This window comes from Arachis ipaensis, chromosome B1 (genome assembly GCF_059453495.1).
Source record: "Arachis ipaensis isolate K30076 ecotype BB chromosome B1, ASM5945349v1, whole genome shotgun sequence".
Taxonomy (NCBI): Eukaryota; Viridiplantae; Streptophyta; class Magnoliopsida; order Fabales; family Fabaceae; genus Arachis; species Arachis ipaensis.
Window position 1 is genome coordinate 15662874 of NC_142436.1, and position 72089 is coordinate 15734962.

Genomic DNA, 72089 nt, shown 5'->3' on the forward strand with positions numbered 1-72089 from the left:
AGAAAGTCTCCTTCAAGCATTAAGAAACACACTGCTATGACCTCTCATTATTCCTTTATCCTTGACTATTATTTTTTTTTTCTCTAAAAGCTTTAGTTCAGTGTCATGTGTAACAAGTTCTTTTCTTTCTTTATACTTGACACATTATTCACTATAGACACTTGGCTCACATTCCTTCTTAGAACATTGATGCCCAGCACCTCTTTGGGTTACTAAATGCCTTGTAGTTAGGTTGCTCTTGATAGTGGACTTTCAGCTGATGATCCCGGGTTAGTTAACCCAAGTCACCGAGTGTTGATGCACTCCAAAGAACTTAATAATCCAAGCAGATCCTAGTACAAAGACACCACAGGCATATATTCTAAGGTTCAAGCTATTGGTGTCTAGCTTTACTTCTTTTTTTCTTTTATTCTATTGCCAATTTTTGGCTTTTTCTTTTCTCTTTTTATTTTTCTTTTTAACTAAGGACTTTTATTTGATTGAGATTCATAGACAGTAGGCCACTTTCTACTTAGAAGGAGACATCCTAGTTCTCTTATTCACTAAAAGTGAGCTATCATACAATCACACATACATACCACCACTTACTTTTATTGTACTTCTATCTATCAGAGAACTATCTTACTTCATATTCAAACATTTCTTTTATTGAATTAAAGATGCAGGGGACAAAGCATGCTTTTTGTTAAGTGAAAGTAAACACACAAGCACACACTTAGACTAGCTTACTTATTGCAAAAAAAAATTGATTCTACTTGTACTAGATGAACACTTTAGCAAGACATAAATCAAAGCATTTCTTAACAGCAGAAGTTAAGTATAGATACAACCTATTGGTTTGCAGTTCTTTTGTCCTTCCTTCTGTTGTGTCCCTTTTGAGTTATGATGCATAATGTCCTCAAATGGTGGTTAGTTCCCTGCACAATTCTCAAAAGTTGCTTGCTTCTCAAGCCCTTAGGTGACTGGTTAGTATGCATGAATTGAGTGTGGCTTTTGGATTTAATTTGGTGTGAGAACACCAAACTTAATTCCTTGCCACTGTCTCTAATGCAACAGGTTGTACATTTATGAATTCTTTTGGCCTTGCTAAAGGTTATGGAACCAAAACTAAAAGCAATTAAATGGTTGAATAATTTGTCTGATTGCTTGGAGCTAGCATTATGCAGGAGGTGAGAGTATGCTTTTAAATGAGATTTTGGTGGAACACCAAACTTAGAATCCTTCATTCTCCCTTAAATTGTTTTGGTATGCAACACCAAACTTAGCTCCTTGCAATGCATATCAATTATTCAACATTTTTATTGAAAAGGTTATGAAAAGAAAACTACCTCAGGTTGGGTTGCCTCCCAACAAGCGCTTTTTTAATGTCACTAGCTTGACATCTTGTTCTTTTGATCATGGAGGTTGAAAATCATAGTGCCTCAGCTTTTCTCCTCTTACTGTGAACTTTCTTCCGGTCTCCTCTTTGATGATCTCTAGGTGTTCAAGTGAAAGGATCCGGTTCACAGTATAGCATTCAGATGATTGTGGGGACACCTTCATTGGTTGGGTGTTTAACACTACTTTATCCCCTGGTGAAAAGCCTTCAGTAGGGATCTTCTTGTTTCTCCACCCTCTTGGTCTCTTCTTCTTTTCTTTCTCAAGAGATACTCCCTGCCTTGGTGGTTCCTTATCTGAGATGTTGAATTTTTCATCTGGAGGTTTTGGATCTAGTTCCTCCTTGATTTCTTTGGTTTGTTGCACCATCTCTACTGCTTTCAAGCATGGATTTGGAAGTCTTGGAGCTAACTCATTGACTACCTCCTTCAAACTTTGATCTGTGGCCTTATCCTTCATAGAATCTTTTTCTTGAATTGGCTCATGCAAGGTTTTAAAAACATGGAATGCTAGGTGCTCATCATGCACTCTTAGCAATAATTCTCCTTTCTCAACATCTATCAATGCTCTGCCCGTAGTTAGGAAAGACCTCCCCAGAATGATGGGAGTGTTAGGGTCCTCCTCCATATCCAGGATGACAAAATCAGCTGGAAGAAGGAATTTCCCCACTTTTACCAGTACATTCTCTACAACTCCAACTGCTTGCTGGATGGATTTGTCAGCCATTTGAAGGAGTATTCGTGTGGATTTCAGCTCACAAATTCGAAGTTTTCTCATTAGAGACAAAGGCATCAAGTTTATGCTTGCACCAAGGTCACAGAATGACTTTTCAATTGTTATGTCTCCTATGGTGCAAGGTATATAAAAACTCCCAGGATCATCTTTCTTCTCTGGTAACTCTCTTTGGAGAATAGCACTACATTCCATTGTCATCTCAACAATTTGTCCTTCTTTTAGGGACTTTTTCTTTGTCAGCACTTCCTTCATAAATTTGGCATACACTGGCATCTGTTCAAGTGCTTCTAAGAAAGGAATATTGATGCTGAGGGTCTTGAATATGTCCAGGAACTTTGAGTATTGCTTATCCTCATTCTCTTTTTTGAACCTCTGAGGGTATGGAAGTTTGGGGATATGTGGCTTCACCCTTTCCTTCTTCTCTTGTAGTTGTGTTTCAAGGATGTCCTTATCTCTCTTTGAGCTTTTTGCATTCTTGATTTTCTGATCCTCTTCACTTCTCTCTTCTGTCTCTTCTTGTGGAACTTCTCTGTTGTGTTCTTCCTGATTGATGGCTTTCTTCTCACTTTCCACTATGATTGCTTTGCACTCCTCCCACTTTGTAGCTTTTCCTTTGTCCCTTGGGTGGTCTTGAGTGGCACTAGGGGATGCATCTGTAATTCGTTTAGCCATTTGTTCCATATGCCTCTCGAGATTTCTGATTGAAGCTTCTTGGTTTTTGCTTGTTGTGGCTTGATCTTTTCTTGCTGCTTCTTGATCTTTTCTTGCTGCTTCTTGATCTTGTCTTGCCATCTCTTGATTTTTCATGAGCTTCTCCATCATTGTCTCTTGGTGCTTCATCATCTTTTCCATCAATATCTCCAAGTTGGAGATCCTTTGAGTGTCTTGTGATGTTTGTGGCTGGTTGTGGGGTGTTGAAGGTTGATGGTAGGTATTTTGGTTATTGGTTTGGTTATTGGGTGGACAGTAGCTAGAATTTGGGTGGTTGTTTTGGGGTTTTCTATATGGATTGGGGTTAGTATTTTGCTGGTTGTGGTTTTGGTTGTTTCTTGAGTTGTTTTGGTTTAAATTTCGTTGCCATGGTTGCTGGTTTTGAGTGTGGTTATCTCCCCATCTTATGTTTGGATGGTTCTTCCAGGATGGATTGTAGGTGCCACCATAGACTTCATTTTGGCCGGAGCTTTGGTTATGCACATATTGAGGTTGTTCCTGCTGCTGATCTTCTTGGTTTTCTTCATTTTGCCCCCATTTGGTTGATGGTTGGCTTGTATTCACTACTGCAACTTGCAAGCTATCAATCTTTTTAGCCATCTGCTCAAATTGTTGTTGAATCTACTCCTGCATTATCTTGTTTTGAGCTAGGAGGGTGTCAACCCCTTCCATTTCTAACACTCCTTTCCTTTGTGATGGCTGGCGTTGTCTCTGATGAGCAAAGAAATATTGATTGTTTGCCACTATATCAATGAGGTTTTGGGCCTCTTCAGCTGTCTTCATGAGTTGCATTGAGCCTCCTGCTGAATAGTGAAGTGCCTCTTGAGCTTTCATTGTCAGTCCTTCATAGAAATTTTGGAGTTTATCCCATTCATTAAACATCTCTGGTGGACACTTCCTGAGTAAAGCTTTGTATCTCTCCCATGCTTCATACAATGACTCTCCATCCATCTGAGTAAATGTTTGAACCTCTGTTTTGAGCCTGATGATCCTTTGAGGAGGATAAAACTTTGCTAAGAACTTGCTCACTAGATCCTCCCAATTGTTGATGCTTTCTCTTGGAAATGACTCCAACCATTGAGTAGCTTTGTCCCTCAGGGAAAATGGAAACAACAACAATTTGTAACTGTCAGGATGTACACCATTGGTCTTCATTGTGTTACATATCCTCAGGAAGGTGGATAGGTGCTGGTTTAGATCTTCCAAGGGGCCTCCTCCATAAGAACAGTTATTCTGCACCAAGGTGATGAGTTGGGGCTTCAATTCAAAGTTATTTGCATCGACATTTGGGGTAAGGATGCTACTCCCACAATGCCTTGGATTAGCAAATGTATATGAAGCCAAGACTCTCCTCTGGGGTTGACCATTGTTGTTGGCCATCCTCACTGGTGGATTTGTTGGATTTGTTGAGTGTTCCTCCAATTCATGATATTCTTCATCTGATTCTTCCTCTCCAGCAACATTTTTTTCTCTTGCTTCTCTTCTTAGCCTTCGGAGGATTCTTTCGTCAGTTTCATGAAAGGTAGGGATCTCTCTTCTTGCATCTGACATACAAGCAAAACACAAGAATCACACAATACCAGAAAAGCAATAACACTTCAATCCATGGCTGAAGTGAAATATTAGTTAGCTTAGGCAAAAATTCAAACAGTTAGCGTGTTAGTCAAAAGTTAAAGAAACAGAAAAGAGAAAGTGCTTGATCTAGATCTCCACTTCACTTAATCATTGTCAATCTATTTCAATCCCCGGCAATGGCGCCAAAAACTTGATGTGTATTTTCGGAAAACGAATTCCAAACACACAAATCTAACCGGCAAGTGCACCGGGTCGCATCAAGTAATAAAAACTCACGGGAGTGAGGTCGATCCCACAGGGATTGAAGGATTGAGCAATTTTAGTTTAGTGGTTGATTTAGTCAAGCGAATCAAGAGTTGATTTGAGTGGTTTGTATTCGACAGAAGCTAAATTGCATGATATTAAAAAGGGAGAGGGACAATTGCAGTAAATTAAAGAGCAGAGAAGGTAAATGTGCCGAATCTTAAAGAACAAGAAATTAAATGGTAGAAACTTAGAACGCAAGAAATGTAAATTACAGAATCTTAAAGTGCAAGAAATGTAAATGACTTGAATTGTAAAGGGAATTGGGAATTGGATTTGCAGAAATTAAACAAGGAAAATAAAAATTCAACAAATAGGAAAGTAGAAGATGACTTGAATTAAACCGGATCTAAAACGAAATTTAGAAAAAAAAAAGCTTGGTGTAGCGATGAAATAAGGAAATTGAAATTGAAAGCTATGGATCTCAGGACTCAAGAGACTAGATAGCTGAGTCTAGATCTCACTGCCTTCCTAGATCCAACAAGAACAATTGCAAGGGAAATGTAAATTACAGAGAGAATAGAAGAAGAAGCAATTAACAGAAAAGGAAATTCAATTCAACAGAAAATTAAACAAGATCTCAAGGTGAGATTGAAACAGAAGTTCTTCAATTCTCCACCCAAGATCCCAAGCAAGAAAAGTAAAGAGTGCTGAGCAAGAACAAGGAAGAAGAGAGATCAATTCTCCTTCCCAATTCTCTAGAATTCTAAAGCAACAAATCAAAAATGTAAAGGTGAGCTCTCTGTAAGTGTTCTAAGAAAATCCAAAGGAAAAGCTCCCCCAAAACTTAAATCCTAAGCTATTTATACACTTTCTTCAAATGGTCTTCAAGCCTTGAATTGGGTTGATAAAGGCCTTGGTTGATTGCTCTTGGAGTTGGAGAAAGATCCATTGTGAACCGGGTTGAAAAACATAAAAGCTTGAGTAAAAGTTTGAGTAAAAGTTTAAGGTCAAACTTTTACTCAAACTTTTCGCATCAGCTAAGCTTCCTTGCTGCTACCAACGTTTGAGGTCAAACTTTTGCTCAAACGTTGGCCCCCTTGTAAATGTGTGTTGCGCCAATGTTTGAGCAAAAGTTTGACCTCAAACGTTGGCGCAAGCTTTTTCCTCCAGGGTGTGCAAGTGTGGCGCCAACCTTTGAGCAAAAGTTTGACCTCAAACGTTGGCGCAAGCTTTTTCCTCCAGGGTATTGATTTTGTGATGCCAACGTTTGCCAAAAAGTTTGAGGCAAACGTTGGCTCAAGCTTTTCTCTCAAAAGTTTAAGCTAAAGTTTGAGGTCAAACTTTTGCTCAATCTTTTTTTTCCTCTGGAGTGTTTTCAACTCTTTTAAAAGTTTGAGCTAAAGTTTGAGGCAAACTTTTGCTCAAACTTTTTGTTCTCTCTTGCTCCTAGCCATTCCTTCTTTCTTCAACCTTCTTCAAAACTCTTTTCACCTATCATCAATCAACCAAACACATCAAAGCTTTGCTTAAAATCATGAGTTTGTTATTCTTTCATAATATATGACAATTATAGCATAAAATCTCATGAAATTGCATTAATTCATACATGGTTGATTGAATCAAAGGAAACATGGAAATCTACCCAATTGGCTTGCTTATGACTCAAGAAAGTGCATAAATCAATCGAAAACAAAAGAAAAAGGCTAGTGAAACTAGGCTAAGATGACTTGTCATCAGAGAGCCATGCGAAGAATTGCATCAGCCATTGGCAACCCCATTAAGGTGGATGTTGCAACCAAAAAAGTGGGAAGATGTAAATATGCAAGAGCATCTGTTGCGATAGACCTAGGATTGCTGGTGATCTCTAAGGTTATCGTGGATAGACACAAATATTCGATTGAATATGAGAGTCTAAATCTTGTGTGTACTACATGTAAGTGTTATGAACATGTTCATAATGACTGTACTAGGAAGAAGACCGAGGAGTCATCGGTTAGGGACGAGGAAGCGCTGGAAGGTGATAAGATGGACAAGGACAATAAAGGAAAAGATGCTCCAAATATTTGCAGTTTTGGCAAGAGCACTATAGAATGAACGGAAGTTACGAAAAAGGTAGATACTATGGCTAATATGTTGCATGGCAAGATTAGTGGGATGCATGCAATTGAAAATCAAGTATTAAATGACAATAAAAATGATGAAGGGAAATGGACCCAAGTTACATGAAGGAAAGAAAAGAAAAAATTAGAGGCTGGGAGCAATTCTTTATCTATTAGGTCCAAGGCCCATTAACAAGAAGAATACTATTGGTATTAAAATGAATATGAAGTCCAAATCTAAGCTAGTGTTTTGACAGTGTGGACCAAGATCCTCCCACATTGACACTTCCCATCAAGACTCTTCATCTAAGGGAAAGAATGATCTAGAGAAGGAAGGCAATCCCAAAACAGGTTCTGAATCTGTAACTTTCATATACAAATGCCAAAGGCCTTCTTCACTTCCATCATCGCCGCAGGACGGGAAGAAAAGTGGCAACCAAGATCATGAAGACAACCCAAATACGACAGAAACTAAGATTGAAAGAGATGCTGTTCTAGACAAGGATACCATAGTTCACAGAGTGCTAGGCCAGTGAACTTTTGTCAGTAACAAATTTTATTAAAATTTTGTTGTGGATAAAACTAATTTAGCATTTTGTCTTGGAACATTAGAGAATTTTCCAACAAATTATCCCCTATGCACTGCATAGAAATTATTCGTAGATTTCAACCTACTATCTTTATTGTTTTGGAAACTCATATTCCTTTTGTTAAGATGAGGAGATTTTGGAATAATTTGGGATACATTGCTGCGAGGATTGCTGATGCTCGTGGTCATAGTATGGGGATTTAGTTCTTTGTTGCTAATTATTTTTTCCATTTTACTTTGTTAGATATTGATGAACATTGTATTAATGTTGATTAGAATAGGGTCTGATTCGTGGGTGCGTAGTGTTGTTTATGCAAACCCTCAACCACAACATCTCCAAAATCTCTGGGAGATCTTAGAGCACATGGAAGAAAGAATTCAACTTCCTTGAATTGTTCTAGGTGATTTTAACGAAGTTCTCTTACCCATTGAGGTCAAGGATGAAGCTTTTCATCCCTCTAAAGCAGAAGCCTTTGCTTATAGACAGCGCAAAAAGGGACTAAAGATTGCCAAAAAGCTAGATAAAGTATGTATCAATCATGATTGGAGAGTCCTCTTTCCTGAAACTTATAATGAGATTCTAGGAAGGTTTCACTCCAACCACTATCCTATTCTTGTTAGATGCTTGGCTGTGGAAGTGAAAAATAAAAAGAAGTGTCTATTCCATTTTTAGGTTACATGGATCACTCATCCCCTTTTTAAGGGTGTTGTTAATCATGCTTGGAGGAGTAAAAGATCACCTAATATCGTTCAAATCCTTAAAGAGGTCCAACATGAGGTGCTAAAGTTTAATAGAGAGGTCTTTGGGAATATTTTTGTCAAGAAAAGAAACTTGGAGATGGAGATCAATAATATTCAGAAGTGCCTTAAAACTTGTAATGTTAACTCTCTCCGGTTCAAAGAAAGAAAGCTTCATAAGAGCTCGATACTATCCTTATTCAAGAAGAAATCTTATGGTACCAAAAGTTTTGTGAGCAGTGGGTAAAATTCGAGAGTCAAAACACTAGCTTCTTTCATCTTCAAACCATCATCCAGAGAAAAAAGAACAAGATTCATGGTTTACTCATTGAAGATGGAACTTGGTCCATTGATGTTGATGTTCTGCAGGCCGAAGCTAACTCCTTTTTTCAAAACCTTTTTCACTCTATCAAAAATTTTGATATTAATTCTCTCGACGACATCTCTCTTCCTCATTTGTGTCAAGAAGCCTGTGATACTCTTTTGGCTCCCATTTCTATTGAATAAGTTAGAATGGTGGTTATGGGTATGAGCTCTTTAAAAGCCACAGAGACAAATGGATTTCAAACTTTCTTCTTCAAGAATTATTGGGATATCATTAGGAATAATGTCTGAAATATTGTGGATAAGGCCTTCAGAGGTGATCAGTTGGATGTGAAAATTTTTGAGACGCTCATTGTCTTTATCTCTAAAGTTTAGTCTCCATCTTGTATGAAAGACTTCCACCTAAGGGTGTTCAAAACCGACTAACCGAACCAAAAAAAATGATAACCGAAAAAACCTAAAAAATGATGTTTTGTAGTTATTTTTGAGGTTTGGTTCGGTTTTCGGTTTTGATGCTGAAAACTCTAACCAAAACCAAACCGAACCGGTTTTCTTAAAAAAACCTATATAAAAGTCCCCCCCTTCCAAATGACCTAACCGGCTAACCCTTTCACAGCCACTAGTAACCCTAACTCCACTTAGCCTTTCTCCAGTCTCCAATCCTCTGAGCTCTCACCACCTCTCAGCGCCGAAAACTCCTCTCCTTTCCCCCCTATCAATGCCGTCGGACAGCACCATCGCAGCGGTGCGGCTCTTTTCTCTCCGTCTCCCTTCATCGTAGCGGTTCTCTCTCCCTGTCGTCCTCCACACACCACCTCTTCCAGCAGCACGTCGTCTACTCCATGCACCAGAGCCGTCGTTCATCGTCCTTCGCGAGTTCGTAGCCACTATCGTCCTCGCGTTGTAGTCATCGTAGTAGCCATTCCTTTGCATCTAGAATGGGGATGCCTCTTAGCTTTTAGGTAAATTATTTGTTCTAATTTTTTTGGATCTAATTAGTTGTTCTTAGTTCTGTTTTAATAATTGGTTCTATTTTTATTCTGGTATATGATTTTTGGTTTATGATTTTTGGTTCTGTTCTTTCTAATTTGTTCTTGCAGCTTTGGTAATTTGTGGTTCTGTTTGAAAATTTGTTCTGTGTTCTTTTTTTTATTATCTAAGTTTATAGTGTTCTCTATTTTAATTATTTAATTTGAGTTTGTGGTTTGGTGTTCTAATTTATGTTATTTTAATTTTAGTATTGTTCTAATTTATGGCTTATTTTTTGTTAGGCAAAGATGACTATAATTTTACATTGTCCTGTTTTATGATAAAAGCGGAATTCTTTTCTTGATTTTTTTATCATGATAGGTATAGGATGCATCCAGAGATATGCAAATCCTCTTCACTGCATTTTGATAACAATAAAGCACAAAATAGGAGCCAATAACGTATATTTGATGGATTGCTGCTGGTTGTTGACTTGTTTATTTCATTGTTGCTGCCTTGCTGGTTGTTCTGTTGAATTACTGAAACTGCTTCTGTTTTGTTTTGTTTTGTTGTTCTGTTGAATTACTGAATTACTTTTAAGTTTTAAAGTGATTTAGTATGATTTATCAGGTGTTAGAGGTTTTGGATCAAGTGTTGGAGGTTTTGAATTATTGAATTATTGTTGATTTACTTTTGTTGAATTACTTTATTGTTGGTATTGTTGCTGGTTGGTTAATGATTTTGTAAATTGCTTGATTTTGTAAACAGGATCTTGATTTTGTAAATTGCTTGTAAATTGATTTTGTTGTTTAATGTATTTGTTTAGTAAGTTTGATGTCAGTTCAAGTGAGAATATGGGTGACACTGGATTGTTGATTTCAATTGTGTATTTGTGTTTGTCGATTTCAATGTATAAGACTTTGTGAAATAGTATTGTAGTATTGTTTTGAATTGATTGAAAAAACCGAACAAACCAAACCGATTTTAATTGGTTTGGTTTGGTTCGGATGGCCTCGACAAAAAAACCGAACCAAACCGAACCATAGTTTAATTAGACGATCGGATCGGATGATATTTCTCTCAAAAATCGAACCAAACCGCATCGCGAACACCCCTACTTCCACCGTATCAACCTTTGCAATATGATTTATAAAATTATCACAAAAGTTAGTTAATCGATTTCGACCTTTTCTAAGATTTTTGGCCCTTTATAAGGTGATTTCATCCCGAGCAAAGGAAATATTGACAACATAATCATTACCTAGGAGATCATGCATTTTTTAAAGAGGACCAAATCGAAGACCGGGGCTATGACCTTTAAGATTGACCTTGAAAAAGATTATTATGACAACGTTAATTGGAGCTTAAACAGAAATTGAGATGCTTTGGTTTTTTTAGCAACACTGTTAGGCTCATTATGAGATGTGTGTGCTCTTCATCTTTATCTATCTCATGGAATGGTGATTGTCTTAATAGTTTTACCCTAGAAGAGGCATCCAACAAGGAGATTCGCTTTCATCTTATCTTTTTGTGTTTTGCATGGAAAGACTGGCATGTTTTATCACTCATACAGTTGCTATCGGCACTTGGAGTCCCGTTGCTGTTTCAAAAGGGGTCCTAGAATCTCTCATTAATATTCACTGATGATCTCTTGCTCTTTTGTGAAAGCTGTCTAGAAAAATTTGGATTTTTTCACTAAAGCTTCGGGCCTCAAAGTTAACTTTCACAAATTGAAAGCTCAATGTTTCAAGAATGTTTCACAGAAAAGGAAGGAGGTCTTGGCGGGTGTTTCTAATATTAGATTTGCCCAAAAGTTAGAAAAGTATCTTGGAGTGAACATTAATCATGATAGAACTAATAAGAGGAGAACTTCGAAAATTGTTGAAAAAATTAGAGGAAGGCTGGCTTCTTAGAAAGGGTTGCTCCTGAACAAAGCTGGTAGATTGTGTCTCATAAAATCAGTCGTGTCATCGCTTCCAGTTTATCAGATGCAGGTTACTCACTTCCCTTATGTTTGTGATAAGATTAATGCCATGATGTGACAATTCTTGTGAAAAGGTGAAGCTGACAGAAGAGGTCTCCATCTTATTAATTGGGATATTATCATTGCTCCAAAAAGGATGGGGTTTGAGAGTTAGAGATATGAGATGTGTTAACAATGCTTTACTTGAAAAATTAGTTTGGCAATTTTTCAATAACATAGATAGGTTGTGGGTGAAAATTATGGCTAAACAAATACACGAAGGGACAATTGGAAACTAATATTATATCCCCAAAGACAGTTTTTTCTTGCTGGAAAGGAATAGTTAAAGCCTTCAATGCTTTGAAAGAGGGCTTTCAGTGGAACTCAGGTGGAGCCCATCAATCCTTTTGGCATGAGCAATGGAGTCCTTTAGGAAAAATTGGTGAAATTCTTCCCTATGTTCATATCAGCGATTTATTCCTCATTATTGGAGATGTTCATAAGAATGGCCATTGGTGTCTTGACAAGTTAGCTACATCTATTCCTTTAGAAATCAAGGATGTTATCCATAGTATGATGCCACAGAATAAAAATAACGTGGAGCCTGTATGGTTATGGTAGCCTGCTGCTTCTAAGGTTTATAGCATTAAAGATGCTTATTTGTGACTGGCTAAACGAAAATTTCTTTGGAATGGCTGTTTAAAGTTAGCTGTGAAAAGTCTTGCGTCTACTTCTCCGAGAATATGAATTTCAGTCGTAAGAGGGAGCTTAGTGAAGCCTTAGGTATGCGACTAACTTCAAATCTGGGTAAGTACTTGGGTGTTCCTCTCCTCCATGGCCGTACTAAAATAGAGGACTTTCAGTTTATTATTAATAGGATAACGAGTCGGCTGAGTACGTGGAAGGCTCATAATCTCTCTCTGGCAGGCAGAGTTACTTTGACCCAATCAGCTCTAGCTTTAATTCCAACCTACATTATGCAGACCATGAGGATTCCCATGAGGGTTTGTGATAAGATTGATAGTATATGAAAGAGCTTTGTATGGGGAGGTAATAATTTTGGCAAGAAAATCCACTTACTCAGTTGGAAGAAGCTCTGCTCGCCGAAGAAATCTGGAGGCCTGTCTGCCAGAGTTATGAATGACGCAAATCTGATGAAATTGGCTTGGAAGTTAATTCATAATAGGGACTCTCTCTGAGTGCAGGTCCTCTGCACGCAGTTAATATAGGTGTGGTAATGCTACCATCCCTGTGATGAAGCCTCTTCAATGTGTCTCTAATGCTTGGAAAGGTATCTCTCATATTTGGAAACAATTTGAGAGGAACCTTATATGGAGGGTAGGATTAGGTCAGACGGTGGATTTTTGGAGGCATCATTGGATCCCAGGTGTTCATTGCTTGATGGACTTTGCGCAAATAGAGGTAACAATGGATATGGCAGATGAAAAAGTCTGTGACTATCTTGTGGATAATAATTGGAACTTTGATCAAATTGGTTACAGTCTGGGGGATGATTGGCTCTCAATCTATTCCTCTATTAAGCTGCCAAAAGCGGAGTTGGATGAGGATTCAATTGCTTGGATGCTAACACCAAATGGGGTGTTTTCCATCAAGTCAGCTTGTTCTGCCCTTGTCTCCCATATTAGTGCTGAGAATGCGAGCCTTTTTACTCAGATATGGAAATTGAAAGCCCCTCAAAGGCTTCACAGTTTCTGCTGGTTGGTGGAAACTAATGTATTTCTAACGAATGAGGAGCATATTCGGAAGAATATAGCTCAGTTTGCTTTGTGTGGTGTGATGAGCGAATAATTTATACCCTTTTTGGCATTATTTTTACATAGTTTTTAGTATGTTTTTATTACTTTTTATTATTTTATTAGTTTTTATTCAAAAATCATATTTCTGGACTTTACTATGATTTTGTGTATTTTTCTGTAATTTCAGGTATTTTCTGGCTGAAATTGAGGGACCTGAGCAAAAATCTGATTCAGAGGCTGAAAAAGGACTGCAGATGCTGTTGGATTTTGACCCTCCTGCACTCGAAATGGATTTTCTGGAGCTACAGAAGCCCAATTGGTGCGCTCTCAATTAAGTTGGAAATTAGACATCTTGGGCTTTCCAAAAATATATAATAGTCCATACTTTTTCCGAGATTTGATGGCCCAAACTGGCGTCCAAAGCCAGCCTAAAATATCTTGGCGTAAAACACCCAAACTGGCACCAGAATTGGAGTTAAACGCCCAAACTGGCACCAAAGCTGGCGTTTAACTCTGGGAATAGCCTATGCACGTGTAAAGCTCAATGCTCAGTCCAAGCACACACCAAGTGGGCCCCAGAAGTGGATTTATGCACTATCTGCACTTAATTACTCATTTTCTGTAAACCTAGGTCACTAGTTTAGTATAAAAACTACTTTTAGAGATTTATCTTAGACAATATTTGGAATATCTTTTGATCACTTTGATCTTTGAGACCATTGTTCACGTTTGGGGGCTGGCCATTCCGCCATGCCTAGACCTTTTTCACTTATATATTTTCAACAGTGGAGTTTCTACACCCCATAGATTAAGGTGTGGAGCTCTGCTGTTCTTCATGAATTAATGCAATTACTACTGTTTTCTATTCAATTCACGCCTACTTCTTCTCCAAGATATACTCTCGTACTTAATTCAGTTAAGTCAGAATGAAGGGGTGACCCGTGACAATCACCCAATCTTCGTTACTCACTTAGCCAAGATCCGTGTGCCTGACAACCACAAAGCGGTCTACATGATGTTCAACGTAGTCATTGGACGACATCCGGAGTATATTCTCTTGGATATCTAATACACAGACCGAGTCCGTGAGATTAGTATCTTCGTAGTATAGGCTAGAATTATTGGCAGCCATTCCTGGGATCCGGAAAGTCTAAACCTTGTCTGTGGTATTCCGAGTAGGATCTGGGAAGGAATGACTGTAAAGAGCTTCAAACCTGCGAATGTTGGGCGCAAGTGACAGTGTGCAAAAGGATCAATGGATTCTATTCCGACGCTAGCGGGAACCGACAGATGATTAGCCATGCGGTAGCTGTACCTGGTATTTTTCATCCGAGACGAGAAATCCGACAGTTGATTAGTCGTGCAGAAATCGTAGAGGACCATTTTCACTAAGTGGATCTTACAGCTTGCCATGGAAGGAAGTAACGCATGGTTGGAAGAAGGCAATAGGAAAGCAGAGGTTCAGAAGCAACCAAGCATCTCCAGACGCTTATCTGAAATTCCCACCAATGAATTACATGAGTAACTTTATCTTATTTTATGTTTTATTTATCTTTTAATTATCAAAACCTCATAACCAATTGAATCCGCCTGACTGAGATTTACAAGATGACCATAGCTTGCTTTAAGCCGACAATCTCCGTGGGATCGACCCTTACTCACGTAAGGTATTACTTGGACGACCCAGTGCACTTGCTGGTTAGTTGTGCGGAGTTGTGAAAAATATGAATCACGATTCCGTGCACCATGGTGTTTGTGGTAGCAACTCGGAATCTTTGCTCCATGTCTTGCATGACTATCCAATCGCATATAGAACATGGAAGAGTATTGATGATAGGTTGGATCCAGAGAACTTCTTCACCAAACATCTTATTCCTTGGTTGATGGAGAACTTGTCTTCCCAACTTCCCTTCAAAGGGGTTCCATGGCCCCTCCTCTTTGCTAGTACCTTAAACTTTCTGTGGTTTCGAAGGAATACCTTTTGATAAGGATAGAGTTCCGGATGAAAGAAAGATTCATGAAATAGCTTGGTATATGGCTCAGGACTATCACAGGGCTCATTCTGAATCTATGCGATCTAGGAGAAGGGTGGGAACTTTTGCAGAGAAGCTTATAAAATGGCAGCCACCTTCTCCTCCTTTTATCAAGCTGAATTCGGATGGCTCCATTAGTGAGGATGGCAGAGCAGCTTGTGGTGGTGTCCTTAGAGATAGCAATGGTAAGTTTATGGCTTGTTATAGTGCGAATTTGGGTGCTTGCACTGTGACTGCGGCAGAGCTTTGGGGCATACTCTTCGATCTGAATTTAATCATTAATATGGGACACTCCCATGCTGAAATTGAGGTTGATTCAACGGTAGCAATGCAGCTATGTTCTCAAGACTTGGGCAACTTACATTCGGTAGGAGCTCTTGTGTCAGCGATAAGGATCAGGTGCAACAGGCTCAATAGCTGGACTCTTCATCATGAATTCAGGAAAGCAAACTCTTATGTTGATAAATTGGCATCTTTTGGTCATAGTTTAAGTTATAGTTGTCATTTCTTTTCTTCATTTCCATCTTTTATTTCCTTGCATTTCTTTGCTGACGTTGTAGGAACAGTTCACTCCAGAATAGTTTCTGGTTAGTTCTCTTTTTTTGGGCTTTAGCCCTATTGTTAATTAAAAAAAATTGCAAAGGAGGGAACGAAGAGAAAGAAGAGGAAGTTGGTATATCAATTTGTCCCATGTGGTGTGAGTTAACTGATGAATCCATAGTTGACGATAAATTTGGTTTGATTTGAGTGGATTTCATCACATAAACTCACACTTAATCACTAAAATAGCATACTTTTGTGTTTTCTCCCTAGATTGGACTTAAATGGAAAAACATACATTTTTGTGCTTAAATTAGTGATTTTAATCCCACTTTTATGCCATTCGATGCCATAACATGTTTGTTAACTGATTTTAGGTCCTAGAGGCAAGTTTGGCAAGGCAAAAGTGGAAGGAAGCATGTACAAAGGGATAACACATGAAGAAAACAAAGGAGAAGCACTCAGCCATGTGTGCGTACGCACAACATCCGGTGCGTACGCACAACATCCGATGCGTATGCACAAGTTAGCATGCGTGCGTACGCACAACCCTCTATGCGCACGCATAAGTGAAAATTCAGCGAAGTGTGTGCATACGCACATATCTGTGCATACGCACAGGTACTAGCACATGACTTCATTAAAAAGTCACGTAGCTCGCAATTTTGAGGGCTTTTTGGCCCATTTCTGATGGCTTTGGAGCATATATGAAGGGGCAAGCAACCATAGATGATACCATACACTACAATACATTATACAACACATTTTAGGAGTAGTTTTAGGGTAGTTTAATTTAGGTTTTCTCTCAATTTTCTTAGGGTTCTTAATTAGGGTTTTGTAGAATTTTATAGTTCAATTTTGATCTTGGATTCTAGCTTTTTCCATTGTAAGTATTCCTTAATTTCCTCTTTTATTACACTACTTGTTCTACACTTTCTTATACTTTAATTTCCTTTGTTAATATATACATAGTTTTGCAATTTTGAGTTTTAGTTGATGAATTTGATGTTTAGTGGTTGTTTTATGTTTATTGAGTTGCCTTTGTTGATTGTGATCATTTGTGGTTCATAGTTTTCATCATTTTTCCAATTTTGTCATGTTTTATGATTATGCCCACTATATGTTTGATGAAATGCCAATTTTGATTATGGGGTAAATTTTCACCCCTTGCCTTGGGAAAATGAGTATATAGATTACTAGAGCCATAATGTCCGACATTTAGTGATAATTCTTGGGTTGTTAGTTGTTATTGTTTCCACTAACGTTAGCTTCTTACTAAGGTAATTAGTAAGTTAGTTAGGATTTGTGGATTAGTAACAATTATACTCACTTGACCTACTCTTCGATGTTAAGGGTTAACTTAGTGAGATTAGTCCATCATAATTATCATAGTTGTGGTTATGGCAAGGAAGGGATTCCATAACTCATCCCAAGTCAAGGTTCCATTCATGTTTTGAACCACAATTTTCTCAATTTTGAGTCTTACTTGTTTATATTACATACATAGTTCTTTTATTCTTTTATTACTTCATTAATTGCAATTTTGAATCGTTCTTTAATTTCTTTAATCGTTTGCCTCACTTTTGAAAACCCTCTTGTTTTTCACAACCAAAATTGTGTGCTCTTAGGCATTAGTTCCTATGGAAGACGACCCGAGGTTTAATTACTCTCGGATAATTTGAATTAGAAATTTTAAACTCTGATTGATGGGATTTAATTGCCGGTTTGGACTATGCTACCGACGAAGTAATTCTTGTTTTGAAAAATTCCGAACCGATGCAAATTCTCATCTATCATTAACACATAGCATTATAAAATATGAGAATTATATAAAATAAGTTTCACATCATTTATTTTATGTATCGAGAAAATTTTTGTTTTGTATCAACTTACAAATATCAATATATTCTAATTCTACAAGAGAGGCGCTATATTGTGGCGAGTTTTTTCATGATTAGCGGCCGCAAAATCAAATGCCGACGATTTAGTGGACCATTCTGGTTATTGATGCGGGGATAAAGTTTTGCGGCGGTTTCCAGCAACCACTGGTATAACCGCCGCTAAATCAGTATTTTACGGCAACTAATTAGAAAACCGTTGCAAAATGCGAGCGCCACGTTTTCGCGAATGTTTATCAGCGGTTACGGACCGCCGCTATAACACGATTTTTCTAAAGTTTATGGCTGTTTTGCGGTGGTTTTAAAACCGCCGCAATATGAAAATGTGATTTTTGAACATGGTTAGTAATCTAAGACGAATTTTTCAATTCTTATGACCCTTTAAGGCGGTTTAAAACCGCAACTAAATTTTAAAAAAAAGTTTTAAAAAAATTAGGGTTTTTCTTCAAAAATTACGGATTTTCTTTAAACTATTATATATATATATATATATATTTTGCTTTTTGGATTTTTTTAATATTTTAAGTCTTAATATTTTCAGCCTTAGAATCTAAACTTGTGGCAAAAATAAAAAAATTATCTATAAAATAAAATAATATATTTATAAAAATATCAATAAAATAAATTTAAAGGCAAAGAGTTGCATAGTCAAATTTAACTAAATTTTTACTTCAAACCAAAATAATTCCTATCCTAATATACTATTTTTCACTCTATCATTCCACGGAACTCATTCTTGTAGCGATGTTCGATGACAACTCCTCACCCTGCCAGTGAAAATAGATATCTCAGAACACTTTCCATCGTCTACCTCTTTTTTTTTTCTCTGCTGCTACCCCATCCTCTATCGCCTTCCTTTTTAACTTCTCGACAGAGAATTTCATTATAATAGACAGTTATATTATGAAACACGTTAACTTCATCTTGATATAAAATAAGTTGTTAATATATTGATATTTATATTTAGTTTGATATGAGATAGATACATTTATGTATGACTTTTATAATAAAAATATGTAGAAAAATTATTCTAATATGATTTTAGTAGGACGACTACAGTGATTATATAAATATTGTTAAAATTAAAGTTATATTTTTTTATATTTTGATAATATTTTTTTTAAGTAACAATTTTTAAAAAGTGTTGTTTAATAATAAAAAAATATTTTAATTTTAATAATTTTTTTAAAATAACATAACCACTGTTAATCACTATAATATAGACATAATGACTCAAATATATAACTCCATATACTATATTTTCTTTACAATTAAAGAAAAGAAATAGTGTCTTGCTTCCCCTCTCTCAGTCGAGTGTTTGAGTCATGAGAACCAAATTAGGTATCTAAGATTGAGAGCTATGTGTTGTGGATATAGCTCCAGCTTACTATCGAAAATAAAAGAGGGTATATAGCTCTAGCTAGCTGCATTTGGAGGAAGACAATTCCTTCTTTCTTTCTTCCAAATCCGTATTTATAATCCTACTTGCATTCCAAGGGACCAACCATATGTCATTTATTATTGTTATTTATATATAGTTGAACCTTTCAATGGAACTCTTCTAGGAGTGAATCTTTTTTCTAATTATATAACTAGGCGAACGCCATAACTGCAGTTAACACACCAAATGGTCGAGAATTGAAGATTGTTTAATTTATATAATAAAATTATCTATGGTCTATGGTGTAAGTATGCTATAGCTATGCATTCTTCTGGAAGTTGTCTAATTATATTCAATTTTGTGTAAACATCAGTCGCTTTAAATAATTTATATATGTTAGTTAAATATTCAAGCCGTACAAACTTCTTCACCAGCATTGCTCCACAATTTAAAAAATTATCATCGATCACAATTCTTTTATAAACATATGGTAGTTGTTAGATTAAATGAATCATTATCTCTCACTTATTTATTCAACAGTATTTAGTTAACCGCATTATTATTCAGATAACTATCTTCTTTTTTAAAAAAAAAATCTCTCTCTAGTTCTTTTTTATTATTATTTTGCCTTGTCTAGCCATCTCTTATGCAAATTTCTACCTTGTAGTTATTTTTAATGTTTTCTAAAATCTCTTGTAAGGAACACGCAAATTTTTAGTGTGGTAAAATTTTTGGAAAAGTGTTTGCACTACAATAGAAGGGTATTTTTTTCAACTGTTAATTTTACTGTTTAATGATAGTTTTAATAGTCGCAAAAATTTTTTGCGATGATTATAAAATTGTTGCTGATTAGAGCGTTATTTGATGACGGCTTTAGACAATAATCATCCATAAAATCATTGCTAATTTCTAACATTTGTTTCAGTTTTTTTTTTTTTTTGGCTAAATTTAGCGGCAGTTTGAAATCATTAATAAATTACTAATTTTTTATAGAAATTAGTGACACTTTTAAATTGCCGCTAAAATGACAAAAAAAATATTTTAAATGCTTGTAGTAGTTTCAAATGTCGCGATCTCTCCATTATCAGATTTTTTATTTTTAGTTATTATATAAATTATTTTTGTTGTAAATAATAGTTTTTATATATACCACAATATCAAAGATATATTCCTTTCTCAAAATTAGAATTGCACAAAAATACAAACATTACATTTCAGAACATACTATTATGTAGCAGCAGTTATAATCTTCCGAAATCATAAATGCAAGCAACAAGTCTTTAGTATGATAATTTTATCTGCACTGATAATTCAAAATCTGTAATTTAAAATTGAAAATAAAGAAAATATTTGCAGAGTTTATCCATGTTTTATATACAATGAAAACTTATTTCCAGTCTCCAAATTTCTCACCCTAATATTTAGACAGATCTTTTATATGAACTTCAAACCTTCTATTTGTTACATTGCTCGTAAACTTTCACCACTACACTGCTTTCGTACTCAAGTCTTTATTTTTATCCAAAAAATCACCGCCAATTGCTTCTCAAATATAATCTCGACGGTTGATCAAAGTCTTATAGACAGAATCAATTCACAAGTCATAAATGATCTCTTCGTCTTTATTTTTTCTGCCTCCACTCTCAATTTTTAAGACAACAAACACTTAAAATAAAAGTGGACCGAATAAAATTAACCAAGAAAATATAATAACTTCAACTTATAATTGATTGCTCATTCACCTGCGTTGGAAAATAGAAAATGGTGATACGAAATCTAATATTTAAGCTTCTAGGAGTTTTATGATCAATGGTAACATCAATCAATTGAACACCATACATAGTTCACATGGGGAAATTAAATAGCTCATTTGTACGCCATTCAATCTTTGCCATGAAAAGAAAATAGATAAGTCCTTTAATTTCCCTTGGCACCAATATGGAAAGCATCAAACATGTGTTTTAAAAACGTAGTAACATAATTATCAAGCATCACATTGGAGATGATGTATTTTCAAAGAATTACTTAGATAATTGTCAAGAAAATTAACATATTAATTTTTTTTGAGAGAGAGACAGAGAGAGAAATTAAAGCTGGGAATTAAGAGAATCATTTGAAATGCCTTGCCAAAATATTGTTTATTATTCTTTCCGTTGACAAACTAGTTAACTTTTACATGTTTAACGAAAAATAATTGAAAGATGTCTCTCTTCTACAAAATTTGTAAGCGTTAAAGCCGTTCCTTGCTTTCCCCATTTGTGTTATGTTTTTGGAAGGGGCAACTGAAATAATTAATAAAGAAAAAGTATAGATAGACAATAATACTAAACAATATGAACAATGAATATATCGGATATTCAATTCAATAGGTATACAGATGATTATGTTGATTATTTTTAATTGGATGGTTATTTTTTTTTTATTCGATTTACTCATGCACAGTTAATAATGGCTGAATATTCAATTCACTAAGTGTGCAAATAGTTCTTCTTATGTTAAAGTTTAGGAAGTAATTTGAGGATGGAGTATTTTTTTACTTTATTGGATCAATTTTAAAGTCTATTATTCATATCGATTATAAAGATTATAAAAATCATTGTCTAGCTAACAAAACTTATTAATAAAAGATGTGAACTAGTGTTGCAAAAGACCAAAAGTCAAAACTCAAGCTTTTACGTATCCGCATACAAAGTAAGGAGACTAGTAGCTAGTATGGCTATAAGCGGCAATAATTTGGAAAGAAGAAACCATGTGTGTGTAATCAATGTAGCTACAAGTGCAAAATATATAGCCCTTATCATTTTTATAACAACACTAGTTCTACGTCAAAATTCATCCATAAATAAGTTATACAAAATACATAAATAAATACATTGGCTGATTTAATAGTTGATTTTTAGTATGTACATAATATTTTTGTATAATTTATTTGTTAATTGATACAATTTTTTTCAATGTATGATTTTATAGGAATTATTTAAACTATTGCTACAAATGTTAGATATGTTCAAAGCTCATATATAGTTGTTATTTTGTGAAATTGATATTTAAAATTATTAAATAATTTGATATATTTGATTAAATTATTATTTTTTTTAATAATTTTTTATTATAAACTTTACGTTAAAATAATGTGCATTTGAGTTTACTTACTAAATTTTGAGTTTAGCCACTAAATATATTAAGAACACCTATAAAAGATTAAAAAAAATGAAATATTACATATTTACATGAGAATCTTTAATAAATGCCCATAATACACAAACATCAATACACATATTTTAACTTGAATTAAAACGAAGACATGTGATGAGAATTCATGAACCAGCCGGTGTTCCTAAAATAGGGCAACCTTGTAATAAGATGCGAAATTAGAGAAACCGTTGCTGCCTTCGTTTCTATTCTGTCATTATCCATTTGGTGATAAATTGAAAGATTAGAAGTTAAAGTTAACACTTAACGCCATTACAAGATTGATAATTAAATGCAGGTAAAAGAAGGCGAAACATGAAGAACACCTGTAAAAATCAAAGGCTACACCAAAAGGGAAAATGAACATGGCCATCATCCCAGTAACAGCGCCAAACCTTAAAGCGGTTAAGGGTGCTTTTCACAGCCCTATGTCTCCCACAAAATTAAACCTAACTTGTCTCTTTTGCTCATCCAATGCCACGTGCCATCCATCCTCCTCTTATACCATTCCATATTTATCAAATTTCTCTGTCACCTCCTTAAGTGGAAACTTAGTTACATTCGACTTCACATGAAATTGATAGTTGAGAGTCGTTAAATGATTTGACTATTTGACTAAATTTTCATCTAACGGTCATCAACTATCAACTTCACGTAAAGTTGACTGTACCTGAATTTTCACTATTATATATATAATTATATAATATTATATTAATAAAAATAATTATTTTTAAAATTAATTACGTAAATAATTAATAATTATTGATTCTTGAGTGAATTACTTCAACTCTTTAGAAAAGGAAAATCTATTTGTATATTAACAGGAATCAAAACACTTTTTTTTTAATTTATATTCATTTTTTGTTTCATTTTTTTTAAAGAAAAGGTTAGGAATTAAATTTAAAAATTTAGAAAGGTTGTACTTTTGCTAACAAAAGTATTGATGAATGAACAAAATTTTTAATATGCTTAAAAAAGATTTGATTATATGTTTTTCCCAAGATCCCTAAAAAACTTATTTCTTCGACAAATTTACTTTAAAAAATGGCAAATTTTGTCAAAGTGAAATAATTTTTTTGAATACTTAAAAATTTTTTTGATTAATTTTTTTTATCGGAAATACAATTTCTTTTAGTAATTTTAGTACTATACTTTTATATTATGGATTTTTTTTTTCTAGCGAAATGACTCCTTTGACCTCAGTTGTTACAGGGGCTCTGATGCCTCAGCCTTACCAAGCATTATCTAAGGGCAATATGGCCATTTCGACGTATCAATAAAGATGGTGGTAGTTTGGATCATTGAGATGACCTTGTACTGACCTTATCTTTATTTTATTCCGTAGTTTGCGTTGGTTTCCAAACGACGTATGCAAATGACAATAAAATCCATAGCTGGTGATGGGCATTATAGTCAATAATTAAAAAAAAATTAAAACCTCATATGTAATTATTTTTATATAAAATTTTGTTAGTTAAAAATTAAAAAATAATTTAATATATTTAATTAAATTATTATTTAATAATTTTTAATTTTTATATTTACATAAAAACAGTTACATGTGAATGTTTAATAAAAAAATCAAATTCTAAAAGAATATTCTAACATTAGTTCATCAAAATAAAGAATTATAATTTTTTGGCGATGAAATTAAATTATCTAATAACAATTTTTAAATATTAATTTCACATGAAAATATTACACATAAGGTTTCATTCTTTTTGGCTAACATGCATTCTCCATATTTTCATCATGCCACTTTGATAAAATATTGTTAGTTTTTTTTTTTTTTACAGTATTTTTCAATTTGGTAAATTAAAGATTAATCTATCGCGGTGCTGAACTCTATTTAAAAGTTTGTCATTGGCCAATAGATTATTGCATACATAAAATAAAATTCAAAATCTCAATATTTATCTAAATATAAATGAACTAATGAACTAAACATTAGACCAACCCAAACAAATTACATCTCTACATATATTCTCTCCTAGCCAGTTTATTTTCCTTTCCTGTCTCTTATTAAAATTCGAATGATAGTTGTTCTCTAAAGTGCGTAGATAAGGTTATTATCGTCATTCCACACCACAAATATATTTTATTCGCTTGCAATTTGTTACCATATAATATATTTTTTATTACAAATATAAATATGTAAACATGGTGTAATATGATGATTCTAGGAATATGATGAAATGAAAATATAAAAGGACATTATTGGTGGGGAAAAAAAAAACCTAAAGGAAGAGGTGAAGATAGTATAGAGTATATAGACTAAAGGAGGAGAAGAAACAGCGACTTCTTCTCTTCCCTCTCTCTTCCTACGCACACTGAGTTTGTTTGTTTTCAGACAGAGATATGAGTCTCCCCAAAAGCCTCCATTTTTAATATTATTATTGTTATTATTGTGTGTGTGTGCATCTTCAATTGCATCTTTCTTTCTTTTTCCATAAGGTGATTTGCAAAAACACTTACTGCAAAGAGCAACAAAGAGAGAAGAAAAGAAAAGGAGAGAAAGAGAAAGAAAGAGAGACGACAGGAGACAGAGTGACAACACACATATATATACAGAGAGAGTGTATGTGTGTGTGTGAGAGAGAGAGAGAGAAAGAGAGAGGGAATTGAAGAAGAAGCTTTCAATACCGCAGAAGGGAAAACGATGTCTGAGAGCTTTACATCCTTTCATACTCTGCAACTCTAATAAGAGGTACATATGTTTGTGTGTTATATATATGCACATGAATTGATGAGCATAGCTGAAACTGAAAATGATAAAAGGAAAGACAAAAGAATAAACATTTTTAATTTAGATGAAAGGAGATCGAAGAAAAGCTTAGAGAGCATAGCTACAAAAGAAACTTTTATTAGTAATTTGTTTCTTCATTAATCACTCCCTCTCCCTCTCTCTCTCTCTCTTTCTCACAATTAATACTCAGGTACCCACTCTCAAAATTTCTCTTTCCATTTAATTTGTTTCTATATAGTTTTGCTATAATTGACGACTTATTGAGTTTAATTTCATGATGTGGGTTGTCAGATTCGCTTATGGTTCCGGCGCTGATCCTCAACCGCTCATCACTGATCAACTCAATTATTGCAGAGTGGTAATTTACAAGAGAGGGTGAAGGAGTAGTGGGTAAAATTAAATTAAAGTGGGTTGCAGACCAAAGAAAAAACCGAAGATGATGATGAGCAATAATAATAATATTTCATCATGGGAATAGCAACACCGCCACCATTTCCTTCCATTCTCTCTCACTCAAAGACTAATAACTACCAGCAGCACCATTCTTTCACCATAATCGAAAAGCCTGAAGAAGAAGAAGAAGAAGAATTAAACGCTTCCAATTCTATGTCCCAAGATTACCACCACCACAATCAAGGAATCTTCACCTTCTCCAATAATGGGTTCGAGAGATCCACACAGGTAACAAACCAAGAACACCATCACCAACATCAACACCACTTGGCTCAGCAAATTCGGAGGGACAAAGTGAGGGTGCAAGGCTTCGATCCACAGCAACCGCCTCCGGCACAGCCACCAACAGCCATAATTGGGATAGAAGAATCCGGAGGCATCCCGGGGTATGAAACTGCCGGGATGCTATCGGAGATGTTCAATTTCCCGCCGGTTGCAGATGCTGCGGCCGGGGAATTATTGGAGCAGCCAATGATAGCGACGTTTCGTTCCCCAACAACGACGAGGTCATTGGGTAGCGATTGGTATGCTGGAAACAGACAAGGGATGATAACCGGGTTGGGAGCGTTGGGAGATAATTCAAAGAATAATCATAATCAACATGATCAAAGTAATTTGAATAACGGTGACAGTGGTGTCATAGTTCATCATCAACAACCACAGCAGCATCATCATCATAATCAGATTCCAAGCATTAATGCCGATTCGGCTGCAGCCATGCAACTTTTTCTCATGAACCCACAAACCACCACCAGATCACCTTCCCCTCCGTCGTCCCATCACACCACACCCACTCCTCCTTCGTCTTCTTCGACGCTTCACATGCTTCTTCCTAATCCTAATCCCAATACTTCCGTACAAGGCTTCCATGGCGGTGGTGGTACCTTCAACCAATTCACATGGGCCCCTGACAGTGCTCAAGAAGCTCAAGGCCTCTCTTTATCCTTATCCTCTTCGTTACAGCACCTGGAAGCCGCGAAAGCCGAGGAATTGAGGATGGGAGAAAGTGGTTTCCTCTTTTACAACCAAGGAGGTGGTGGTCCTTCATCTTCCTCTTCTTCTGCTCAGTATCCTTACAAGAATCTCCCTAGCCATCACCAACAACACCAAGCATTGCATATTCAAGGAACGTCGTTGGGGCAGAATCACCACCAAGGACCCATTGGGTTTGGATCATCTTCGTCTTTGGGTCTAGTCAACGTCCTCAGGAATTCCAAGTATGTCAAGGCCGCTCAGGAGTTGCTTGAAGAGTTCTGCAGCGTTGGGAGGGGTCAGTTCAAGAAAAACAAGTTCACTAGGCAGCTCTCAAACCCTAGCTCCAATCAAGGTGGCGCCGCCGCCGCTTCTTCATCTTCGTCAAAGGAACTTCCTCCTTTGTCAGCTTCTGATAGGATCGAGCATCAAAGGCGGAAGGTCAAGCTTCTCACCATGCTTGATGAGGCATGTAATCTCTCTCTCTCTCTCTCTCTCTCTCTCTCTCTCTCATCAAGAGTCAAGGTCCCCCCCTCCCTCGTCTTCTTCTTCCAATCTCATTTGTTTGGTCCAGTTAATATAACACGGTTTTCCGGCAAGTCTATCATGAAATTTTCTTTGTGAACTGAGATATATAAAATAAAATAAAAATAAAAGACGGCAGGTACAGTAGGGTTGCCACTCCTTAGCTAGGATCATCATCAGTTGGTGAGGGATCTGTTTTTCTTATTTTAATCAAAACTCATTTTTTAATCCTCCGATCCGATTGGTGGGAGGGAAGATTTTTTAGTATTTCCAATATCTTATTTGTATTTAATTTATTTTCAGCCTTAGTTTGGTGAAAGTGTGAAACCAGAAAGAAAGAACACACTAATGGCCATTATAGGAGAATACGTCAATCAAGACGCGACGTTTCTTCTAATTATTAAGACAGACTCCAACTGAAGGAAGGCACTCACCCAATCATATATATATAATTAAAATTACGTAACAAGTTGTTAGGAGTGTGCCACTGCTCCCTCAGATCCATATCACAGAAATATATATTTGCCATTGTTATCATATCTTAGTTGACCGGCAACAACAGAGCGCTCTTTTCTTTCTTCTTACTTTTTCTTTTTATGGAATCCTTTTTCCATAACCAATTTCCCTAATTAATCAATCGGGTCTGGTGGGCGAGATAGATGAAGAGTGAGGGAAATTGAAGGCTTAATTTATTTACAGTACCGAACAGTTTGAATTTTACTCCACATATCCCCAACAAAGTTCTTTGTATTGGTTCACAAGTTTTAATTTAATTTAGAAAGAAGAAAGGCTCACTAAATTCAGATACTTAAATGGGAAGAAAGTGGGAGCAATGTGTATACACACACACGTGTGTTTTTGTTTCACTATTTTGCATGTGTTAATTAATTAATTCTCATATATGTTATTCTTATCTATTTCTTTCCTTAATTTATTCTTGGTTGGTACATCCTAAGATTGATGCATAAATAAGAACATGCATGTAGTACGTACTAATATCTATCATTCAAGCACGGTAATTAATAACTGAGAATTAATTAATTAAAAGATCGTACACATTACGATTCATTAAAAGAGGTGGTTCAATTAATTTCTTTTGGTGGTTCAATTTATTACTAAAACAGGTGGACCGTAGGTACAGTCACTACTGCGAGCAAATGCACATGGTGGTGAACTCGTTCGACCTGGTGATGGGGTACGGGGCGGCGGTACCGTACACGGCGCTGGCGCAGAAGGCGATGTCGCGGCACTTCCGGTGCCTGAAGGATGCAATAACGACGCAGTTGAAACACAGCTGCGAGGTTCTTGGAGAGAAGGAAGGGGTGGGGACGACGGGGCTGACGAAGGGGGAGACGCCGCGGCTGAAGATGCTGGAGCAGAGCTTGAGGCAGCAGAGGGCGTTCCACCAAATGGGGATGATGGAGCAGGAGGCTTGGAGACCCCAAAGAGGCTTGCCTGAACGATCTGTCAACATTTTGAGAGCCTGGCTATTCGAGCATTTTCTTCACCCGTACGTTTTCTATTTCTTTTTTTCTTTTTTTTTTTTACGTAAATTTGATAATTAAAAATAGACTATGAAAATTTATTGGTTTTGACTATCATCTAACTATCCACTTAATTTTTTTAATATAATTTTTTTAATTTTATAATTCAATAATATATTTTTTATATACTTTAAATATAGATGATTAACTCATAGATAAAAATAATTATTATTTAATAATTTTTAACTATATATCAATTTAAAAAAAATAATTGCACATCAATTTTCATTTATTTAAATAATTTTCGTGAGGAAAATCTAGTTGCATGACTCATTATTCAAGAATTAATTTACTATCATAGTGAGTCTCAAAATCCTAAAAGAAAAATGTTAGATGAAAAATTGTCTCACTAATTTTTTTCTTTAAATTTAAATTAATATCAATTAATTTTCTATTCTTTTACTAAATTTTTTTTAATACTAATAAATAAACTCATGCTTGAAATTGACTTGGATTGAAATATTCTTCTTAACCATTAATTTAATTACAGTGCCCGGCTGTTATTGTTGGTGTATATTATAGAAGCATGATTTTATGGTGTTTACAAATTTCTTATTTAAATTGTTTAAATGTGAGTGTTGAAAAATAGAATTTACTTTTTAATTAAATTGAAATATCTGTATTTTGTAAGTACCATAGAACGTATAATTATATAAATATATATAGTCATGGTAAATTATCGGGAAATATTTTTTATATGAAATTCTAGACGTCTCATGAATATGTTGAGAGAAAGTCAAAGTTTTAATTTTTCTTTTCCATTGCATGCCAGTAGCCACCATAATATACCATTGGTATAGTTTTGAGTCTGGCTGTAGTACAGAGATATTGATAACAAATTCTTATATTACCAATTTTCTTTTATTATTATTTTTACGGTCATAGTTAAATTATTAATGTCTCAATTAAAACTGATTAAAATGTAATAATAATGACATTACCATCATCTAACTGTAGATGATTTCCTTGTTGTGAGTTGTGAAGAACCAAGCGACGAAACAAATTAAATGTAGTGGGTGTAAAAACATGAGGTAAAAAGTTGTAATTTAAAAATTCCAGAGAGCATAAGAAGATTCCCACCCGTAGGTTGTAGGTACGGCTACATAAGCTGCACTTAAAATTTATAGAAAGTACGCAATAAAAGGCAGATGATTAGTATAGAATCTTAGATCTACTATACATTTGAGAGAAGAGTTATTAGTTGATAATTGCATGATTGTGGGGAAAAAGTAATAACACGGATTTGCATTTAATTTTTAATAAAAAAAGAAAGGGCACAGCACGGCTACCGTTAAGTAACAAAGAGAGAAAAGGAGTTGCAGAAGGAAAAACCGAAAGAGGAGGGAATCTAAAAGCCATAATTCATGTGTCGTATGTACACTATCGTTTAGAGGGACAGTCATTAACATGTTGCAGAGTCCCCTTGGGATGTTAGCTAGCTCGCCACCCAAAAGCTGTTAAAGAGATATGTAGTACATTCAGGACTCCGATCATTTCACATTTTCATGCCAATTAATAATTATATATGAGAGATATGATATTATACATTTTTAGATGGTTAATCTATAATACTTTTTTATGTGAAGATATTATCATCCACTTTATATATATATATATAGTATATATATAGTTTAGGTTAGCCAATTTTTTCAATTATAATTGATATTGCACTATAGTAAAATGTAATTATTAAGTAGTGACAATTTTTATTAGAAAAAATCTAGAGTGTCAGTACTTTTATTAAAATTTAGTCCGTATTTAATCAGTAAAAGAAAATTGAATAATTTTATACCATTAGATATAATGTCATATTATTAAAAATATTAATGATAACTAATTAGTGGATACAAATTACAAAACTTACTAATTTTTTAACATTTTTCTTTTCACTATTATATATATTGAAAGGGAAAAATAATATTTATTAGAGACATTAATTATTTAATTATATCAGTGAAAACTATCATTTAATTCGACTATATTAAGTGTATATAAAAAATTAACTATTAAAATAATTATTGATATAAAATATATATATTAAAAATAAATTAAACAATATATATGGATATGATAACTTATTAGTGGGTGATTTTTTAGTGTGTGGAGACTTTATTAACTTACGTGTATAGATATTACTTTTCTTTGCAAACAAATGGCAGTAGGAATATTTTGGTTGCAGTTAAAAGTTAAAACTTTATGTAGCATTAAAATTTTATCACCAATACATGTTAAAGTTAAAAGAAGGAATTAACATTTGAGTGAAACTCACATGGATGGGTTGATATGTGTAGAGTAGTAACATATTTTGCTTGCATTGCATTGGTTTTAACTGCAATAATAATAGAGAATGGTATCTTTTCTCTCTCACCCTGACTAAACAATCCACTTTAATTTAACTGCTGCTGATGCTGTATGTGTAGCAGCAATAGGACGTAGATCTTTCTTTGTTTCTCTTAGATTCTCACGCCCCATGAAGGGACAGAAAGAAAGGTTTCATACTCAGAAAGCTGAGGCCTGGGGTGGTGTATGTCTCTTTATACTCTGATGTCATTTTCTGGTCTCTTTCTCAGGTACCCAAGCGATGCAGATAAGCATCTCTTAGCAAGACAGACTGGGTTATCAAGAAATCAGGTTGCTTCTCTTCCCTTTCCTCCATACATCATGATGCTATTTTGTGTTTATTATATTTACCTTTGGGATCTCATGCATAATACTCAACTTTTTTATTCTTGGACTAATTTTAATGCCTTCCATGCATCATAATCTGATTCCAATTATTATTTAACAGTTTATAATTATCAACTTTAAAAAAAAATAATAACTATATTTTTTAATTATAAAATTTAAACATTGGTTATGTTAATTATAAAATATACAAATTAATTAGTTAGTTATAAAAAATTAAATTAATCGTACAAACTTATATAAAATAAATAATTCATTAGATAATATTATCGAATATTTTAAATAATTTTATTAAAATAACTTAAATATTTAATAAATATAAATTTAGGTTATATTTTTTTTATGTTAGAATTATCATAGATTAAATATTTTAAAAAACTACTTTTACTTAGAAGATTAAGGATTTAAATTTTGAGAAGCTCCTTTTGCGGTTAGTTTGCCATTCCAAATTCAGTTTAGGCTTCCTTAATCTAAAACACTGACTCATTTCCTTAATCTTAAATTCTTAATATACAGACGTACAACATATACAGTAATGTAAATATACATGTACATTAACTTGACGTACCAATGATAACGAATAGACCAATCATTGCCCATGTTTACATTACTAGAGAAAGAGAGAGGGGGGAGGGGGAGAGAGAGAGAGAGAGAGAAATGAGAAAGAGACAATTTTGTCTACTCTCTCCCTGTAAATTAATTAATTATTACACCCACGGACCACATGGGAAAAGAAGAAATTAAAGAAAGAAAGAAAGAAAGAAAGAAAAATAAAATTCAAAAGAAATCCATGGCCTTGAAGGGAAAGAGGGACCAGCAGTAAGTTCAGATGTAACTTACATGGTTTTGGGCTTATTGTTTCTCTGGTTTCTCCTGTCCCTCTCTCTTCTCCCTTTAGAGAGAGACAAACAACAACGTGGGTTTTATTGTTTCTTTCACTCTCAACACATTTTCCTTTAGTTACATGAAAATAAAATATAAATATTAGGATACAAATTAGATAAATTATATCCTTTAAGGCTTTAACTTCTTTGAGTTTATCTAACTTATGTTTCAATAACACATATCAAAATTACAAATAAAAAAAATTATTGAAAATATAACAAATTTAATTTTAAAATATTTGTTTTACATTTATTAAAAAATATATATTTAAAATTTTTTATTAATAGTAATTAGCAAAACCCACCTTCTTTTAAAAGATTTTTAGTCAAAATTTATTACTTTTTATCTTTATTTAGTGTACATTATAATAAATAAATATTAAATAAATAAATTTAAACTATTTGAGTTTATTTTTTTTCTCTAACATTACTCATAAATTATTTCATTGTTTAATTTCATAGTATGAATGTTGAAATAATTGAGACGTTCTTTCAAGACATAATAATGTCTGAAATTAAGATGTTCCCTTGTTGAAATAAAAAGAGCATGGTTAAGTACAGAAAGCAATGAGACCTTGGAGTTAGATGTATTATTTGGAATCTGATCTGGCTCATTCATTCACTCCTTATCACTTTTCTCTCTCATATCAATTGGCTTCACCCAACTACTCAGCGGATCAATTAATAGGGGAAATAAATGATCCTTCTATTGGGGATATTATGATCACTCATTTATAGGAGTAATTCTTTAACTAGTTTATTTATGCCCTTTCATACTATGATAATTAATGCCATATTAGGTATTCATGCAACTTCTACAATTTTTCTCATTATTTTTTTTCAATATAATTGATAAATCATTTACTATCAAAAAGTAGAGAAGAAAACTGTACGTATAATATTATTTTCCAATATTAAAAATTTGCATTGGAACTAAATCCAATCTGAAGATATGACCAACAAAAATTAAAATTAAATCATAAACTCACAATTAACTACTCAAAACTAAGGTATGCTTTTCACCCAGTCAAAAACTAATCTAAATATAAAGATATATAAAAAAAACTATGAAAATCTTTGGACATAGTTCAAATTATATTATAAAAATCAATTTTCACAAAAATTTAAATTAACAAAAAATATATATAATTATATTTCTATTATATTTTTTCACTCAAGAGTTTTTATTTTTAAAATTTGTGTGAATATTTTTATATAGATTTGCTATCTCTTTTAATTGGGCTTTTAGTGAAATTCTTTCTTTTGGTTAACAATGATTGAAATCCGAGTCTTTAATTTGTGTCATAAAAATTTTAATATTATGTTATAAAATTATCTTTTTTAAAAATTTAAATGAGACACAAATGATTATATCACTAACCAATCATATAATCATATTTAAATCAAAACTTGTACACATATTTTCTACAAATCCTCTTGTTTAGTTTAAGATATCATCACTAAGAGGGTAAAGTATATTATACTTAAATTTTGCTAAAAATTTTAAAATTATTCTTAAATTTTATTTTGTTTTAATTGTCTTAGAAATTTTTTATTTGTATTAAATTTATCCCTAACGACTAATTTTTCAAAAAAAATTATGACCAGTTCAGAAATAATTCTACAAAAACAACCTTTAATATAAGCAAATCAAACATATTTATCATGTATTATTGTTAAATTAGTCCTATTTTTTTCTAAATTTAGTTATTAGTGATATATTTGATGCAAATCAAATATTTTTTAGACAAAATTAAAACAAAATAAAAATTAAAAATATTTTTAAAATTTTTAATAAATTTTAAAAATAAAATTGAATTCTTTTAAAATTTAATTATCAAAAATATATTTGATGTTAATAAAAAAACTTTAAAAAAATAAATAAATAAAATTTACGGATATTTTTAAACTAAATTCATTCTTGATTTTTACACGTTTTATTTGAACCATGCATTAATGTCTTATTTTACACAAACTGTCAGGGACACAGACGACACAAAACTTTGCACCCTCAGAAAGTCACAATAACAAATATTTTTACTTCACAAAATGTTTTCGGTTAATTTCAATAAGACACAGTAATTTCTGTAGTATATCATCTTGATGGTTTTCTGAACATCTGCAGATCCTGTGATACGCGTAGTCGTTCTTTTTTTTCTCCTTTCCCTCTCACGGAATCAAGAAAATATAAAAAAACTACTGAAATAAAGATAACAAAAATATTTTTTTATAAAAATATTTTATTAAAAAATATAACTTATTTATTTAGTTATACTTTAAATAAAGACAATACTTTTATAACATATAAAAATCTAATCATACAATCTATTATTTAAGAGTAAAAAAAAAATTTTATATAAAAATAATTATAAAATCTTTATAATAATATTCACCATATAAAAATTGCTCTCAATACTATTCTGACTGAATATATTAGAAAAGATTAAAAATATAGTGATGGTAATGCTAACCCTTTGTATCAATGTTTAGTCTTAATTGATTAATTTTGGATTTAAAATAGCTTTACTTAAAACCAAGACCTAAAAGAGCTTGTGCTGCATTTAACCAAAAGTAATTTGAGTGACCTATTTGTATATGATAGAATTTTATGTGTCTTTGTATAAATTTAATAGTTGAAAATAGTTAAATAATTTAATAAATTTGACTAAATTATTATAACTATTAATTTTATATAAAAATAATTAGATGTGAGTTTTCACTTTGTATACACAATGTATTGCCACCACCGCACCAAATTAAATGTATATCTATCTACTTCACATAAATATATAAAGCAATGGAACTAGTTTAAAATTCTCTTAGTTAATTTATACCTATATAAAATAACAATCATGTCACTAAATATCAGTTAAAAAAATTAATTATTTATATAAAATATATATTAAAATATAAAATATACAGTAAAATATATTATAATTATCTTATTATAACATTTTGACAATTTAATTATTTATATAAAACATTAACAATACTATCATTTATATTCTAAGAGTTAAGTTGATAAGAAAAATTATATACAAGTTTTTGACATAAATTTTTTTTTTTTTGGTCTGAGACTTAAATCTGTATAAATTATTTTTTTATTATTTTATGTTAAAATTCTTTTTTAGAGTCAATAATATCTTATTCTAAATCTTTTAATTATAAAAATTTAATATTATAAAATTATTTATTTTAAAACTTAAATTAATAGAAAAAAATTATATCAAGAATTATATATTAAAAAAAGACCTATAAACTTTTCAAGCTAACTATTGTATTATATACATACACTTATAGTCACTTGTGAGATAAAGGGCTATACAATCCTTTAAAATCTGAAAACATTAAATATTATTTAAAGCATATTGTCTTTGTCTAGGAAACAATATATTGCTGATATGTTTATGGAGCCCATAAAACAATAATATCTGGTTACCTTATTTTCTTTTGGATAATGGGAGAAAGTTTGACTTGATAAGAAAGAAGTAAATAGTACATATTTGTCATCAAACAAAATCACTATAAAAACTCTATGAATTTTTTAAAATCAAATTAATACTACTAACTCTATAAATCATAGAGTAAAACTTATAAAACTTACAATTTAAAGCAAATTTCAAAGTCTTTGATATTTATTAGTCTGCATACGAAACTACTAATATATCGTTTTGGTGAGTTACTATAGCTTATGACTATATATTATGTTTTGGATACTCCTAACATTAGATCATAATATATTATGGAATAACAATTAAATGTAATTTCTTATCTTACTACATCATTGTTATATATATATTTATTTCAAATTGATCAATAGCTGGTGTGCATGTAATTTCTATGTTGTAGGAACGTGTTCGATATGAAATATACCTAAATAGGTTCCGGGAAAAGTACTATGGGTACAATTAAGTACACTTTGTTTAAATTAGTTTAAAATGATGTTATTTTGATTAAGCTTTATTTCCTCTTAATATTTTTATTCTAAAATTATTTACATATACAGTTTAAAATATTATGTTGACCAATTTAAACTATTATTTTGAATATTTTTAATTTAAAATTAACTATTTATATCATTTTAATATTAAATTTGATATAAAATATATTTTTATTATTTTTAAAAATTTATTTCCTTATATTTTTATGTCTATACTGATATATCTGTATTTTTTTTTCTATTGTACCATAGTTGTAATGGAACCTAAAATTCATATAAGTGATAGAAAAAGTATCCACAGACAATAAAAATACTAAATAATATGAACAATAAATATATCGGATGTTCAATTTACTAGGTATGCGGATGTTTATTTTAATATTAAGATTTAGATGAATAATTTGGAGGTGTAGTGTGTTTTTACTTTATTGGGCCAATTTTAAAACTCATTATTTACATTGTTCACAAAAGTTATTGTCTACTTAGCAGATTCCTGATGGTATTGTAATATGTCACATTGCCAATTATAAATAGCATCATCTAGGTTTGGCTTTTTTTTTTTCTTAAAAAAATATAAATAGATATAAAAGTTTGTTTATAATAAATATAAGAAAAGAAACATAAATTTTTTATCTCCAAAAAAAAAATTATATTTTCGTGTTTCTTATAAATGAGTATAAAAGATATAGATCCAGCATTTGCCTAAGGTATAGAATCGAAGAACAACTATCATCTTGATTAATGAATTTTTTAATTAAATTTATGTTTCATATTTTAGGTATCAAACTGGTTTATTAACGCCAGGGTTCGTTTGTGGAAACCCATGGTTGAAGACATGTACCAACAAGAACTCAAAGATGCAGAGGGTGCAACAGAAGAAGAAGACGACGAAGGAGAAAGCAACAACAATAGTGGCAATCATGTACAAACTCCACTGCCACCATCATCAACAACTACAACACCACCACCACTTCAATTATCATCGTCAACACCAACAAGTAATAATAACAACAATGTTAATAAAAGATCAGATATTATCATCAATGCCCAAGATAGTGACCCTTCATTAGCAGCAATTAATAGACAAGGCTTAGAAATTCAAGCAAAGCAGCCAGCTACAAGTTCCACCGCCAACACCACCGTCACCCCACCTGTAGTGTCACAGTGTTTTGACTCAGAGCAGCTACTAAATGAGGATACGTGTGGCCACGGAAGCATAGTGAGTGCAGAATATGGAAGTGTTGCTGCAATGACTGAGATAGGGTCTTCTTCAAGTACTCTCATCAGGTTTGGGACAACAGCTGCACCCGGCGATGTGTCACTCACGCTGGGGCTACGACACACTGGGAACAACTCCTTTCTCCATTAGGAATTTTGGAGCCATTTAAGAAAAAACAAAGGAAACTTAAAGCTCGCCTTATATTATTAAAATTATACTTCACAATGATGATGAGTTGATGATAGTACACATAGGATATGAGACTTTGTTATATATTATATGATATTGTGAAAAGAAAACTAAAAAAAATCATTTTTCCCACTCATATTTTAAATTCTGTATGAAATGATATTTTTCCTATTCCATAGTTTGCAGTATGTGCATATTGAAGCGGTGTACAATTATACAATTAATATTGAAAACACATTAGTATGAATTCTAGAATGACGGTCAGTGTAATTTTTTTTTTAATAAAATTTTGCAATACTTAATAAGTCTAATTAGAATTAAGGACATATTTTTTATTACTTAACAATTTTTTAATTTAAAATTAAAAATATCAAATTAAAAAGTGTGACCAAATAAAGAAAAAAATATAACCCTAGTTTTAGCTATACTACTTAATTATTATCAAAATATAGCCTTATTATTATGTGATCACCATGCAGATGTAGTAAGGTATACCTTTGTGGTAATTGTGTAATTATACAGTGCTTTTCATTTCCTTTTCATACAAAATTGTAAAATAAACATTTAAATTGGACACTCATATTTAACATTAGACAAGATTCCTAACTTGGAGTGTTAGTGAAAAATAAAAAAAGCTAGATATGGTGTACGTGTAAATATTTTTTTTATACATACATATTTGATGCTTTAAGTTTTATGAATTGTTATTAGAATGTCATAAAAGTCTAAAATATGTTATCGATCTTATATCAATTAAAATATAAAAATGCTATTTATACACTAAAATTAGCCACTAAAACCAGTCATCAATGTATTTATGTATAAATATATATGTAGTTTAATTTATTTTTAATGTGTATTTATATTCTAGTATGTATTTTATACTCGTGATTGATTTTGGTGACTAATTTTGATATATGTAGCATAACTTATTAAAATAATATCCCATTTAATCTGAATAATTTTAGATTTTTCATCTTCTTTGTCTCAAATAAATTTTTGCTATAAAACAATTAATTTTTATGCAACTATCTTTATCATCTTATACAGTACAGACTCAAATAATAAATTAATAAGATATTAAAACAAATTTGATAAGAACCAACTTATCAGTCCTATCACAAATCTTAACCAATCACATTTTTTCCCTTTATCCTTGTTTTCGATCCATTATTTCTATACAAATTACGATTATGACAGATCACTGTTAAACTGGGTATCAACAATTTTCTTTTCTTTCATGAACAAGGTTATTAACATGTTGACAGATATAAGGATCCGTTTACATATATGAGACCACAAGAGGGAAAAGATGGTAGGACATTTATAGCATTAATATTTAACACCAAGATAGAGAAGGGTAGGGTCCTCTGAAAAGAGATGGTATGTATCATTGTATGTTGATCCATTGAACATTTAACATTGCGAGATGGAGAAACACTGCACACATAAACACACATGACTCCACTCCACGCCTTAATCAATGTAACAGGCCAATCCAGAATGGTATGTTTGTCTTGTCTCGCTGTTCTAAAAACTTGGCACATTCAATTAGGATAAGAGGACGAAAATTTGATTTCTGGACCCAAGTACGGACCCCACTTTTCTGAACCCCAATGAAAATGTTTTAAAGATAGAAAGACGACGATACATATATGTGACAGCAAATTGGGTTGGACCCCCCCTTCATTTGCCATATGAAGAGAAGAAGAGAGGGTGCCCCATCAGAGGCTCAGATCAGACACCACCCTGTACACATTTTGGTCCCCAGATGATCAAAATTCTTGTTAAAAACATGAAGGACACAATGCAAGTGATCAATGTATAGAATACAATACTATCTAATTATAAAAACAATTATACTAACTGTATACTAAAAATCAACGATCAACATAAAATATATGTTAAAATATAAAATACATACTAAAAATTAGTTAAATAATACATATCTTTATCCATAAATATATTAGGACTGATTTAGTAACTGATTTTTAGTGTGCATATAATATTTTTGTTATACGAACAGTAGCAATTGGGCTTATAATGTTATTATGTTGAAGAATAAGAGATTCTAAATTAGTTAACCAATTTGGGTTGGTCAAGTGGTCAGCTTACTCATCCGCTTAAGCAAGTGTCGGAGGTTCGAATCCTGCCTTGTGCATGCAGTAACCCATTGGCCAGCGGCAGACCCTTAAATGGAGCTCCGATTCGCGACAGATTAGTCCTTAACCTATCGGGTTGGAGGATACCGTGGGCAAAAAAAAAAAAGGAGATTCTAAACTAGTTAATCTCATCTCACAATCTTTCAGAGAGAATATATTATGCTAACGAGCTTGTTAAAGCTATAACGATGTGGCATGCACACGCTCAGCAAACAAGGTATGTAATTTTTATGAGTAAAAGGACGTAGAGGTCCATGAGGATTTTTTGGGTGGACTCGTGTTTCACACTTCAAATTAAATTTTGACAATTAATAAATAAAATATATAACTATAAATTTTATTAATTTAATTTTTTATGGTTTTCTCGATTTCTGAAGTACTGAAGTATTTCTTTTAAGTAATTTATTGCGACCTAAAAATGAATTAGGCCTAAGAATAGTGGATTCAATGCGTAAACACCTCAAGACATGAACTTAAAGTTCATAACTCCTATCAAAAGTTACGAAAATATGATTACTGGACTTCAGTAGAAAAGCATCCAATCCAATTCATGTATTTTTTGCTCAAAAAATATAAACATGTTCAACAAACTAAAATGGTTAAAATAAAAAACATTTAAGTACAGTAAAGTTTACTAAATCTGTCAAGTTGAATATGAAGGAAGAAAGGGTTACCAACGTCACTTTTATAAACTCACACTATAAATACAAATCAACTGGCCTTATAGAAGTTTTGAATAGAATTGAATTGCTACTCATTTGTTTTCAGGTATTCTTCTTGAGCTTTCAGTCTTCTTCATTTTCTGTAAATTCTTCATACATCAAAAGATTCGCCACAAGTTGCTTGTAATTAAGTTGAATCTTTGTTTTATCTTGTATTAGATTAACAAACGTAATTTGAGTAGTTCCTACAGTTTTATAAATCTTGGAACAAAAATTTCAGATCTAGAAAAGTGTATTTCATATAGAAATTTAATGAGTAAAGTATTGTTTTTGTCCCCAACGTTTGGGGTAAATCCTATTTGTGTTCTTAACGTTTAAATCGTCCTATTTGTATTCCTAACGTTTGTAAAAGTGATTCAATATTATCCTGTCGTCAATTACACATCATGAGCGCTTTAGTTTGAGTTTTAAAAATCTCTTCTTGAAGTTAGAATACAAATGTCTGGGATAGAATCGATGATCTACTCTGAAAAATAGCTCATCTAATGTTGAAACTAATTCCTACAACATTTACATAATTCACTTTTCTGGGACATAATTGAATCTAAACACAAATAGTGGGTATAATATTAAAATCGAACACATCCAAGTGAGACCTAATTGAGAATGAATACATTCAAGTGAGAATAATTAAAAAATATAATCTGATTTGTTAGAATAATTCATAGTAGGATAACATTGAATCACTTTTATAAACGTTAAGGATACAAATAGAACGATTTAAACGTTAGGGACACAAATAGAACTTATCCCAAACGTTGGGACAAAAACAATACTTTACTCAAATTTAATTTATAGTAATTAAATCCATTAATGATTAATTTTAGTATTAGAATATGTAAATTTTGTTGATATGAGTTATAATGGTATCTAAGAAGACTTATTTAAGAATAGTTGAAGTTCTTAAATTGGTAATAATTTAAGTTGCTCCTGAAGGCATGATGCAATCATATCTAATAGTTCTTAGATTAATTGTGATATAAGTTATTGTATCTTAAAAAGACTTAAAAACAGAATATTTTTTTAAACACTTATTAATGTCAGCTCCACAGTATCTTAATAAGTTGAGTTTTGATGATTAACAACCAAATATAATTTAATGATTTCATTGATTGTTATCTAACATTTGTTCAAATGTATAATGTTTTAAGAAATTTTTTCTCAAGTAATATAAGTAAATTAGGAGAAATATGAATTTGAGGAAGTGCTAAATAACCTCGAAATTGAATAGGTTAAACATACCACCTCAAAAGCAATATCCATGTTCCTTAACTGAAAAAATCTTAAAAGTGCGACAATGTTCACCTCAAAATTCTGTCAAGTAAAATGTACATTTTGACCAACATTTTAAAGTATAGTACAAAATATAAAAAAAAAAAGTAATGATGTAGATATACACAAGAAAAAAACTTGTCCTTTTTATGCATATTTTAAAGAATAAAAAGCTGACACAAAAGAGGAATTTTAAATGATCTTTAATACTCTTTATGCAAAAAGAATTTTTTTTAAAGTTTTTTTTAGTTCTTTATTCTCTTCTATAACTCTTTTTTCTTAAAAAAACTTTTAAATTTGTAATGTAGGAAGTTTTCATTTTTTATTTTAGTCTACATTATTACACTCTTTTAAATATGAAAATAATTCATGTACATTAGATAACTTTTTTTAACTATTTTAGAATTGGGACAGATTTTCAAACTGAATTGTTAAGTTTTACAAACTGTGATAAACTAATCTAGTAGTGATTTCTCGTCTTAAGAAGACTGAAAATAAAAAAATTATCTTAAGTTCTTAAATTGTTAGGTTATTCGATCCAATCTAACTCATGAATAACTAATCTATTACTTTATAGATTTGAGAAGACTTAAAAAATAATATCTAAAATTCTTAGATCGAATTATGGTCCAATATGAGTCAAAGGTTAAATTGAGAAGGTTTGAAAAAAGAATATCTTTAGTACACTTATTCTAATAGTAAAATTCTTCTGTCTACTTAAGTACTAGACATAGACATTTTCTTACCAGAATAAATAATCATTTGTATCCATGAGAGTTCAGAACGCTGACATTTATACCCATCGTAGATGGAAACTGACTTTGTGCCTATTAAAGATGGGTTCCGTGTGACAAAAGTAGCCTGGCTTGGATTGGCACTTGCTTCGGGGTTGTAAGACCCTACGTGACTCTCCGAACTTCCCAAAGCCCTGTCTACGTGGATCTGAACGTTTCTATATGAAGGTAGAAAGAGCCTTATGCTTGAAATCAAAACCCTAGCAACTTGTATTCCCCAATTCGAACCATACCCCCCAAAATGAAATATTGGTGAAATTCAAATGCACCCAGAGTTATCTCATAACCCCAGTAATGTCATTACACAGATTTAACTCTGATGCAAATGATGGAAGTCGTAGCAGTTTTTCAAGTTCGAAGAAGATGAAGGAGAAGAAGCTCGACGGCAAATGTTTCTGTGGGAGGGATGTTGTGCTGATGGAGTCTGACACGATTACGAACCCTAATAGATGGCTCATCAGATGTCCTCTATGGGCGATAAGGGCCAGATGCTGTTGTTGTTAAGGTGAGACTATTATTTTTGAGTTTTAGTTGACAATGTGGGGTGTTTTTTTTTTTTTCTGTTTTTTCAGACAAGAGATTGTAGATACTTTGTTTGGGTGGATGAACTGGAACAAGGATGGGAGGGCCTGGCAAGATGTTTAGCCAAGAGAAAGTCAGAGCATTCTTATGCAAGGCATGATGATGGATTGACTCTCACTGCAGGGGGGAAATCAGCAAGCATCCTCAATGATGGCTAGGAAGATAGACAAATTTACGGTTAAAATTAGGGGGTGAAATTAGGAGAATTAGAGTGTTGATTACAACCGTTGCATTGGGGGTAGCGTTTTGTTTGTTTTGTGAGTTGTATTTGGTGATGAAATTATAAGACATGTAAAATTGGGGATCTTTGTTCGTGATAGTTAAATTTTCTCATTATATTGGCATGATATGGTTTGTTTCTAATCTATACTGGTTTGCTTTACATGTGATACATTGATGTAGATACGCAGTCTTTTAACTTGTTGCTGCAATTTGAAATTATTTTGATAACATTTAAAAGTAGACAATGCTGTGGAAAATGGACATGAATCTCTCTTTTCTCCTTAAGGATCCAATAATAAGCTGCATCCGTAAATTAGTAACCTGATGGTTTTGCTTTTCAATATATGAGTTCGAACCAAATTGGCCGAATAAAATGCTGTAACAATAGTGATACCAAAAAAAGGCAAAAGAAGGCAAGTATATAGATATTGTAACAAGACTTTGTTCCTTTTATATATATATATATATATATATATATATATATATATATATATATATATATATATATATATATATATATATATATATATATATATATATATATATATATATATATATATATATATATATATATATATATATATATATATATGCCAAAGAAGCCAAGTATTGGCAACTCAAATCAAACCCTCAAAAAAAGCATTACTAAGTCATATCTAAGCCATACCATGAACATGCATAACAAAATATAAGACTTATGTATGTCACTGGTGTAAACTAAAAACAACAAAAAGCAACCATAAATAGTCTACGATATTGGGGTCGAGTTACTACTCCCGCCTGAGAACTGATTTTTTCCTCTACTGCTTGATCCACGTATATATCCTGCCTCGACCTCTACCTTGACCTCTCCTTCCATCAGCTGTGCCTCGACCTCTAACAGTTGGAGTCACAACTCCAGGTGTGGGCATGAACTGCATGAACCGGGTGCTTGTCCCTGCACTAGCACCTTGCAATGGATGAGGTGTAGTTTGAGAGTTGTGTGTGGATGGAGTTGTAGTTGGCTGGTTGGTAGGTGGTGTCGTTGGCAGCTGTGTTTGTCCGGTCGGAGGCGGTCGCTTAACACTTCTCCTTTTAACTTGTTTTCTGGTTGTTGCATTGTTTGTTGGAGGCTGTGGTTGTGCGGTTAGTGGGGGAGGCATTGGTTGAGGCTGCTGCATTCCAAAGAAGATCACAGTCATTATCACACAAGGTTTACAAGGCAGATTAGTGAAATGATTAATACAATGCACTTACTTCATTCCAAAACAGAGTTCAATATTTAGCTAGCCCATTCTTGGCCAAACCAGATTTCAATAATTCATGTGGTTAGTAAAATTGTAGAATAGAATTCAAAAAATAGACTGGAAACTACTTGCATAAACCAGATTTCAATAATCCATATGCTCTTTGAAAATGTAAATTAGAATTCAATAATAAGCTAGCAATGATTAAGTAACGAGCTTTCAATGAAATTGTAAAATAGACCTGAACAAGTTCATACATGAAATTTCAAGACAGGCCAGAATCATAACCTAATTAAGACCTACTATCAGATTCCCTAAACACATGAATCAGACGTACATCATTATAACATGTTTAAATGAGACAGAAAAGGTATAAACTTGCCCTAACAGACTTAACCAGTAAATATGCACAAGTACCTTCTGCATATCTGACATGAAGTTAAACCCGTTAGCTTGAAAATCTCCCACATCCTCCTGGAGTATCTCTAAAAATCACTTCCAACTTTCTTTGTTCTCTGATTCCACAATTGCGTAGGCAATAGGATAGATATTATTATTTGTATCCTGTCCTATTGCTGTCAGTAACTGCCCCCCATAATACCCTATAATGAAGGTCCCATCCAACCCTATAAAAGGTCTACATCCACCTACAAACCCCTTCTTGCACGCATCAAAGCAAACATAGATCCTCAGAAAAATAGGATTCGAATCAGGCATAGGATTCGTGTGGATCCTTACTGTCGACCCAGGATTAGTCTTCAGTATCTCGTTAGCATAATCACGAAGTCGTGCATACTGTGCAATCTCAGAACCCTCAATCCTCTCCTTTGCTTTCTTCATAGATCTGTAAATTTTCCTTTCATTGATTAGTACATCATACTCAGATCTGAAGTATTGGTCAGCCTCCCTCACTGTTAAGTTTGGTTGCACTCGTATCCTCTCCTCTAGCTCATCTATGACCCATTTTCCATCTGCTGACTTACAGTGATTGTCCCTGCTGCAGGTATGTTCATTTACGAAGATCTTTACCTGATAACTTGCTGGAAATGTTCTCTTGGCACAGTATATTTGCCAAGGACAGTCCTCATCATAGCATATAGCCTTCGATCTTGTAGAATCACAACGAGCAAAGAATATACTCCTTCCAATATTGATATTAAACTTTCGGACAACTTTCCTAAAATGGCTTAGAGTTTCAAACTCCATCCCCAACTCCAACTGCACCTGGCTAACCGAGGCATCAACATTGCTCTGACGAAAAACTAGCGTCTGGTCAGTATCCTCGTCACTTGCAATGCTATCCAATCCTCTGATTCATTCATCAGAAAAATCATCCTCATCAACGGGGACATAGAAGGTTGGCGGCTTGTCTGGATCAGGGTTTGGGATGAAAGACTGCCCTGTAGGGGGAGGTCTATTTGTTGATCTCCTCTTGTTCACCTTTGGCCTTCCCTTAACCTCATCTGAAGGATTGCTCTGATCATTCTGGGGAGTCCTATTGGTCTCAGAGGGTGGGCCTGACTGAGGGATTGATTGTAAAAGTGGATTCCCATACGGATGTGGGATGTATTGGGTTAGTTGTTCTAGTTCAATAGGGGCAGAGACATTGGGTTCAGAAGGCAGGACTGGGTCTGAATAAGCAGTGTGTGTTGGTTGCTGATCTTCTTGAATAGGTGGCTGGGAAGGTTGGGACTGAGTTGATGGTGGTTTATCTGGTATGACAGGTGTTGAGGGAGGCTGAGAAACCTGTCCTGCCTCATCAGATACTGAAAGTAGTGGGTCTGCTGTCTCATGGGCCATACTGACATTGTCCTCTTTTTGGGCCTCAACTCCAGCCTGTTTATGTGCTTCATGGGCCTCTTCACTGCTCTGGGCCTCACTCCTTTTTCGGTCCTCCATCCCAACTTGCACGTTACGTACAATTTCAGCATCATCCTCATTTTCCACTACTATCAATCTTCTTTTTGGACTCTTCTTCGGAGTTGGAACCCTTTTAGTACAGTGCTTTACTCTCATCTTTGATGGAGTCATATTGTTCTCCTCAATTAACACGGGCTCATCCACCGGATGCTCTGTATATATATTTATTTTGTTACTGTTCTTCACAGCTGCCTCATACATTCTAACTATATCCATATCAACCCTTAGGTCCCTCAACCCATCATCAAGCTCCTTCCTAGGTTCCAGCAAAAAAAAATTAGTAACAGATGTATATCCTATGTCCTTCAGCAAATCAGATACGAAAAAACCATTCAAGGTATCAACATTAACCCTCTCGATTTATGTGACTTCACCACCAACGTAACCAACTTTCCCACACGGCCCTCTCTCAAACCGTCCTCTATGATTAATACACAGTGTTATATGGATGGTGGCCATTCCTGAAAGTAAAATTAACCAACACATTCTAAGAAAACATTACATGTTACTACACCTAACACAAGCCCTAAATCAGCTAATTTAGCAATTCTCAAACAGGATTTGATATGGTAATATAATCTATCTAACTAGTCGCAGTGACATTTAAAATTAATCAACATTGGCAATGACATACCTATGCTCTCTGCCAACCAAAGAGAGTGACCTCTGCACCGTCGACGACGAAACCCCTGGGTTCGAGCTCTGCTCGCTATTAAATTCCTTGCACGTTCCTCTTTTACGTTTTCGTACTGATCGCTTGCTACTGCTCCGAAGGTCTTTTCCGAGTTGGGAATGACAGCGTTGAAACCCGTAGCTTCAAGGTGATGGCTTGGGAGTGTTCTAGACGTCTTCTCCGAGTTGGGAACGAAACGACGACCTCTGCTAGGGCACAGCAGAGTCTCCTGCGAAATCTTCTTCAATCTCCCAACCCTTAATAAAAAAAATTGTTTAATTCCACGTAGATTGAGCTTTGGGAGGTTCGGAGAGCCATGTAGGGTTCTACAACCCCGAAGCAAGTGCCAATCCAAGCCAGGCTACTTTTGTCACACGGAACCCATCTTGCATGGGTACAAAGTCAGTTTTCATCTGCGATGAGTACAAATGTCAGCGTTTTGAACTCTTATGGATACAAATGGTCATTTATTCTTTCTTACCACTTAATGACATCTAAAGACACCCTAAAACTTTCATTTGTATTTTTTTGTTGTTAACCCTCGTCGAATTTATATGAACTAGATTTAGACCTGTGCACGGAAAAAAAATGATATTATAAATTTTTTTGAATATAATTTTTTAGATAATTAAAAAAATAGATAAAATTTTTGGTTTTATAGTTATTTATAAAATAATATATATATATAACTCTTAAAGTAAAGAATTGTATAATAATAAATTCTATGATAATAATATAAAATTCATAATAAAACTTATGATAATAATATAAAATTTTGTGGTATTATATTTTATATATATTGAAGTATTTGTTTAAGCAAATGTTTCAATTTGTAAATCATATGTTTCCCTGCATAGTTTCAAAATCATAGTTAAAAATAAATAAACAAAATTTGTCGTGTGATGTTTTTTAACCTTTTTTTTAGTATTGCATTTTTTATTATCATAAAAAAAGAAACGCAACCAACTTAGGGTAATATAATGGTTAGTTTATTAATCTGTTTAAAAATAAGTACTGAAAATTTAAATTTCGTCTTGTATATGTAACAATCCTTTGCTAAGTGACAAATTATTAAATGAAACTAAAATTTACAGTAGATTAATCTTGACTTGTATGGGAAATACCATAAAAAAAAAAAAAAGACAATGCATAATACAAGAAAGATTTTTTTTTTTAATTATTGTGCCCTATTTAATATGGATGACATGGCCTAATGATAAATTTTTCTTTTTAATAATTGTCACTTATCCAAAATAGCTTATATGGCCAAATGAAAAGCAACAATATCACTTAAATACATTATAATATAAATAGATAAATATATTGTACGATTTCACATTTGGTTCACTCGGAATCGAGTTTAAAGCGAGTTAGTTCCTTCCGGTCTGGAGTAGAAGCATATATGTATCGTAATAAAGATTCGTGAAGGTTCTGCACCATATGAGATACATTATGAATTGCATGGCTCAAACAACAATTCACAAAAGGTAAGTAAATGAACACCGGCTAAATACAAGATTTACATAATTCTTTGCCAGAAAATTTTAGCAGTGTAAGAACTCAAATTCGCAGAAGCAAAACACGAATGTGTGTGATTGGTGAATAAGTTGGTTACATTCACCTTGTTTTGTTTTTGTCCTCTTTACAACACAAATACTAGCATATGAAACATCATCAATGTATATAAAACAAATACTCATTATTATTATTAAATATTAACTGCTTCAGCTGTTTAATTTTACCAGCTACTTAAGTGTTTATAGTAACACAAGAGGAGCATTTTCATTTTTTCTTTATACAGATTTCGTGTATATTGTAAATTGTGAAATTATGTAACTTTGTAATCTTTGGATACCCTATATAATTTATATGACAGCTGAGAAAATATTCGTTTGTGTAAAGGAAAAGAAAAAGGAAGTTATGTATCATACTTCAGTATGGAAAACTTCCGGTTAGTCGAATATGATCAAGGGTACTTCTTAAACCATACTTGAGCACAGCTTGGTTCCCCTCTCTGAATCCATCTCCATAAGCCGATGAACGATCGGACTCAATCTGGTGTTTGAAAAACTCACCAAGTTTCTTCTCAAAGTCAGACCGTTTACCCTTCTTTGATGATGTAGAAGAGGAAGGTGAGGATGAGGATGATGATGAGGACGAGGACGATGATGCACTATCACTTCCTGAACCAGCGTAGATCTCTGAATCTAGCCACATGTGAGCTAGCACTTGGCAAATTCCTTCTTCAACTTCTGGCCTTAAATTGCCATAGCCTACCAAAAAATGCAAATATTTTACCCACTCAACTACATGAACAAAGACAAAAACAACAACAAAGCCATGTCTCCCACAGCTAAATGGATCAAAGGTACCTATTATCCCCTGTTATGAATCATGCATGAACTAGGCCTATTGTATAGTTTTCTAGGATTTACCTCTACCCCGAGCCAACTCATCTACATGAAATAGAAAATGCAAATTCTTCTATACATAGTGTTGATCACAAGGAAGGGGAGAGTACCTTTAAGCCTAAGCCAAGCATGCATCATCTCATGGGCCAGGATTGAACCCGTCAATAACCTATAAACATGACAGTTTTGAATTAGTCACATGAAAGCAAAAATGTAGGAAGAATTATAGACTGTGAAAATGGATGGGATTGGAAGAAGACCTAGGGAGGCCATACAAAACAAGTATGGCTGTCACTTCGCAATGGCGGATTAGCCTGTAAGGCTCAGTTATCATATCTATGACTCGGTATCCTGCCCCTATCCTTGGTCTTCTTAAAATCTGGCATTACACGAATATATTAAAACCACCATCTGATGCATCAAAACAAATTTATCATAATTAAAAAGTAAAAATACAATTTACCACGCTAAATTTGGAAAAAAGATCCTCTAAAGTGAGGGAAATTGTAAAGTAACAAAGTAAAGAGTTAATCACCATTGAATTTGTAGTTTTTATCATGTGAGTCTCATTACCTTAATTCAAGGGTGATTAGGCTCTCACTTTTTTACTTTATCAACTCCTTCATTTAAGAGGAGCTTGATTCCGAAATTTGGCTCTTTGCAATTTACCCCCTAAACTTCTAAAATGTTCAATTTGACTTCCTCAAGTTAAAAAACGTTGCAGGAAAGATTGGCTACATTTTCATCCAAAATTAGTAGCAATTTTTTTATGATTATTTTTTTCACCGTCTGATAACTTCAGAAAGTCAGATTGCGCATTTTGAATGTGTATGCAATAAACTGCACGTGACCCAAACTTCAAGGGGGTAATTGCAATTTATCCTAATTAGAAAATTGGTTAGTAAAACCTATCACAACTATAGCATCCTTACAGTGGCGACAGTTTGCTCTTCCGACAAGCAAAGTCCTCTTGTTTCCGGTAAGTGGTGATGACCCTACCAAAGGAAAAGGAACAACCAAAAGTCAGGATAAATTTCGAAGGACAATTAAAATAAGCAGCATATCCCATGAAAAGAGAGTTTAGTTCAACATAGTAAATATTTACATTCTTTTCTCCCTCCATGGCCTCGTTGAGTGCTTGTCTCTCAACTAAAAGCATTGGAACTTGCTGTTCTATTTTCATATTTAAACCTTCATAGAATTCTTGTATTTCAAGATAGAGAGGCTGGCATTCATGCGTATCCATAATAGCTGAGTCTAGACACTCTAGGCACAACTTTCGACCGTCATCCAGCAAGAGATACTTTGTATCCCTTGACTGCACTGATTGGAAAGTTTAATGTTAGATAAGGAAATTGAAAAAGAAGACAAAAACAGAGAAATTGTAACAAACAATGAAATATTTCTGTAGCTAATATAACTGACCTCCATTCTTTCGCAGCTACAACAACGAGGAGTTCCATCACGCTCATGTGAAGGACAGTATTTCTGCATCCAGAAAGGATGTGCTCTATACTCAATGAGTCCAGCTGAATTTGGTGGGATCTGAAACAGAAGAATCAATCGTTCAATTATATATATATGTTTCATTTATATGCACACACTTTTTGTTTTTAATTAAAACTTGTTCAGTCAACATCTATAACATTTCTAAATCAATTATACCCTGAAATGGAAAATGAACTTCGACCTAGATAGAAACAGATTTCGTCTGCCATTTTCCTGAAATCTGAGTATCCAATTTTAAAGTACCTCTAATCATGTTGGACAACTGAAAATGATGCATAGTGTCAGTCTCGTGGTGTAAAAGTATGACACAGTATATTGGACTGATTTGTGAGTTCTTAATTACCCTAAACTATTATCAGTGATGTTCTTTGCACACCAACATTTAGTGCATTCTTTTTATGACATCAAGCACTAGAGTAATGACTAACAAAAAATCTGGAAACCAAGAACCAATGCTGATACACTTACGAAGTTCTTGCAAACATCACATCTTGGGTGATGCAGCTCCTTGTAGCAAGATTTATGGTAACGACGATTTCCAGACATGGAAAACTGTAAATGCATAATAATTGAATGATTATTAGAAATCAAATTTGACCCCAAAAACGAAGGGAAATAAGTCAAAGCATCAATTTGTGAACTGGAGGAAAAAATAAACATAGTTATATTCAGTTTAGGGAAGCATGCAGGAACAAAAAATGAGAAGCTAACCTCATAATCAGTGATTGGCAAATTACAAGCATGGCAACAGAAACATTCTGGATGCCAGACACCTCCCATGCAACTCAAAAATCTGCCATGGCCAATCTCTGAATTGCAGCCAGCACAGGTTCTGCAAACCATTTTCAAATCATTTAAGTTGTGCTAATAATAAGACTCCAATAGTTATCAAAAATGAAACTTCATATATCATTCCAATATGCATCCTTGCAGTCATTAATAAAGTCAACATTTCATTTTTCATACAGTGGCAATAAAAAGAACCCGAAAATGATCACAAGTGCTCACATGTTATCATCAATACAACAATTTTATATTAACCACTATTGAATGCTAAGGATAGTTCTTGTATCATTATCATCTAACCGAAAGGTACTTTGAGAAGAAAAGGAAAATGAAAGGTAACATACACCAAGGTATGATCCAAAATATCCTGTTGTGTTATCTGTAACAGTTCAATCTTCACACCAAGGTAACTGAAATTCTTCGTACTGAGTTATGGAAGTTGTTGTCGTTGCTTTATTTTTTTTAAAAAAATAAAAAGCAAAGATATTGCATTAAATCACTATTTCAAGATTCGGAAAAGAAATGCATCAATGTCCCTTCATTTATTAAATTAACTCACTTTAGCAGCTCCTATCTATTGTATTTGGTATTCCGACTCACATAAAGACAAATCACACCTAGTTACCTGTATACAGGTCGAAGGAGGTGTGGAAATGGTTGAAATAAAGAATCTCTTTCAGCTCTGTCTGAATCAATGTTCAAACTTTCTTGAAGTGCTCTGGCAAGTTGTTCATCTTCCTCAAGCTGCGCTTCTGCAAGATGCTTGTCATTATCCTGTTGAATGTTATTAAGATGGTCATCTTCCTCTTCCTCAACTTCACCAACAGATTCATCTTCTTCTTTGTGATGATTGCTTAACTCTTCATGTTGTTTAACTTCACCATGATATTCATCTTCATCAGTAAGTTCACACAGTTGTTCATCATCAGAAGATTGAGGGTCGTCCTCTGGGATATTATCAGGTCAATAAATATGAGATCCTTTTGATATTTTGGCAGGGAATAGAATAAAAACAAATAACCCTTTTTCCAAAGTCGTATACCAAATGCAATGTCAAGGGAGATCAACTATATGAAAAATATGCTAAAAACTGAGTTTCAACTAAAGTGAAAGCATTAAAATCAACAAATCTCCATATTTGTTTTTAAAAAAAAAATAGAGAAAAGAAAAGAAAGGAAAGGTAATTCATATTATTGATGATAATTAAATCATACCATGGTCCAGAGGAGATCTAGCAGAAAAGAAAGTGGGAAGAACCCCAAAAGCATTGTCTAAGTAGGACAAGCAAACACAACCGAAAATAAACTAAGAGGAAAATCTTAAAGGAGGAGCTTCCCCAGCTCTGAATTCTTCATAGAGGTTTCTTGCGCCTTCCATGATTTCTCCTGAGCTAAGGGAGCAGTTATGTCAAACACTCTTGTTTCTCGCACTCCATAATTCTAGTGGTGGGGTTAAATTATAATTTAACTAAAAACTTGTACCACTACATCTTATTATTCTACTGAAAATTATCAAATCATTAAACAAGACAACCTAGACTTGTACCATTACAATGTACATTTTAGGTATCTCATTAACTGAATCACTCAGTACTTGATACAAGTTTCACAAACATGCTAAGAAATTTTAACCACTATTTGCAAAAGCATAAATCTTACCAATAACTTTTTTCCCTTTCGGATCTTCCTCCGAAAGAGAGAGTGCAATTGCACGATCAATTTCTTCTCTCTCAACATCTGTCAAATCATCCTGCACTCAATTCGGCACTATTACAACTTCAGAAGATCTGCTTATAATAAGTCTCAAAAGAACTAATCCCCATATCATGTTATGTTCATGCTACTCTCTTGCTAAAAGCAGATAAATAACTACAATAATGACAATAGATTTCATTAAAAATGGACTTAGTGGAAACTGTTATTACCATGGAATTTTCATGTTTCCCATGATATTTTCCTCTCGAAGATTTATGGTTGGATCCCTTAAGCAGCTTGGTAAACCAACCCATACAGTTTCTGGAAAGACAAGTTTAGTAAGAAAACATATGCAGCACTTACAGAAAGGAAATTGCAAATTTCAATTAAGAATGCCAATAAACTACAATCAAGGCCTGTTGTTCAATATTCACCACAAAGCATGCCCATCAGTCTAAAAGTTCATAGATATATCACATCACCATAAACGTTACCGGACAACAAAGCTCTAACTCTAGTGTTAAAATTCAGTGGTATTGTTAGAACTAGGGTTTTCAATTGCAAGGTTGCTGAGTGATTGCAAGGATTATGGCTTTAGCAATGCACATCGCAGCTGTTGCGATATGAAAATTTGTATTGAACTTGAATTTGACTCTATTGTAGCTTGGATACAGTTATGTTGTGGTCAAATTAATGAATTGGCATCACACTGCAGTTGTAGCCATAATTGCTCAGGCGATGGCAATTTTTTTTTAATTTCCCAGAGTGTTCTCAGCTGGCAGACTAAAGTCTAATCTGTCGTGGACGAGTAAAATGCATACACAAGACGAGATTCGAAACCCCAACACTTACTTAAGTGGATGATCACTCGACCCACCGAAACCCAAGTTGGTTAGCAACTGCAATTTAATTCCCTGAACTTAGAACTGGCCTGAAATAAGCAACGCCTAAAGCTACAGGGCACGGAATATAAATACCATGCCTCTATCTTTGACGCTCAAGTTTTCATGTGGAAACTACAATTTTACCAGTTCCTCTAATCATCAACAGTTGGACAAAAAATAAAACAAAAAATGAAGCAAAAGAAGGACAACAACAAGAAGCAGGGGGTAGGATGATTTTACATGGAATATCAAATAAAAGAAAACCATTCTCAATGCCACAACTTTGATATTTTGAAACAAGAAAGATACAATAAGGTTCCTAAGTAATCCATCGCATACTTAAAATCAACGGTTGTTGTTCACTTACCAGCATCAACCAAACCTCAAAGCATAGATAAAGGACTCAAATTGAATTTGCTTCAAACGAAATTCAGAATTCAGATAGCACATGCATTTAGAAAGAAAAGCAATCATCAACCTGACCCCATACATACTGATCATAATTGATTAGAAATACCGCAAGCATAAATAAGAATAAAAAAAGGAGAGAAACTCTGTATCTTCTGAGTGTGTGGATGTGTAAATTATGAGAAAATTTGTAGAGAAAAAGATAAATAAATTCCTAAAATTTTAATTCGAAGATACATAAGTTTTGTGACTAATTGAAAATACAAAAACATTACTAACTTTTTAAAATTCAAGACATTTAAGTATTTTCAAAATATTCGATGTTCCATTAATTTTAGTAGTTAATCTCAATCATAAAATTTATATATAATCGAGACCATTGACTAAAAGTAATGGAATACCAGGATTTTGGAACAGCTGAAACTATTGCTTAATTATAATATAGACCAGACAAAGAATAAGAGAAAAACTCACCAGAAAAAGTGTTATTGGGAATCAGAGAGACAGAGAATCAGAAGAATCCCAGTTCAAGTACAATTTTTCTTGTTCCCAAAACAGTAATATATATGTGGCACTGTGGCTGTGGGTGTGATTCTGTGATCCCAAAGTAGCTTTATTTGAGTGCAAACTGCAAAGAGTAGAAGGAAAGCAGAAGAAAAATAAATAAATAAAAACTTGTGTTCTAAGCAAAGAGGCCCAAAAGGGATAAAATTTGCAAGTAGTGGAGTGAAAAGCTTTTATTTTTTTTTTCTTCCGCGTCTTTATTTGCAAACACCCAAAAAAGACGGATGGTGAAGAAAGAACGAACAGAAGAAAAATGAGAATCAGAAGCAGCAGTTGAGCTTGTAACTTTGTATTGTATTCAATTCAATGCCACCACCACTGCGCTGTATTTTCCTTCGGCATTGTGGGTCCCACAATTTATTTTCCTGACACATTCATTCTACCAAATGTCAACCACACCATAAAATATTATCAGGTTTCTTCGTAGAAAAAGGGCCATGTTATCAATCCCAACCGGACCGCCGGTTGTCCGGTTTAAACCAGTGGTTTGAGTGATTGAAGTTTGAACTTTGAAGGCATTATTAGGTGGAAACTTATATGCAGTTAATCTCGTACAAAGTTGATAATTAAGAGTCGTTAGATAATAATTTAGTTAAATTTATCAAATTATTTAATAATTCTTAACTATCAACTTTACATAAAATTAATTGTATCTAAATTTCTATCACATAATTATCATAACTAAATCCATAATTGACTTAGTTTGAGTACTGAATTATTAAATGAAAAATATTAAAATATTATTAGAATTTATTATTTTTAACTATTAATTAGTTATATATATATATTTAAGAATATGAGTTAAAATATACTATTAGATTATTAAACTAAAAGAATTAGATTGATAACTAAAGACCAAAAATAATTCATTATCATAATTTTTAAGTATTTCTCCTATTAAATTACTTATTCAACTATTAGAATACTAGTTGAATGAATAATTAAATTATAATTAAATAAATATATAAAATTATATTTTTTATGATAAATATTTTTTAGATTTTATTTTTTATTAAATTAACTATTATTTTTAATTTTAATAATTAAGTAAGTAGTTTATAACATATTATATACCTTAAATATTTGTTAAAACAATATTATATGATCATAAAACAGAAAATGTTTTATGATTAATAAAGAGCCTTTTTTATTTTTTTTATTTATAAATATTTAAAAAAATTGAATATTTACTTTAACAATTGTACAAAATTAATTAATAAAAAGTGAATTTAAAATTAAAATTAAATTAATTAAATAAATATAAAATAATTTAACTAAAGAAGTTATATATATATATATATATCTTTTCTTTTATATGTAAAAGGAGAACAGTAGTAGTCCTAATAAGTGACAAGTGCCATACTTCAATGATTGACACATATACGAATTTTTTTTAATTTCAAATACATCTAAATGGGACACTTAATACAAAACCTGATGGGTAAAAAATGATCAGTAGTCAACATTTTCTTTCAAACGTGCTTATATATATATATACATGCATACATCCACTTTGATTTGTTAACAAAAAAATTAGATCCCCTGTGGGAGCAAGAGAGAGTATATCATTTGGTTTAACAGAAACAAAAATCTCATTAAGATGGCGGAGTCTTATGACTATTTGGGTGATATTAATACAAAGAAGTTTTGGTGAAAATTTAAAGTTTATGTCATCAGGATATGGAAACTTTTAAGCAAGTTTAATGAGAAAGAAGTGCAAAGCATTGAGATGATCCTGCAAGACAATAAAGTGAGCATTTTATATATGTAGAACATTTAAAAAAATAAAAATTATTTACATAGAGTGTCTTCTTTATACCATTTTTGTATTTTTGTAAAATTTAAGGGGAATAGAATGATTGCTTCAATACCTAAGGCATTTGTTCAAAAGTGGAATGGTTTGATTGTTCAGTTCCAAATGTATGCCATGAAGAATTTTATTGTTGTGAAGAACACTAGAATAGACAATTCCAAACTAGTGGATACTGACATTTTTACATAGAATAACATTAAATCATATTCAAGAACTAAGCTTTCCACTGGAAACCTTTAGATTTAGAATCATAGTTGAGCTTCTCAACACTGATAAGATTCATCAGAGCGATTTGTTTGGTATGTTCCACTTCTAATCGATACAAATAATCCTTCTATTTATACAGTTGGAGAGTGCAGAGTACATTTTAATGTTCCTTTTTTTTGTAAAATGTGATTGCAGAAGTGGTTGGTAAGAAAGATCTTAGGAACTTGGTTACCACTAAGGAAAAAGAGACTAAACGTTTGGTAGTTGTTTTGGAAGACTTAGAGTATGTACTACATACATTATCTTTGCTATTCTCTGATTACAATTTTTTGGTGATTTTTTCCATCTACAAAACACTTGGGATGCATTTCTCATCTGATTTGGTATTTTTTTTATAGGCACAACAAGATTGACTACATTTTGTTCGAAAAGATGGTTGATAAAATATTTCCACATCTTGAGGATGGAACGGTGAAACCTGTGATTGTTCTACTACAATTCTTCAAGGCTATATGGTGGAATAGTATATCCTGCATGATTATTTTCCATTAATTTGTGTTATGAAAATATCTGTTGAAGTGTATTTTTTTTACTAACCATATTATAATGTCAAAATGCAGAAAAAATTTCTCTATAGAGCCATTTTGAGGTATCAAAGATTCACATCAACTCACAGCTAAAAGAGATTGAGGCTTTTAGAAGCAAGTTGGTAGAGCCATAAGTTTGTTATGTATTTTTAATGATTGGCATTTTGTTGTTGTACTTGATGCTCATAAAAAAAGAAACTATCTACAAGTTCAAAAGCATGAGTTGTACTAAAAGGATTTGTATATACATATGTGAACAGATTGATAGATAGATGGATAAATTGAATTAAAAAGGTTCCATCAATATTAAAAATTATATGCATATTTATATAATAATTAGTTACAAGAGTATATTCAATTTCTTATAATAAATAATTAAATCGAGAAAATATACATTATGTAAATCTGTTCTAGGTTACTTAGTGATGCACCAGCAACTACTTCAGTCAGGATTAGCCAAATTTCATTATAAATCAAATGGTTTACTGTTGATGAACTAACACAAAGTGATGTAGCAGTAAAAACTATTGAACAAGTGCTTAACTGTGAAAAGGTAAACACTTTCAACATGTGATGCTACTTTCAAGATTTAGAAAGATAGTTTTTTTCATAAACTAATCTTTTGTAGGAAGGACCCGCTTAGATTGCTGGAACCATTGTTGCTATTAACGCTGGTAAAAAAGACTGGTATTATAAGTCATGTAGAAACTGTCCAAAGAAAGTGGATATTTCCATTGGGGATAGATATGAGTGTGGCAAGTGTGGCCACACCCATGGAAGTGCTGCACTCAGGTGACATTTATGGCTATATTCTTACAAACTATTCTCAGCATATAAGTGTTAATTAATTATGAATATATAATCAGATTCAACAAATGATGGCTAACTTAAATTATATGTTATTTGTTTCCTTCTTGTTGATGATGAATGATAGGTTCAAGGTTGAAGTGATAGTGTATGATCGGAAGCATCAATCTACTACTTTGGGCTAGAGAAATGGTGCAGTTGTGCAGTAAGCGAGCAGAGCAGATTAGGGAGCAAGAGGTATGTCTTGCTTAATTCAAAATAGTTAGTCAAAATAGTATATCACAAGTTTGGCTAAGTAATGTATATTTGTGCAGCTCGAGGGTGATGATGAGTATCCACCCACTCTCAATAACATAATAGACAGAAAATTGCTACTTAAGATAAATGTAAAGTCTACAAATATAAAACAGTTTGACCAGATTTATACTGTGATGAAAATATGTGATGATGAAGAGATTATTAAAAAGAACACGCAAAGTGTGCTATCAGCTGAACTATCCACTAACAATATCGTATGTCCAATTATTGTTTATTTGCTAAACTATTTTATATTACTTTTCATTTGAGATGATGCTTATAATCTATAACAAGGAAATATGGTGAATTTTGTGTAGAAAGGTGGGAGTAGCAACTCGGTGCATGTTTCACGGGATGTTGTTAATCTCAAGAATGATTGTGATCTTGAGTATAATCTGGTATGTGGTGGATTATTCGTCGTTTTTCAAAAACAACTTATGCTTTTATGATATGTTTGCATAAAAATCATGCATTTATTGATGTTTATGATCTGTTATATCTATCTTTATCTAGGATGCTATAGAGGAATCTATTTCAAGCCTCAAGTGTAAAATACCACTGAAAAGAACTTCCAATGTCTTGAAGTGTGGCTCCCAATTTGTGAATGAGACTGATGAAGATGGCTAGTTATCAACTAACAAATTCAGCAGGAAGGGATGTAAGCGACAAAAGGTTCAGAGCGGGGTGATAAACCACTATTTTATGGTTTATCTTGTACTCAATTGAGTGGTTTTTATTAACTCTTTACCCACTTATTCATACTATTTGCATGTTTTATATTTCCTTCCTAATTATGTGTTTTGATTGAAAACATGCTTCTTTGATCTTATATTTGCTTATTATTAATCCTCTCTTATTACCATTAGATGCCTTGATATGTGTGTTAAGTGATTTCAGAGATTACAGGGCAAGAATGGTTTAGAGGATGGAAAGGAAGCATGCAAAAGTGGAAGGAATACAAGAAGTTGAAGAAACTGCAAAGCTGTCAGCCTGACCTCTTCGCATTCAAACAGTCATAACTTGAGCTCTAGAGGTCCAAACGACGCGATTTCAGTTGCGTTGGAAAGCTAACGTCCGGAGCTTCGATTTGATATATAATATGCTATAGTTTTCCTGAAGCTAGGCGACGCGACCGCGTGCTCCATGCGGCCGCGTCGCAGTGACGAAATTCCAGCGTGGTTGAATTCGAGACCAGCGAATTCTGGGCTGTTTCTGACCCAGTTCTCAGCCCAGAAAACACAGATTAGAGGCTATAAAGTGGAGGAATGCATCCATTCATAGGAGGCTCTCATAATTCACTTCTCATGATTTAGATTTAGTTTGAGAGGGAGATTCTCTCCTCTCTCTTTAGGATTAGGATTTAGATTTAGGATTTTATTCGCTTTCAGGATTATCTCTGTTTATCAGGTTCAACATTCCTTTTTATTTACTCTTGCAATTTTATGAATTCTTCCATGTTACAGATTACTCTTTTTGAATTAATATTACTTGAGGTATTTCAGTTTAATATTGCTTTCTTTTATTTACATTATTGTTATTCCCATCTGAAGACATTTTTATTCCAATAAATTTACTTTTTCCCCTTTTGGTCTTGGTTAAGAAAGCAGTAACTCAGGAGTTATCTTAGCTCAACATAATTGATAACTGTTATCTTTGCTAATTGAACTGAACTTCAATAATCCCAACCTTTTCTTAGAAAATAAATAGGATTCGAAGATCAAACTAATTAGTCCCTTGACTTTCCTTTGCTTTAGTAAAGGTCAACTAAGTGGAATTAAGATTCAACTTTCATTATTATTGATAAAGATAACTAAGTCTGGACTTCTAATTTCTCATACCTTGCCAAAAGTTTATTTTACAGTTATTTATTTATTTTATTTGTCATTTAAATATATCTGTGCTCATTGCCCAAGCTCCAAAACCCCCAATTTACAAAACTCACAACCAATAATAAGAATATACCTCCCTGCAATTCTTTGAGAAGACGACCCGATGTTTAAATACTCGGTTATCAATTTTAAAGGGGTTTGTTATTTGTGACAACCAAAACGTTTGTATGAAAGAACTTTTGAAGGTTTAGAAACTATACTTGCAACGAGGATTTATCCGCAAATTTCTAGACCACGCAAAAGTCTTCTCATTCAAAATGGCACCGTTGCCGGGGAATTACAAACATGTGCCTTATTATTGGTTATTGTAAATATTTTATTTTTGCTTGTTTATTTGTTTTTATTTTCGTTTTTATTTTTGCTTTTCTTAAGTTAAGAGGTTATTGGTTTTTATTTTAAAATTTTTATTTTATCTTATCTTATTTCAAAAATCAAATTTCAAAATTCAAATTTTTTCAAATTTCAAATTTCAAAAAATTCAAAATTTAAATAACCTTTTAATTTAAATTTATTTTTATTTTTGTTTTTAATTTTTATTTACTACTATGAACTCTCACCCCTTTGGCTATGAGTCTGGTTACAATTATGTTGCAGGAAGAAGAAATTACAATGAGAACATGCATCAAGGTTGGAACAATCAAAGATGGGAGGAGCCACAAGGATTTGATCAACCCTCATGGCAACAACCACCTCCAGTGGACTATCAACAACCACCACCATATGCCTATGAACCCTTTCCTCAACATGACTTTGGACCACCATACTCACAAGCCCCTTTTCACCATTCACCTCCATATGACCCTAACCCGTATCCACCATACCAACCACCTTATGAGCCAAATGAACCCTCCTATCCACCCCAAACCTCCATGGAGAAAGCACTTGCCGATCTAAACTCCACTATACAAGCTCTCGTCGCCCAAATCAGACCACTAAATACCTTCAACAATCAACCCTCAAGCTCTAGTGCACTCCCTTTTCAACCATATAATGATCTTTTCATCCCATCACCACCCTCCATGGAAGAGCACCCACATCCATCAATCCAAGAACAAGATGATCCCAATTATGCTATTGATATGGAACAGGAAAGAAGGAATCATCTTCGCGAATCCATACTTCATAAAGAGCTAGAGGAGGCCCTACGGGTAAAGGTAGGATAGACCCTTGAAGATGAAAGAGTAGTTGAAAGGAGTTGTCATGAAAAGAAAACCATCGAGGATGAGTACGATTTTATACTTAAACAACTGGACAAAGCAGCAATTATTAAAAAGGAAGATGTGGTTGCAGACTTAAGAGATGCTGTACCTCCATTGGAAAGTCCAGTCATAGAGCCTCCTTCCATGCCCTTGGTGAGCAATGAAAAAGAGATTGAATTGGAAGAAAGCTACCAAGAGGAAGAGGTTAATATTGAAGAAACTTGCAAAGAGGTGGAAGTTGTCGAAGAGCACAAGGGAGTGGATCTTGAAATCACCTTGCCAAAGTTATTGGAGTCTCCTCCCCCTAAGTTGCCATCATCCTTCACAACATTCAAGTGGGTAAAATTCATATCCCTTAGCTTTCTAATTCCACTTGAATATGGGCTACTGGAGACGGATGGTCAACTTAAAACTCTTTGTGGCATTAAGAGTAAGAGGAAGATGGTCAGTGGTAAGAACTGTCCTGCAAGGTTCAACATGGTTGCATATTCAAAGTTTAATTGCAAAGGTTGGTGTAAAGCTCAACTGAATGGGTCTAGGAAGTTGGTTGGCAGCTTTAGTGAGAATTCAGATTGCTTGCCACCCGGATGGAATCATGATAATCAACTCGAAGATGGGTGCAAAAGCAAGGTTTGGGACCCCGGAGGCCATTGGAATCACAAACACTGGTGGAGATTCCTGGATGAATACAAGCATAAGCCACCATAACAGGGAGCTCACCAAATGTCCAACTTAAGAACTCTAACTAAAAGTGCTAGGCGGGAGACAACCCACCATGGTATGATCGTTCCTTTTTCATTTTTAGTTAGTTTTATTTGTTTTTGAGTTTTATTTTATTTTATTATATTGAACCTAGAGTTTTGCATCACATTCATATTAACATTGCATTCTGCATATTTTTTTTTCAGAGTTAAAAAAAAAAAGCACGCACGTGACGCGGCAGCGTCGCTGACGCGTCCGCGTCACCAGTGCGTTAGGAGGAAAAGAAATTGAACAGAGAGTTACGCAGGAACAGGGCTGGAGGCGTGCCAATGGCACAAATCGTCCCACGCAACCGCGTCGCTGATGCGGCTGCGTCATTTGCAAAATAGCTTCCCCACGCGTCCGCGTCACCCACGCGACCGCGTGGCCCTGTAAATCGACGTAATAAGGGTGTATGGCCGAAAGTTGAGTTGGAATTGGGCTGGATCCGTGCTAGCAGCACAAGCCCTGCCACGCGAACGCGTCATCCACGCGTCCACGTCATATTGGAAATAAGGCAACCCGCGCGATCGCGTCGACCACGCGATCGCGTCACCCTGGATTTTGGCAATACTGAGTTTTGAACAGAGAGTTGTGCGACCGCGAGGCTGCACTCGCGCCACTAGCACAAATCGAGTCACGCGATCGCGTGCCCCACGAGTCCGCGTCACCCAACCTTATCGCGCACCACGCGACCGCGTCGCCAGCGTCGCACAACCTATCCAGATTAGTGCCAATTTTCTTATCTTTTCTTTTCTAATCCTAATTTCTTCCTTCTCTCTCCTTTCTCACTTTCTTTTTCTTCTTCTCATCCTTTTTTCCTCTCATTTTATTTTATTTTATTTATTTGTATACTTTCATTCATTGCATATTTTTATTTTTCTAAATTTATTATTTTACCATTGGTGTTCAAATGTTCTTATTCAACTGTTATTTCTTTTCTGGTATTATCTTGGTGCTTATGACTTGTTTTATTCTGGTTAGGTAATATTATTTAAATCAATGCCAATATTTTATACCTGTATTACTTTTGTATTGATTTTTAATTTATATTATCTTTCCTTCCCCACTCTCTTCCCCTATGTTACAAATTTTATACCACTAGCATGCCATGGCTTCTATTGTTTTCACTTGTATGTTGTAGCTACCATGTAATTGAGACCCTTATTATTTGGCATTAACCCACCCATACTGTATTTATTTTCCTATCTTTATTTCTGGGTTACTCTTCTTCCCTTTTTCTTTCAGGATGACCACCCGGAAGAGAACCGGAAGACGTTTACATGGGGAGACAGGCAAGTCAATCTGCACAATCTATAGAGAAAAGCATCAGTTGTAGCCACCCGTCCACTTGCACATCTTAGCATGCACCGAGGACGGTGCAATCTTTAAGTGTGGGGAGGTCGATACTGATCTCCATGGGTTAGTACCTTTCTGTTTCAACACCAATGTTTAAATTTTCTTTGTTAAATTAGTTATTGCATTTGCATATTTGTTTGATTTTATGCATTTAGTTACTACTTGGTTAAAGTAATAAAATTCTTTTAAGATCCTATCTTTGAAAATTTTCACTAATGTAAATTGAAAAAAAAATTTATGTTAAAACTTGTTTGAAGTTGTATGTGAAACATGGTTTTTGAGTCAAAGAACACACAACCTGTGAGATTTTGAGCTTATTTACATGGTTACATTATGCAACCATAATATTTATTCTTGTGTGTTTTCTTCTCTAGAATTACAATATTTGCTTTGTTTCAGTCTATATGTCCAATATTTAGTGTATTTACATGCTTGCATATGATTGAGGCCATTGTTTGATTTTAGCTCACTTATCCCAAAATTAGCCTACCTTTTACATCACCCTTGTTAGCCCCCTTGAGCTTTTAAATCCCTTCTGTTTTATAACCACATTACTAGGCTTAAGCAGAAAAATAAAATAAGAATCCCAAGTTGAATTCTTAGTTAGCTTAAGATAGATATTGTGTAAAATTTAAGTGTGGGAAATTTTATGGAAACATGGGATGATATGAAAAAGTAGGGAATTAAATTGAATAAAGTTATTTGAAAATTTGGAAAGCATGCTCATGTGAAATCAAAATAATTAAATTACCATGTGCATTAAAAAAATATATTAAGTAATTAAATAAGGGGATACAAAAAAAAAAGAAAGAAGAAGAATAAGAAAAGAAAAATGAAAAAAAAAATATTACCCCAAATGCAAAATAAAAAGAATCAATGCACATGGGACAAAATTAAAAAATAAGTTTGATACATGAGCATGTAATACAAAAGTGGAAAAAATTTGGGTAGTTAGGTAAAGTATTTTAAATTTGTATAAAGTATGTATATGTTAGGTGAGATCTTAGACTAATCAAGGATTCACTTTACTAGCTCACTTAGCCTTATATATACCCTTACCTTTACCTCAGCCCCATTACAACTTTGAAAAGACCTCATGATGTTTGCATTGGTATATTAAATATTGTTGATTGGTTAGGTGAAAAACAAATTTTAGAAAGCATGACTAGAGAAGAGTAGAGTGATTGACCCCATACACTTAAGAGATTAGAGTGATATACACTACTAGTACTAGTAAGGGTTCAAGGCTTAATTCTATGCTCCCTGCTTTCATGAGCTATCTTCTTACAAGTTTACTTATTTTTTATTGTATGATTTGAATTAGTGGAATTTGAATTACTTTTGTCTTGAAGAACTTATTTACTCTTAACCAAGTAAGTAAAAGCATTTAGCATGTAGTTGCATTCATAGGTTGCATTTCATACCATTCATTTTCATCTTTATAGCTTCTCTTGAGCTTAGCATGAGGACATGCTAGTGTTTAAGTGCGGGAAGGTTGATAAACCACTATTTTATGGTTTATCTTGTACTCAATTGAGTGGTTTTTTATTAACTCTTTACCCACTTATTCATACTATTTGCATGGTTTTATATTTCCTTCCTAATTATGTGTTTTGATTGAAAACATGCTTCTTTGATCTTATATTTGCTTATTATTAATCCTCTCTTATTACTATTAGATGCATTGATATGTGTGTTAAGTGATTTCAGAGATTACAGGGCAGGAATGGTTTAGAGGATGGAAAGGAAGCATGCAAAAGTGGAAGGAATACAAGAAGTTGAAGAAACTGCAAAGCTGTCAGCTTGACCTCTTCGCATTCAAACAGTCATAACTTGAGCTACAGAGGTCCAAACGATGCGGTTCTAGTTGCGTTGGAAAGCTAACGTACGGGGCTTCGATTTGATATATAATATGCTATAGTTTTCCTGACGCTAGGTGACGCGACCGCGTGCTCCATGCGGCCGCGTCGCAGTGACGGAATTCCAGCGTGGTTGAATTCGAGACCAGCGAATTCTGGGCTGTTTCTGACCCAGTTCTTGGCCCAAAAAATACAGATTAGAGGCTATAAAGTGGATAATGCATCCATTCATAGGAGGCTCTCATAATTCACTTCTCATGATTTAGATTTAGTTTGAGAGGGAGATTCTCTCCTCTCTCTTTAGGATTAGGATTTAGATTTAGGATTTTATTCGCTTTCAGGATTATCTCTGTTTATCAGGTTCAACATTCCTTTTTATTTACTCTTGCAATTTTATGAATTCTTCCATGTTACAGATTACTCTTTTTGAATTAATATTACTTGAGGTATTTCAGTTTAATATTGCTTTCTTTTATTTACATTATTGTTATTCCCATCTGAAGATATTTTTATTCCAATAAATTTACTTTTTTCCCTTTTGGTCTTGGTTAAGAAAGCAGTAACTCAGGAGTTATCTTAGCTCAACATAATTGATAACTGTTATCTTTGCTAATTGAACTGAACTTCAATAATCCCAACCTTTTCTTAGGAAATAAATAGGATTCGAAGATCAAACTAATTAGTCCCTTGACTTTCCTTTGCTTTAGTAAAGGTCAACTAAGTGGAATTAAGATTCAATTTTCATTATTATTGATAAAGATAACTAAGTCTGGACTTCTAATTTCTCATACCTTACCAAAAGTTTATTTTACAGTTATTTATTTATTTTATTTGTCATTTAAATATATCTGTGCTCATTGCCCAAGCTCCAAAACCCCCAATTTACAAAACTCACAACCAATAATAAGAATATACCTCCCTGCAATTCCTTGAGAAGACGACCCGAGGTTTAAATACTCGGTTATCAATTTTAAAGGGGTTTGTTATTTGTGACAACCAAAACGTTTGTATGAAAGGACTTTTGAAGGTTTAGAAACTATACTTGCAACGAAGATTTATCCGCAAATTTCTAGACCATGCAAAAGTCTTCTCATTCACGGGGATGGAGAACATTGACTGTTTGAGAGTATTTGTTGAAAGTATTTTATACTTTAGTTATTTTGAATGACTAATTTGATTGGTAGAGAACTTTGAACTTATGGTATGTATTTGGATTTCATTAATTAGCTACTAAGGCTAGAAAGCTTTGCATATTGTCTGTGTTTTGTATTAGTGTTTTGATATTAAACGTGTTGCCTGAGAATGTCATCGCTATTGATTATTACATGAACAACTAATTATATGATCGTGATATTTTGACTTACCAAAATAGAGTAGGAATCAACTAACATATATATTAATAATATTAGAAAGATATTAATAATAATCTCAAGTATTAGAAAGATATTAATAATAATCTCAAGATATAGAATCAAATAGCATATATATACCATATTGTATATACACTTATCTAAATATGAATTTGACAAAAAAAATTGGTAGTAAACTGGCATTATTCACGAACATAGAAGAGGTAAAATAATTTTGAAAGGAATGAATTCAATTTGTATTAGATTAAAATAGATTTTATACACTTCTTTCTATGTTATGGACTCAGGGTGATATACAGTTATATGGAATCAGCTAAGGATTAAAATCAGTGTGCATTTATATAAAAAAAAGTTTAAATATAAGTAGAAGAAAATATGTCTTGAGTCGTTATGAAACTCTAACTTCTATTAAGTCAGTCCTAACTATTCTAATGATATGCATTGACAAATTATATTGGATATGTTAGAGAGTTAAGAAAAAATCAAATATTATCTTAGAAAAATCTTATGAGACCTCAAAGCAACATAGTGTATAAGAGAGAGATATGTAATAGGATAGGAAATTTGACATCTAGGATACGAGTGACATCTAGGATACAAGAGTGACTGTATTTGGTGATGAAGTGACTGTATTTGATGATGAAGGAATCCCACGTTGAAAGAAAAATTTCAATAGCCAAAACGAGTCATGAAGAGACTAGAGAAATCGTTGTATCATAATAGTGTGGGAGTGGGCATTACTTGCCAATGTTTCAACAGAATAAATATTAATATAGGTCTAAATATGGATTTCATTTGCTAATAATAAAAAAAAATTTCTTTTTGATATATGTTTGTGTAGATAAGCAAAAGTGATAAAAAAAAAAAAGCAAACAAGAGTCTGCAAGACATAGTGCAGGAGAGGAAAGAAATATATATTTAAGTGAGTTATTGAAAAAATGTGGATCATTATCGAGTCTTTAAAGATGCATTAGAATTGTATAAGGGGAGTTCTATGGTGTGGATGGTATTAAATATCCACACCTGTGGATATTATGTGGAGACCTTCTTTATTAAACACGTTTCTGTTGCCCATGTTCATAAGAGAAGCTGATGGGACATTATGTCAGAGAGCAGCAGATATTTTGCAGATGTACTGTACGGTCTAAGAAAATTAATAAGTATGATTAAGTGCTAATTATTTTTGGGAAGTTGGGGCTATTGGACAGGTTCTATTTTTTTTTTGTGTATGTGACCATGACTGGATTTTGGACTTGGGTCACCATTTTTTGTGCCACTATGCAAAAAGAAATTTTGTTGTGGATAAAAAGAAATAAAATGTAGCATTAAAAAGGAATTGAAACCCATTAAGAACATTTTACTTCTTAATGTGATACAACAAAGTCGGAATTTATTTCAACCTCCAATGTCCCAATTTTATCCTCTAAGATTATATATACTAGACCTACCTAGGGGAAAAAAAATCTTCGCAAAAACAAGATTTTCTCTATTTATAATCACCAATAACTTTCTTTTCAATTTTGAATAAATAATAAGTATACTTTTTTTTAGAGTGAAAACTCGTATATAATTATTTTTGTGTGAAGTTGATATTTATATATTATTAAATAATTTAATAAATTTAACTAAATTATTATATAATAATTTTTAATTATCAATTTTACTTAAAAATAATTGTATGCGAGCCATCAACTTCTTTTGACTATGATCATCGCTTCGTTATTATTATAAAATGAAATGAGAATCACAGTGCATATTATGATACTATTATACTATGATCATCGCTTCGTTAAAATATATTATTCTATAATTCTTTGTATACAACACTTATGTAAACTTTCTTTTTCGTTCTTTATATTATGAAAATGAATTATATACAATGAAAACTCTCTTTAGTATTTAGTTTCCTAAACTTCCCTTAAAACACAAATCAACTGGAGGATTGTTTTAACTTTAACTTGTAGTGTATAATTTATAACTTTTTGAAGACGATTAATTAATATATAAAAGAGATTAAGATACATAATAAATGATAATGTACATGGTACTTATATTTCCAACTTATACAATTTGTTAATTTTCTAACTTATCATGAATGTGAATGATATAGGCATGAACATTTTATTTCTTAATGGGTTTCAATTCTTTTTTAATGTTATATTTTAGTTTTTTTTATCCACAGCAAAATTTCTTTCTGCATATTTGCACAAAAAATGGTGACCTAAGCTCAAAATTCAGTTATGGTCACATACACAAAAAAAAAAATAGAACCTGCCCAATAGCCCCAACTTCCAAAAAATAATTAGCACCTAATCATATTTATTAATTTTCCTAGACCGTGCAGTACATCTGTAAAATATCTACTGCTCCCTGACATGATGTCCCATCAGCTTCTCTTGTGAACATGGGCAACAGAAACGTGTTCAATGAAGAAGGTCTCCACATAATATCTACAGGTGTGGATATTTAATACCATCCACACCATAGAACTCCCCATTGTATAATAGTTTGAATCCCTGGAGATATAATTGCTGAGTGCAACAGAAAGTGCAACAAAGAGAGCTTATTTTAAAATCTTAAAATTTCAGAGTTTGAAAAAGTTGAAACATAGTTATCAGAATTAAACCGGTAATCAACTCGGTCAGACTATTAGGTCACAAGATCATTGGTTCAACCGATTAGTTACAGGTTGAATCGGTTGACTAGGTTGTAATTAAATAATTATATAAAATTTGATTTCTTTTTATAATAAAATTTTTTATACAAAAGTAAGTTATTTTAATATTTAATAATTTATTTATTAATTATATTAATCAAATATATGTTAAAAAAGAGTTAATATTAATAATATTATATAATTATCAATAACAAAAATATGGTATGATTAATAAAAATATTTTTTTATCTTTTTAATTTAGAGATATTTAACAACATTTAATTTTTTAATAATTATGTAAAATTAAAAAATAATTAATTTAAGTGAGTAAATATAAAATAAAAAATTCAATTAAATATAAAAATTACTCATTAGAATAAAAATACGAAAGTGTAAGGAGATTTTAAATTTTGCATCAGAAAAAAGAGTTAATAAGATAAATGTGTTAATTAGAATATGTCAAATAAGTTATAATATATTTACAGAAATGCATCTAAATTGTTGAAAAGCAACTTAGCTTGGTGGTCACTAGGTTCTTTATACTGTAGTAGTGCCAGATTCGAACCCCAACCCCAGCAATAACACCAATTTTTTGAAGTTGGTATTTGCAGGCTGACCGGTGCGGTTTGGTCCACGGTTCATAGTCGATTTTGACCGGATTTTTTGGATTTTTCTGATTCATCTACTTGTACGGTTTGAATGCTAGCCCAACCAGTTAAGGATCCGGTACATCGGATTTTCGGTCGAACCGACCAGTTTGGTCCAAATTTGATAACTATGGGTTGAAGTTAACAATGTCATTATAAAAAATTTACCAATATAATTCTCCAAATAGACAACAATTTTCCTAATGAAAAACAAAACTTGCATAGGCTCGGGATACCAATACAAAAGGAACCTCTCCACCAATTTCTCGTCCAGATAAAATGGATAAATAGATTCACTAGATTATATTTTTACAAAAAGTTCCTTAAAACTTTTACTTATACAAGACAAAGAGAGCTCGCCCAGGGTAACTGCTAAGATTTATCCAAAGCCTTCTACGTACTCCCTTCGACTGAAACAGTGAAAAGAATACATTCAGAGATTGAGGAATCTCCAGAAAATCCATTAAGCATTCATAAACACGAAGGAAGTCCCACGAGTTTGGATGCAACTGCGACGGAACACAGTTCAGCTGTGTTAGTACTTTGCATTCAAAATTCGTAAATGGAACTTTAACACCTAGTTTCGAAAAAACACATACATAAAAAAAGAAGTACGACCAATCTCCCCTCATCTCGCAAACCTTGTCCTCAGCACTACGGGGAAGAAATTCTACACCTACCAACGAGTCAACCCTAACATAACTAGAAGGCGATAGTTCAGCAATTTTTTTCACACTATGATACAAAGAAGCACGTCACTTGACATCCGCGTGTACCCACACGTAGAGGTCATATTTTACTTTTACCACCTTATCCTTTTTCTCTTTTGCAATAGTAAAGAAGAAGAAGAAAGAGACAGACAACAGTAAAGGTAAAATGGAACCAACCTCTTGAAGTCATTTATCCTCAACTTGACATAGATAAGAGTAATTTGTCCAAAACGTATCTGGCCAATGTGTGAAGGGTAATATAAAACACTACGGTAGCATTTGTTTGCAAGACAGAGACTGAGAGACAGTGACTGAGAGACAGGAATTAAAAAAATTTTCAGTATTGTATTTGACATAGAAGTGTATAGGACTGAATTATGTCTCAGTATCCTGTTTGGTTTGAATTAAAACTAGAGACCGAAATGGTTAAATTTACAAAAATACCCTTAACTTCTATTTGCAACCCTAACCCCAAACCCAAATTCAAATTTTCAGAAATGTAATTTGGGGCCTTAACCCACTCCAGCCATAACCCACTCCAGACCTTTCTCGTATCCTCTTCCCAAATCCTCTGGAAATCCCCATCGCCGGCGGAAACGCTGAGGACTAGCGAACGACGACGTCATGTCTATCTCCAGCGGTTCACAACTGCGTCTTCAACCCTCTGATGGTCCTGTCGTTGCTGTGGATTGCGTGCTTCTGGGTCTGCGCCGCCACCATCTTCAAGCATCTCGTCTATGAATTTAGGTGTCTTCGTGATTTATGGGTGCTTTTCTCTTCCTGTGCCTTGTACTTTGTTTTTGTATTATTTTGTATGGTTTCTATGTTTACATTA

The 72089-nt window shown here is 33.3% G+C and overlaps 3 protein-coding genes across 4 annotated transcripts; 1 reads left to right on the plus strand and 2 right to left on the minus strand.

Moving 5' to 3' along the window:
- Positions 1–24881: 24881 nt before the first annotated feature.
- On the plus strand, positions 24882–37420 carry LOC107625994 (BEL1-like homeodomain protein 2). Its single transcript, XM_016328761.3, is given in 6 exon segments — positions 24882–25063; positions 25165–26766; positions 27948–28333; positions 30938–30998; positions 36655–37226; positions 37228–37420. Coding segments are annotated over 5 exon segments (2481 nt in total). The 5' UTR covers positions 24882–25063; positions 25165–25341; the 3' UTR covers positions 37265–37420.
- A 7336-nt stretch (positions 37421–44756) lies between these two features.
- Positions 44757–45470, minus strand: LOC107647058 (uncharacterized). Its single transcript, XM_016351185.1, has one exon. The coding sequence runs from the start codon at positions 45468–45470 to the stop codon at positions 44757–44759; it is 714 nt and encodes a 237-aa protein (XP_016206671.1).
- A 3067-nt stretch (positions 45471–48537) lies between these two features.
- On the minus strand, positions 48538–55494 carry LOC107626014 (protein DA1-related 1). Of its 2 annotated transcripts, XM_088501128.1 has the most exons (13): positions 55024–55368; positions 54509–54558; positions 53488–53578; positions 53222–53312; positions 52189–52510; positions 51489–51609; positions 51246–51329; positions 50694–50813; positions 50374–50586; positions 50201–50263; positions 49529–49647; positions 49379–49437; positions 48538–49130 (listed from the first exon to the last, which is right to left on the minus strand). In XM_088501128.1, the coding sequence occupies exons 3-13, from the start codon at positions 53569–53571 to the stop codon at positions 48790–48792; spliced, it is 1617 nt and encodes a 538-aa protein (XP_088357254.1). In that variant the 5' UTR covers positions 53572–53578; positions 54509–54558; positions 55024–55368; the 3' UTR covers positions 48538–48789. The 2 variants fall into 2 exon arrangements, with proteins under 2 accessions (XP_088357254.1, XP_088357253.1); XM_088501127.1 differs by lacking the exon at positions 54509–54558 and having other exon boundaries at positions 55024–55494.
- Positions 55495–72089: the final 16595 nt, after the last annotated feature.

What these genes read in the sequence shown, in the direction of transcription:
- LOC107626014 (XM_088501127.1), bottom strand. Translation starts at nt 53,571, where the DNA reads ATGGGTTGGTTTACCAAGCTGCTTAAGGGATCCAACCATAAATCTTCG. An exon ending in GAAAGGGAAAAAAGTTATTG is followed by an intron (nt 52,511 to 53,221) that starts GTAAGATTTATG and finishes ATAATATCCCAG; the next exon opens with AGGACGACCCTCAATCTTCT. An exon ending in TGCCAATCACTGATTATGAG is followed by an intron (nt 51,330 to 51,488) that starts GTTAGCTTCTCA and finishes ATGCATTTACAG; the next exon opens with TTTTCCATGTCTGGAAATCG.
- LOC107647058 (XM_016351185.1), bottom strand. Translation starts at nt 45,470, where the DNA reads ATGGAGTTTGAAACTCTAAGCCATTTTAGGAAAGTTGTCCGAAAGTTT.